Source organism: Triticum aestivum, chromosome 7D (genome assembly GCF_018294505.1).
Source record: "Triticum aestivum cultivar Chinese Spring chromosome 7D, IWGSC CS RefSeq v2.1, whole genome shotgun sequence".
NCBI lineage: Eukaryota > Viridiplantae > Streptophyta > Magnoliopsida > Poales > Poaceae > Triticum > Triticum aestivum.
This window is the reverse complement of record NC_057814.1, coordinates 89,647,998-89,720,069: the sequence shown is the minus strand read 5'-3', so window position 1 is coordinate 89,720,069 and position 72,072 is coordinate 89,647,998. Positions and strand designations below refer to the sequence as shown.

General features: G+C 43.3%; 1 protein-coding gene across 1 annotated transcript; it reads right to left on the bottom strand.

The window, feature by feature from the left end:
- Positions 1–15,883: 15,883 nt before the first annotated feature.
- Positions 15,884–17,965, bottom strand: LOC123169164 (uncharacterized). The gene is made up of 2 exons (XM_044587016.1): positions 16,462–17,965; positions 15,884–16,385 (listed from the first exon to the last, which is right to left on the bottom strand). The coding sequence occupies exons 1-2, from the start codon at positions 17,479–17,481 to the stop codon at positions 16,146–16,148; spliced, it is 1,260 nt and encodes a 419-aa protein (XP_044442951.1). The 5' UTR covers positions 17,482–17,965; the 3' UTR covers positions 15,884–16,145.
- Positions 17,966–72,072: the final 54,107 nt, after the last annotated feature.

Here is a 72,072-nt window from a genome sequence, read left to right as displayed (position 1 = left end):
TGCATGCACACTTAAGCACACAAATCGCGCGGAAACTTCGGTATTACGGTCTAATATGCTGTGGTGGCGTGCACGAAAATTATATCCATGTGTGGAAGGAGTTGGCGTAACCGAAGCTACACCAAGCACTAGCTGAACAGTGGCGGGATCTGGATGGATACACAGGTGAGAACGGACTTGACGATCAAGTAGCGAGACACAAAAGTCACGACCACCTCATCATCAAGTGTACGAAGGGAATCGTACCCGTCCAAAGAATGATATGACATGGTAAGATAACAGTGGAAGACTGGGTTTATTGGCATTGCCCTTTTCTGATAACAAAGATCAGCAAGGGTTGCCAAGGGGACGAGATGGAGGGCATGGATGATGATGTGGTCGCATCACACCGAGGAGCAGGCATGCCAAGAAAGATGGTGCAGGCGGTGGACCGAAAATGATGCCACCTACACTCACAAGATTAACCGTTAGTGAGAAAATAACAATCTATATGCATGCTATGCGACAAACAAATGCAACAATCAAGTGCAACAAACCAACTGGGGTCTATACTACCGCTTTCTAACGGTCGCGCGGGCTAGGGAATCCTACAGCCAGACCTACTCTGATACCAAGCCTGTGGCACCCCGGCTCAGAGAAAACCGGAACGCCCCGTATTCCAGCCCAGAGATCGAGGAGAAGTCTTCTGGAATACAGAACTGCTTAGCATAGAACAAACCAGCTTTCTATTATTACACGAATATGATTACAAGGTCTCCGATATTACAATGAATAACATCGGCACGACGACATTACGCCATCCTCAGTTGCTCTATGCAAGCAGTAGAACAACTCGAAGCAGCGGAATAACTCTAGCAGCGGAATAACGACGATATTGGTGAACTCCACTTCGCAGGGACTCTGGCTGGAACGCTTATCCTAGCTCGCAAACAAAGAATCCACGGCAAACAAGCATGCAATCCAGGCACGACCTGCAAGCTGGCATGACACGCCAGGTCAGTACATTGAATGTACTTGCAAGCTCACAATTAACCAGAAGCATTCAAGACAAACAACAGCATGGCAATTACAGGTTAAGCAGGAATTATCATGAGATCATCAGGATAACGTGGCATGAACAACATGAACATAATACTGCTAGAACAATATGGGATCATGGCATGAACATATAAATCTGATGATACTAGCATGCAACATGATGACACTACATGCACCATTTGTTCTGCTCGGGTTACCTCGTAACCATCACATGCATCACTGACCAACCTCGGACATCACACGATCATCTCAGGATCAAATCAAGCTTGGTATAAACAATACCGTAGTAATCATTAAATGACCACAAGGAGCTTGATCTTTACCCACGATTCTCGCACAATATCATGAATATCCAACAACTCGGTATCCTCGATACCACGGTGATCATTCCGGCGATCACAACCATGACCAACACTTGGTCTCAAACGGTGATCTTTCCGGCGATCACAACCAACTTATCTCATCGTCAAACCGGGGTTGTCATTAATCAAGTTATTATTAATACTGTTGACTCACGGTGGGACCGACACGAACTGGGCCCTTATCCATGGGCGTGGTTATCGATAGATTTAATATACACTCTGCAGAGGTTAGTACACTGTACCCACACCACGAAACCCATGGCCTCGCACTCCCATTCGGGTGGACCAACGGCGTCTCGACAAAACCGATCTACTGCCATGACACTCTCCCGGCCACTCCGACCAACTCCCCTTTGGGCTAAGTCCTGGGTGGCCCCGTGTCTACCAAAGACACAACGACCACCGTCGTGGTCCGTCCCAAACAGGGACAAAAGCGCTTATCATCCAATCTACGGGGACACAAGGTTATGTCCGCCTACCTGATCAGGGTAAGCATGCCCATAACCTTCCCTAGTTGGAGGCACCGGCGAGAGGCATAACAATAGACCCAGTTAGGACCTCCCCATAAGGTAAGCATGGTTGCACTGGTCAGTTTCGATATGGTGGCACCATGACTCAGCCAACAGTTGTTCAAGTTCAATTTAATTCGGTTAAACTTGAATGCAAATATGCTGAGCCATGATAAAATAACATGATGTAATTACAATGCATGAGCATGATATCAACATAAGCACGGGATGCAACATAACTATCCACCACATCAACTATGAATAATCTCCAACTGAACATGGCATAATGACGAGCATAAATATTACAAGTGCAACACTACTCATAGTATAACATGACCACTAGCATCAACCATAAATACCATGCAAGAACTCATGTACTACTATCAACCCAACATGTACTACTATCAAGCATGGCAATATGAAAGCAATACTAGCAACTAGCAGGGCATGATAACCAGGTGCATAACAACATAGCAAGCAAGTAAGCACTAACCCATAAGCATTACCGAAACAACGATAACCATATTTTAAACAAGCAAGCATTTTATAAATATTCAAGCTGAAAACCATGGCTACTGCATGAATATCATGCAAGTGGGTATTGTGGCTTGCGTGGGGGTGAAGAAGGCACCGGGGAGAAGTGCGGTGAAGCCGCGGAAAGATTTGCCAGAAACAGTTCTCTCTCGGAGGGGCTGTTTACGTGCAAGGGCAAAAAGGTCATTTTCACATTGTCAAACCATAGTGAGAATGAAACCAACAGAACGGGCTCGACGAAACGAAGACGTGGGCTTTGGAATCATCTCATTTGGAGTTAGGAGCAAAAAGATATGAAGGTTTTTCTGCCAGGGACCCATCTGTAATAAAATCATCACACACATGCCCTTGACAGAAAAACTGAAAGCGCCTTTTATTGGAATACGCCTTCTACAAGCAGAAAACGTATTCTTAGCCGAAACAGAGGCAAAGTGCGCTTTCGAATCAGGAAAACGTATTATGTTCAAAGGAAGCACGAGAATACGCTTTCTAACCTGGAAAACGTATTCTGGCGGGTACGTGACCACTTATCCACGTCAGCGTCGTGTGGGTCAACGCCCAGAGCGGCTGACGGGTGGGTCCCGCGGGAAGGTGGGGTTGTCGGGCGCGGTCGTCATCTTCAACTCCTCGCTCGCCCGACGGAGCATTGCAGAGGCTCGACGCCGGCGCTCGTCCCGGCGAGTCGGGCTGACTCAGGCGACAACCTGGCCACCGGAGTGACTAGCGCGGGGAGGCGCATCCGCGTGGGCTCCTCACGCGTGCCGGCGAGTGCGGGACAAAGTAGGGCCTCGACCGCGGCGGACTAGCGCTTCGGTCAGAGATGGGACGCACGGCGAGAGGCCACCGGAGAGCAAGGAGGAGAGCGGGGAAGGTTCTGGGTGGTGTTGGATGGCTCTCGTGGTGAAAGGAGAGGGGGAGCGGCTCGCCATTGCCGAAATCATGGAGGACAGAGACGGCGGCCATGGCGGCCATTGGGGGGCTCGGGAGCTCTTGGAGCTCAAGGGAGGGGTCGGGGAGGACTGAGAGAGTGAGGCGAGGCTGCTGGTGAAGAGAAACGCGCTCGGGGTGGCCTTATATAGGCAGGGGAGGGGTGTGCCACGCTGTCGTCGCCGCGGACGCGTGTGCACACGCATGAGCTCGGGGAAGGCGACGGAGAGGGAACAGACGAGGGGCAGGGCTCATGGAGACGAGGCCGAGCTCGTGGACAAGAGGAGAAGAGGCCGAACGCCATAAATGCCCGGTCGGCTACAGCTCGCTCGTGGGCGCTCGGCGACGAGCACCGACAGAGAAGCGGACGGAGGGGGAAACGGCTCCAGGAGGATGGCGACGACGCGGGGAACACGGTAGACAGGCCCGTGCTCGCTGAGACGCCGAGCAGAGAAGGGGCCCGAGCAAGAAGACGTTCTGGGCGTGGCCGATGCACTCCAATGCGGTGGTCACTGCGCAGACTGGCATGTAGCGGGGGAGATGGGCCGGAACTTGTTGTCTAGTGGCAAGTTCATCCACGGGAGGTTCCTACTGCGGTGGTAGTTTGGTTAAAATTGCTCTGGTTAAATGGTAATCAAGCTCTGAAGTTTACTGCAGTAAACTTGGACGAGCACTGCTGATCCACAGAGACTTGATTGGGGTCAAAGGAGTTGTCTGGGAGGTTTAACTAAGGAAGAACTACAATACTGGAGATTTAGAGAAGAAATGGACCAATAAATAATAGGGTTTCTTTGCAACTGCATTTTTGGTCCAGAAACTTGATTTGGATGACGCAATCACATGGAGTTATGGAATGGGATGCAACTTGGCAAATCCTCATGATATGGCCATATAAAGATGGTGTAAAAAGCTCATACCAAATGGACAATCCAAAATGGTACTTGCTTTACAAACATCATTTCTGTCCAGAAACTAGGAAAATTTTTAGGGGAATAATGGCTTGATGAAACATGCCCAAAATTGGTGGAGGTAGGTTATATGGATAATAGAAGGCCTAGAAAAATTGGCAGCCATAATGGAGCAAGATAAAATATACTTGCTTCACAAACTGAAATTTTGGACAGAATCAAAGAATTGAAGATGAGCTCACATGGAGGCATGACATGAGCTCTACTTTGGTGGAGGGCTATGATATGATGATATGAGGGACCATGCAAAATGGCCAACTCATTTGGATATGCCTAGCTTGCACCTCCTTCACAAAGCTTCTTTCTGGATAGAAACTTTGGAAAATCATAACTAAATAATTACTAGGCAACTGAGGTTGCATTTTGGCATGTGGCAATGATATGGCCAGGAAAAGGTGTCCAAGGAGTTTTAGGTCAATTGGGAAAGGGAAAATATCACTTGCTTCACAATGTGCCATTTAGGGCAGAATAGGAAATGAATTATTTGAGCATGATGATAAACATGACAAATATTTTTCCATATTTGAGAAAGATATGACATGAACAATTTATGAGAATTATTTGGGAATTTTAGGAGTGATGGAAATAAAGGTTGCTTCACAACCTAGGGCAATTTGAGTTATTCCTTTAATAGAAAAGGAATATTCCCAATAAAAAGAATATTGGGATTTGGGCTAGGATGAAAATGACAGGGTCTAGGGAAGGATTTGGGTATGACAAGCCACTCTGGAAGCAAAGAAGAGTTCATCTTCTTCACTTTCCAGACCACAAAGCCACGGAAAAAGAAAACTCAAGCAAAAACCTCAGAAAAACAAAAGAAAAAGAAAGGGCCAAAAATCAGGTTGTCACAAAAGGAATTATATATGTGAATTATGCAATGCCATGCTGTTGAGCCAATCATCATGTATGTGAATTATATCATGCTCTCATTTTTTTGTATTACGTGTTATATTTGTCGACAACGTTTGTATATTCAACTACTCTTCCTGTGCATCAGCCATTTGAAGCGGTGATGGAAGTATCTGGAGTGAAAACAAGGTATTTAGAGCAGACAATGCTACCGGCTGAAGCAGACATCTTGCTGGATACAGAGAGCTCCTCATAGGAGGATTCAGAGACTGATGACCAGCCCTATTTCCCCCCTGAGGTCTATGCTCAAACTTGGCAGGGTTATATTACCCATGTCATGCATGTTGTCTTGCATTGCTTAGTTTTTACATCATATATGGATTGCCATCTGCTTACTTGCTTACTATATAAATCATATATTTGAATTATATCATGCCATCATGTTTACATACACAACATCTATCTGAATTATGGCATGGCAACCCCTTTAATAAAGACATCATATAGTTATATCATCTCATCCTGTTTAGTGTTTACAGTCATCATATTTTGAATTATGTCATTCTATCCGGGAATTATATCATGCTATCATGTTTCCATAGGCGGCATGTATGTGAAGTATGGCATGCCAACCTATTTAATAAACGCATTATATAGTTATATCATGTCATCCTGTTTACATAGTCATCATATTTTGAACTATGTCTTTCCATCTTTTTTAGTTAGTCATCAAAATGTGAAATTGCATCATGCTATCCTGTTTAATTAGCCATCATATATGTGAAATTGTGTCATGCTATCCTGTTTGGTTAGACAACATAAATGTGAATTATTTCATGCCCTCTTTTATTCCCCACTATCCATTGCACCTGTCTATCATACAATGTCTGTACATTCAATTACTTTTCTTGTTTATCAGCCATTTGAATTGGAGAGGGTGATGGCAGTATCTAAGGGAGTAACAACACGGTCTTTAGAAAAGATAGTGCTACCAGTTGATGCAGATAGAACCACGGTTGTACTTGCCCAAGAACCAGCCCCACCACACATAAACCAGACTCTCGCAGATTGTACCCCTACCCAGTTGGACAGAGAACTAGCTACACCCCTTCTAACCCCAACCCTAGCAGATAGTAACCCAGTTCCAGTTGACACAGCACCGTCTCCACCACAGAGCACCCAAACATGAGCAGTTAGTAAGGGAACCGCAGTGCCCAAAGCACGAGGACCACCACTCTGAATCCCAACTCAACGCTTAAAGGAGAAGAAGAATTGTTCTCAGGTCAGGTTCTGTAGCTATGGTTCATACTCCTTTGCTCTTGCATCACTGTATTTACTCAGACCAACTATTTTCAAATTTGAAGGATGGAATTGAAACTCCAATGGCGCAACAGGTATGTTTTAAACTTGTTTCTTTAATTGGTTTGTTGTTGTAACTTGCTCTATATTGATTTCAGTGTCAATTGAATAAACAGTTATGTTCTCATGTCATGCACATTACAAGTGTCTCTATAGTTTCCCACACTTATATTCTTTCTATTCTTCTTTGTCTTGAACAAATATTATTTGAACCGTGTCTCTATCTTGATTTGGCAACAAAAACTAGAATGATATAGACCATAAAGTGACCATGGTACATAGATATATGTTTGTTTCATGTTGTTATCCTGTGCACTTTACTACTGAACTGATTTACCAAAATGAGTTTCATATACAACATGGTAAACCTGTGATGTGTCTGCTTGTTTCTCTTTTAGAATGCGGACAAAATATTGGAGAAAAGTACCCCGTTATGCAATGGTGAAGGAAGTAATGCAGACAAGGTTCAAGATAGTGATACATCCCTGTTGGTCTCCAAGAAATCTGATAAAAACTACCTTGACGACAGTGAGAGAACCCAGAAGTCCTGTCTTGATGTAGTGTTCGAGTTACTGGCCACTACCGCTGGCACAAGCTCTTCGAACTCGCTGCCTGAATCAGTTCGTCTTCTTGAGTATCAGCTTCAAGTTGAAAGACATCGATCAAATGTGTTGCGACAGGAAGCTGAAGGACTGAGGAAGTCCCTGCAGAATTCAGATGCATACTTTCTGGTGCAACAGCAAGCGCTGGAGGATTTAAGCGCCAAACAAGAGAAAGTTAATAAGCTTGCTAAGCATCTTGCCAGCATTATGGGTACCCAGGATGTTATTTATTGAGATCTTCTGAAGTGGTTTCAGTTCTGGACATGTTTTGCTGCGGCGTTTATTTGCACTGGTCGCCAACTTTGACAACTAGTGTATATGATATGCTGCTTTGTTCCCTATATTTGCACTGGTGGCGAACTTTGATGCCCGGCGGATGTAATATGTGTAATAGCCGTGATAGCCTAGCGTAAGTTGCTTGCTTATTTATTTCCTTGTTGTCTTGTTTATTTGTTTGCTTGTAGTCAGTGCTGTTCTTTTTCCGCGGTTTGCTAGTGGCCGCAATAACCTTTTTTTAAACTAGGCCACAATAACCATGGGCTACATATTTACTGTAGTGACACTGGGCCTTCTACAGGCCGTAGAGGGCCTTATACGGGCCGTAGACACAATGGGCCTTCTATGGGCCGTGTCATCAATGGGCCTTCTACGGGCTTATGATCGGTTGGCCAAACATGGGCCAATAACAGACCACATTATGGCCGTAAATGGGCTAGAGTTGAAATCGTCCGTTCATGGTCCGACCATAATGGGCCGTCATTAATCGTCCGTATTTTGATGACGCTATCAAAACGGCCCAACGTATTAACGGGCCACAAACGAGCCGACTGTAACCACGGGCTGAATTTGGCCACAAGCAGAAAATGACAGTAACGGGCCGTAAGTAAACGAATGTGGAAATGAGCCCAAGAATAAATGGGCCCCAAGAAGGCTGAAAGATAAGATGGGCTGGAAACGGCCCAACTGAATAATGGGCCGTTAATGGGTATAAAGTGATACACTGTTCATTACGGGCCAGTTTCACCACGGGCCGTTAATGGGTATAAAGTGATACACTGTTCATTACGGGCCAGTTTTACCACGGGCCGTTAATGGGCCGAGAGTAATAAGGGCCTCATATGGGTCGAAAGACATCATGGGCCATACATGGGCCGGAAGTTAAAATGGGCTGGAATTATATTGGACGGCCCAGATGATGCTACTGGGCCTAATTCGGTTTGGCCGTAAACGGGCCCTAGGTTAGCGGGCTGTAAATGGGCTATATGCGAACAGGCCGTTAACAGGCTTGCCATGGGCCGGCCCGCCACCTTTTGACCAAGTCAAACGGGTCGGCCTTTTCACAGGAGTGGGCCTCTGTTGGGCCGTGCCACGTGTCGACATATCATAGGCGCTTTGTGTCCAATGAGTGGATGACATCTGTCCCAACGGTGAGCCGACACGTGTTTCCTCCAGCCAATGATGATTTTACACGTGGAAAATCCCCATTGGTCGGGGCTGTTAACGGGTTATTGGATCCAAAACCGGACCTGATAGCTTAACGACGTTCCGTTATGGTGGATGCCACATGTCGGTCACCCTTGACGAAAGCACTTCTGTGACGCGCGATTTATCGTCATGGAAGTGGACACTTCCGTGATGATAATTTTGGTAATGTCATGGAACACTTCTACGACAACACATGTATGACTATCTTGATTCTGTCATAAATTTGTCATGGATGTACATGCATGACAAAAAACGCGACCTACTGTGACAAACACGTATCATCACGGAAGTGTCTCTTTTTTGTAGTGATGTCGTTAAACTTATTTCACGAGAATTTTCTGATTACATTCAGTACCCTATGTACATGCCCGACATGGTTTAACTAAATTTCTTATCAAAGATAGTCAAATGAATTACATGACCACTTTTAAAGAATTGTAAATTTACCAGCCTCTTGCTGGACACATACGGCCCTACACACCGTAAGTATGATCTAAATCATACCAACTGCATATCATACTACTTTCCCCTTGTACTAACTACGTGGAAATCAAGAAAGTATTTCCCATCTGCGATAATTCGGTTACATACCGATATCACCACTCCAGCATACATCAATGGGCACTCACACAAAATTAGGGATCTATGTGAGACATAACAATTTATCTGTCAATCAAAATTATTCATAGCTCGTATGCTGATTGCATCAGCAATAAGGATATTTTCCAGCATTAGGGGGAGATAAGTACCACAAAGAATGCCGAGAGATAAAATAAAAAATGTTATTGACATTCAATCCTTATATCCACATACTCAAATAATCTGAACTAGAAGTTTGGAGAATCATAAATTTGCAACACATTGCAAATCTGCCACATACATTTACTGATGACAAGGTGTCACTAAATTTTATATTCCTGCAGTAATGTGTCAGAAAGAGTGGAGGTACCTAACAAACCACTCTTCTCCCCAATAAGAGCAAGAGGGGGAGAAAATCTGATAACCGAGATATAACTTCTCATATGCTTCCGCGGAAACAGAGGAAATCAAATCCTCAACCAGTAAATGTAATTCAACATCAAGTTGAAAGACACCTCACTGGATGCTCATCATCCAAAGCCCAGCATAAATGTGCACAAATGTTTTGGTGCTGGGACATCGAAACACCTTGACTCCATTTGTTGTAGGAAATCACAAGGAGTTAAAAAGGAATAAATATATTATCCACAAACTTCAGTGATTCCATCAGAATCATATAAACTAAAGACTACATTTGTCGACATATATTTCTTCTCAATATTGCTAAAACCTGTTGGGCCCTGAACCAAAATCCATGGTAGAGTGCCTCTTGCATTCATATTGGTTCACATAAAAGGAAGCAAGTAATGAAGAATAGCACTCGCTATGCAAATGAGTGGTATTTACTGCAGTAATAACTACTCCTCATAAGTATCTTCCGTATGGAATATTAAAAACTTCTCATTCATAAACAAAGTCAATGAGGTGGTGAGAAAGCGAGGCTTGTAGCAAAAGGGTTCACGCAGAGACCCGACATCAATTATGATGTAACATACCCTCTTTTGTATGAGTGGAATTATGTTTCGATACTAAATATCATTGGCAATAAAAATATAATATTATCCATGCAGTTAATGGATGTAGTGGCTACATACTCATATGAATCACTCATTTCGGAAATCTCTATTGAAGTCCTTGAAGGGCTTATACTTCCGAATCCAAATAAAATCGCAACAATTTTTGTGTAAAACTTCATAAGTCACTCTATGACTTGAAATAGTCGGAAATCATATGGTACTACCAACTAAATGAGTTCCTTCTTCAAAAGGATTACTCGAATAATGATGATTATTGACATGTTTAATAAAGGAATCCCAAATTTGATTTCCTTTCATCACCTCAGTGTATATTGACGACCTCATCATCAATGACTATACACGATTAAACGTACACAAAATCATCTTAAGACGGAAAATTTGGATCCTACCAAATTTAGCTAAAGCTTACAACTTGAGCATTCTCTCAAGAATGCATATCAGTCTACATATATCCAATACATATATGAGAAGTTCAATGTGGATATATCATACCAATAAAAGACATGTAATATGGTCATACTACCCCCGATAGGGTACAGATCCATTCATACCTAGGGGTGATAATGAAGTGATATCAGGACCTGTTCTATCTCACTAATGTCAATGCACTCATATCATTGCAAACTATGTCAGGCCTGACACTATATTTGCTATCTTTGTTCAGAGTGCAACCCCCAACAAAGGTATATGGTCGATATAAGAAATGTCAACTTATATCTCAAGCTCACAATAAATCTTGGACAATTCCGTCAAGAAAATCAAGTTATGACCATGGTATAATGTAATGATATTGGCTCTTTATTTGATCCCAATAATGTCATATCAATGACTGAATTCACTGGAATAGTCTTCTTATGGAATTCATCTAAATAGACTCTAATGACTATTTCCACTTATCATTCTGACATAATTGCTTTATCTAAAAACATTGCAAAATATGCCTGGCTTAGTAGAATGATTAATCACACACAAAATCATATGGTTGAGATTCATCAAAATCGCATAACTTGATTTTATCAAGATTCTACCACTTGTGTTACTCAATACCTACAGGTTATATGAAGAGCAACATCATAAAGCACATTGCTCGAAAATCACTTATCCTCATGAATTATAGAAAGCGAGGAAACAATTTGCAAACAAAATACTGGAAAATCCAATGGATTATTCCTAATGTTATGATCATGTCAATAGAAATGGTCGGACACATCCTCCAGATTTGCAAAGTTCAGGGGGAGTAATCTCCCAAAGTATAAACCATTAACAATCATTATATTGCATCTATTGTATTTTTTTCCTTCGTGAGTTTTTCCCTAATGGTTTCTCAAAAAAGGTTTTTAATAAGGCAATATAAACACAAGTGTCAGTATATGCCATATCATTTTCTCCTTATATTTTCCCACTGGGTTTTAAAGGAGTTTTCAGTGGCATATATAATCGCACTCTTTTCCCTTATGAGTTTTCTCTCAAAGTTTCTCATAATGGTTTGTAATGAGGCAATATCTTCTCAAAGATCATATGTCATACTTTCTATTTTCCCTATCAGGGTTTTTAAAGGAAGTACTCAAGACATATTTATTGTTCTCTAAACTCAAATATGAGTTTTCTTCTTCTACAAAGGTTTTTCTCAATTGAGTTCTCATGAGACAATAATCATTATATGTTGTATCATTTTCTCCTTATTTTCCCATGGGGTTTAAAGGAGTTTTAACAACATATCAAATACTATTCTCCTCATATTTTGCCCATAGGGTTTTTGGAGGAGTCTTTCTCAAGATGAAGATGATGATCATTCTCAAAGGCAAGCACATACAAGGAGGAGTCTTCTAGATGATGTATATTCACAAAGACAAGCATCGATTAGGGGGAGTGTTAGGAAATAATTTATTAGATTAATTATTAGTTAATAATCACTGCTATGTCGGTTCCACAGTTTGGTAACTGCTCCTTGTAAACCGCCTTGTACTGGGGTATATATACCCAATCTTCAATCAATGAGAATATCCTTTCCATCATTTGCTCTCCCTCTCTCGTTTCTCTCTAAACAACTGCTATTAGGCTTGGCCCAAAATAGACAAAATTCTAGCAATGTTTCCTTATGCACAAGATATGCGCTAAGACAAGAAAATGTTTCCCTTTTCTTTCTTTCTTTACCATACTAAAAATACGCCTGGAGCACTTATGTTAAAGAAATGTTTAGAGTAGCACTCTCATATGTGTGAACTATATTCATATAGTAGTAAAATATGTGTGCACTTACAACTTTCAACATGCGAGTAATCTAATTAATATTCATGTATGTACTTTCCAGTTTATGTGAAGAGGTGAAACAAATTCAATATATTTTTTGTTCACGACACAAACATGTGCCATGTCATGTAATATTCATATGTATTCACGCGACATTGTAATATTCACTCGATGAGTAACATATTGATTAATGTAATTATCTTAGACTGGCTCAATAGCAAAAATAAATTTAATTTACTTAGCGTATGACAAACTCTCATAAAATTGTGGCACACCGATGGACCGTGAAAGTGTTGAATGAAGATGCCACCATATCTTGTGCATAAGGAAACAAGCATCGTGTGAGTGTATTTAGGAAAGAGAGAATATCTTTTCATGTTGTTACTTAAAAACACTTCTCTTATATCTACATGGTCAAAACTATGCTCAATCCATCAACCGTCAAGACTGAATAATTGCAAATAAGTAAAAAAATGTTTTTGTTCACGACACAAACATGTGGCATGTCATGTAATATTCATATGTATTCACACTTTAAATGACATTGTAATATTCACTCGATTAGTAACATATTGATTAATGTAATTATCTTAGACTAGCTCAATAGCAAACATAAATTGAGTTTACTTAGTGTACGACAAACTCTCATCCAATTGTGGCACAGTTAACCGATGGACTGTGAAAATGTTGAATGAAGATGCCACCATATCTTGTACATAAGGAAGCATGCATGGGGTGATTGTATTTAGGAAAGAGAGAATATATTTTCCCGTCGTTCCTTTAAAAAACACTTTTTCTATATTTACATGGTCAAAACTATGTTGAATCCATCAACTGTCAAGATTGAATAGATACAGATAAGTAAAAAAAAGTAAAAAGAAACAAACAAAAAGGAAATTTGCCTATAGCAGGATTCGAACCCAAATCCAACTAATGCTACATTGCTCGCGCTAGCCTGTAGGCCTTCTATTTATTGCATTCAGCTCACCCCATCATCGCGTTGGCCAAAGGTCTACCGTCGTTGACCATGAGGGTAGCCCGTTATATTCTACCGCCAACGTCTAAGGCGATAGGAAAGGACCCCGATAAGGAGCGAACGTCAGATTTCTATCGACCTGATTCCGAACGAATCGTTCGGCATGGCAAGGGGGAACGACTGAACGATCTCGTTTGGCGTGGGACACCTCCTAGCGCGAACACTTCCAAAAACGCCAACATGGGCCTGTTGCATGAGCATCAAAAGGAAAACAGGCCCAATACTAAAACAGAAAAAGGCAGAAAAACAGCTAAAAAACAGAGAGAACTTTAAAAGAAAAATGCCACAGATATCTAGAAATTCATAGAAAAAATAGCTGATGGAAAATATATTAAAATTGCCATGTCCCAACAAAAAAAATTGCCATGCTAGAAAATAAATTTTCCATGCTTTTAAATAAATTGCCGTTGGTCACAACAATTTGCCGCTGTTGTAAATTGCCATGGCAATAAAAGTTGAAATTTGTCTCGGCGATTTAGGTAAAACTGCCATGGCAAAACAAAATTGAAAGAGCAAACTTGTCGTCCTCTCAAACTAATTTTTAATGACCATGCCAAACATTCTTCAGATGGACATGGCAAGAAGACACAACAAACCATGGCAAAAAATGCATTTAGTTGCCATGGAAAAAAACATAACTATAAACAAAATACTGATTTTAGTTGCCATGGTAAGTTTGCCATGATTTTGAGCATATTAGGTTGCCATGTTTTTAAACATCTTTAGTTGCCATGTTTTCGAACATATTAATTAAATTTTTGTGCCATGCTTGCCATGTTATTGTACAAACTTAATTTAAAAAAGTTTGCCATGTTTTTGCACATCTTTAGTTTGTCGTGGCAAGTTTGTAAAAGGTTTTGAGCAATTTAAAATAACGTGGCAAGTTTGCCATGTTTTTGAACGTCATAAGTTGCCATGGCAAATATGCCATATTTTTTAACATCTAAAACTTTGCCATGGCAAGTTTGCATGTTTTTGAACATGTTAATTATAGAAGTCTGCCATGTTCTTGAAAAAACTTAATTAAAAGAAGTTTTCCACGTTTTTGCACATCATAAAGTTTGCCATGTTTTTTAACATCTTAAATTGCCATGTCAAGTTTGCCATGTTTTTGAACATCTAACTTTGCCATGTTTTTAACATCTTAAGTTGCCATGGCAACTTTGCCATGTTTTTTAACATCTATAACTTTACCATGTTTTTTAACATCTTATGTTGCCATCACAACTTTTCTAATAACTAGCTTAGAATTTTCTCTAAATATGCCATATGTGAGGTCGGGATCCCTTGCTGGTGTGCATGAGCATCTCCCACTGGCACCAGATGGGGCGCCGGCACCCCCGAGCATCAACACGTCGGCGTAGGCTCCGTCACAGATCTCCACCTCCGCGCCCCGCCTCATCGAGCTGCAACGCTTCGGCGACGACTCCGCTCCTCGCCCTTCCGCGCAACGCAACCTTGAGCAGCGCTACGACAGTGATGGCTCCGCTCCTCCCCTTCCGTTCCTCACCTCCTCAAAGCAGCGCCACCGCCTCCCTTCCCTCTCTCGCCGTCGAGGTGGTGGTCGCCGTGGAGGAGACTGCCGATGGCGCGCGGCGCGCGGAAGGGGGCAGGTGATGGAGGTTCCTCGGGCGCGAGCTCGGGGAGACGAGCTGCACGGGGCTTGGGCGCGTGACGCGCTGCTCGCCGGGGATCTGGTTGCCGTCGGGCCTGGGCTCGGCCGCCCATGGGTGGCTGTCGAGCTCGATCCGGTCGGAGATGCGTGGCGCCGGGATGAAGCAAGGGGGAGGCGCTGCGGGCTCAGCTCACCGGATTCTCGCCGGAGGTGCGCGGGCGTGGCAACTCTACTCCGATCGAGAGAAGGAGGATATCTGAGGGGAACGGATAAGGGATGTCACGAGGCTACAGTGCAATCCCAGTGTAAAAACGAAGAAGGGATGTCACAGGCACTGTAGTAAAGACACTATGTGCAATTACTGTTCACAGAAAATAAAATTTGAAATTAATTTTTTTGCATCATAACTTTGTTTGTATATAATTTTTATAAATGTATACAGTAGATTTATAATTTGCAAATTAATTCAAGTTATTTTAGGTTTGATCATATGAATGTGAAGAAGGGATGTCAGGATACTGTAGCTTTCCTGACATCCCTTCGTGATGTTAGAGGATCCCGTTCCATATGTGAGATGGAAGAGATTAGCGAGTGGGGAGAGAAGAACGGATAAGTGAGTATGTGTCGTTCGGGTCGAGCCCCTGTTAAACCGAACGAGTCTCTCCAGATGACGTGGCTCTCTCCACCGCTTTAAGATCCATGCTCGAAATCAACGGCTAGAAGGGCGTTCGGATGAGACATAAAAAATCTGGCACGTTCGGCAGTTATTGATTCCGTAAAAACGGTCAGATCCAAACTTTTTTTACAAATAGGGTCAAATCGTGCTAAGCTTTTGCATAAAGTTCAGAACAGTGAATTTGGCTCCAAAATGTTGGTCTGAAACCCAGAAAAGTCGTGTGCAAAAGATCATCAACGAGGCTTCAGGAGTAGTATTCCAAAAGATCAATCTTCAAGGTAATTATCAGCCCCGCGTAGAGAGAAAAAGCCACCGCGTTTCAGGTCGTCCGCCCCGCGTTCGTGCCCCGCCACCTCTCGTAGCCATCCAGCGCGTCCTGTGCGCGCCGCCGCACGGCGAGCTCGGCCTTCATCATCTCCCCCTCCGCCTCCGCCCCGGCGAGCTGGGCCTCCGACTTCTCCAGCTGCGTCCGCAGTGCGGCGACCTCCGCGTCCCGCGCGTCCAGCCGCTGCTCCAGCTCCAGCGCGTAGGCCAAGGAGAAGGACGCGGAGTTTGCAGCCTGCACGCATGCGTCGTTGAGATTGATCCGACCGCGGACAAGCAACCTACGATGAATGGAGTACGTACTAGCATACCTGAAGAACAGCGACGTAGGTGGACGCGACGATGTCGGAGGGCTCGGTCGCCGCAAGCACGCGCTCCTGCTGCGGCGGGACGGCGCCCCGCAGCCTCTCCCGCGCGGCCACCCAGTCGGTGCTGTCGCCGTCGTGTCCGCTGGGAATATGCTGCGTCTTCCGGCTGCTCCGGGAGAAGGCCTCGGGCGGGGAACAAATTCCGGTGGGCGCCGAGCTGTCATCGGCGGTAGGCGGAGTGTTTGGCGGCACAGATGGTGGGTCGTCGCTGCCGTATGCTTCGGCCAGATTCCTCTTCTTCCCATGCACCGGCGATGATCTCGTCGCATCACTGCCCGGCTCAATTTTCACCTTGTTCGCCGACGCCGATGTTCGTGCCACCGCCGCCTTCGATGCTAGCATGGATTTCATCATGCCGTACACTGCGGGATCCATCCCTTTAGACTCGATGGCAGTACAAGTACAAGAAGGCGGCGGCTGCGGTGACGACGGCTCCGGTACCGGGAGCTGCGGTGATGACGGCGCCCGTACCGGTGAGGGAGTTATCCCGGCGTCAGCAAGATTTCTGCGGCAAAGATACTCCCTAAGATCAATGGAGCAGGCTCCCAGAGCAGATAACAACTTCGCCGCCGATTCCTCATCTTCGGTGGAGAGCACGGGGTCCACGAGAGAGCTCTTGGACGGCCTGCCCCACTCCACAGGACAAGGCCAGCCGGTGGGCGAACAGAGGAAGAAGAACCCGCGCTTCCAGCCCTTGATGGACTCCGGCAACCCCGTGAACCGCAAGCCCGATCTGCCCTTCGACCTGGGTTGGAAGTAGTACCAGCCCTTTTTGTGCTTGTGCGGGAGGGCGGACAGCACGAAGAACCGCCGGAACACCGCGAGGGACGGCGGCACGGCGGCGGAGTGGCAGAGCACAATGAATCCCGCCACGATGCGCCACCCGTTGGGCGCGAGCTGCGTGGGCGCGAGGCCGAAGTGGTTGAGCGCGTCGACGAAGAAGTGGTGCAGGGGGACGCGCATCCCGGCCTCCAGCGCGTGCGCGTACACGCAGACGGCGCCACGCGGCGGGGACGAGCTCGCGCGCAGGTCGCCGGCGGGGAGGGCGGTGTACTGGTCCTCGGAGATGACGTACTTCCTGCACACCGCGTCCACGTGGCCCTGCGTGCGCAAGACGGAGAGGGGTTCCTCGTCCGACGACGGGAGCTCGACGCCGGCGGCATCATCCTCGGGGTCGGAGGTGGTGACCTTGTAGTCTGGGTCGGAGGACGAGGATGAAGAGGACGAGGAGGAGAAAGAAGAAGGCGAAGCTCCTCGTCTCTCTCGTGTTTTCCATCTCCTGTTTGTTGTACAGCAAAGTTGGTAGACCACGGACTGAGCTTCAGTGACCGCGTGTGCGTACAGTTAAAGCTGCTGAAGCTACCTCCATAGACCACTCCAATGGCTTTAGTTTTGCTTTCCATTCCAAGGAGCTTTTCCCCGCGGATGGGTTTGTGTAAAGACGATGGATACTTCACTATGTCGTTATAGGCAGAAATTTACTGCAGGGAAAGATGCACTCGTGAACGTTTGCTCTCGAGTATCGCGAGCAGCCTGCAGCGCTGCAGTGTCTAGTTCTATCTAGATGACAGAAGACGTCCGTCTGAACGCACTGAAAGTCCAGCCGCGTGGACCGAAGAGTCAAGTCACGAGCCAGCTACCTCCGGACCGAAGGATTCTGGTAGCACTATTTTTCGTTTATTCTCTACTCCTGCGGCTGGGTTAAAAATTTCAACGAAATTTGAAATTTCCGAAATTTCGCATATTTTAGTGGAGTCCAAAATATTATCAACACCAAATTTCGATGCAGATTCAAACAGATTTTTAAATGAATTTAAATTATTTTAGAATTCAATACAATTAAGCTATTTGAAATCGGAAATCCATGATAATTTCTGAAATATGCAAAATTTCCAAAATTTCACATATTTCGATGGGCTCCGAATTTTTTTTTCGAAATTAAAAACCCTCGCCGATTCGTTCGCATTTAACAATCAAGAGTTAATTACGGATTTTCAACTTTGCATGCATCGGAGAATTGAAACCGTAAGTGCATGCGAGGCGACAAGCAATTGAAGCCAGCGGCAAGGCATGCATTCTACTCCCTCCGTTTCTAAATATAAATCTTTGTAGAGATTCCACTATAAAACACATACGGATGTATATAGATGTATTTAGAGTGTAGATTCACTCATTTTGCTCCGTACGTGGTCCATAGTGAAAACTCTCCAAAGACTTACATTTAGGAACGGAGGGAGTATTAACGGGGAGTGGCTCACATGGATGGGGAAATGGCTATATGTGGACGGGCATGTAGTCTGAGCGGGTCCTGCCGCGTGCGGCTAGGAGTAGTACCGAGGCCGAGATTGTTCGTCGTCGTCTGTGCGAACGAGAAAAAATCTCAAAACTAGATTCGTGCCAGAGATACGGTCCAGGCATGGCATTGCCGATCGCCCGGTCGCCCCCCCGACTCTTCGGTGACGATGACTCCACGGGGTGATTTGAAATCTTATTGGATTCGAAAAAATTAACGCCCACACGTGTGCATCTTGCACATCCCCCACACGCCTCTATAACCACTTATTTTGCCACGTATGAACAGATGGCATCAGCAAGAATCTTTTTGGTATTCGGCTTAAAAATGTTTTATCTTCTAATTAAAAAATTAAATTAAAAATTCGTTTTCACCACTAAATCCGTCTCGACGAGATCTTTAAAACTAGACCCCATGTTGATATGTTTCGATGAAATTTTTTTGCCCAAAAGTTGCCATGATGTTTACGCTGTAATTGCCATAGTACTTAAACTAAAGTTGCCATGTGGCAATTTTAGTTTGTAGAGCATGGCAATTTTTGTTTTTTTATGATGGCAATTCCAGTTTGACAATAAAAAAAATTGTATGAACCATGACCATTTTAAGTGCATGTATCATGGCAATTTTAGTTTATGGTTTATGACAAGTCCAGTTTCTTAATTCTGTTTTATAATATGTCAAAACTTATTTTTAAATGTAGAAGAAAATAGCTGAAACATATCATAGCAACTTCATGTGCAATAGACATGGCAACTTTTAAACCAAAAAAAATTCGTCGAAATATATTGATATGAGATTTAGTTTCGAAGATCTCGTCGCGAGGGATTTAATGATGAAAACAGATCTTCAATCGGATATTTCATTTAAGAGATAAAACATTTTAAAAACTGAAAATCCAAAAAAAAATCCACATGCATACATGCGGTGACGTGGCGTTGTCTGTGTGCTATAGAGCGTGTGGGCGGGTTTGGCTCCCACCACACGTGTGGGCGTTAGCGTTATCCATTGGATTTTACGGTTCGTGACATCTCAATTCTTTTTTTTCGATGACATCTCAATTCTCTTTTCCCTCTAGTCCTATGTTTTTGTTCTTCATATTTTGCAATTGAACAAGCTTTAGCGTTCTCCGCTCCAAGACTTGCCTTCACCTCCAACTCTCGCTCCATCTCTCTCATGCCATGGTCTCCGGCTCGCATCGCCACCGCCAGTCACATTCCGAGTCTAAGTCCCCGCCAACTCTCCAATATTGTCGCATCAGGTTGTCTCTGCACCAAGTATGGCACATGCCTAGTTCATCCTTGTCGGGTCGAGCTCCTCCACCAATTCGACGTCCTTCGAGCCCCCAAGTTATCACCTCCGCCAAGCTCCCTATTAAGTCCTGAGTTGGTTGTCGCCCCGGTACCGGCATCCATTGTCCACTAACCACAATGTGCGTCCACTCATCATCACCCGAATCCATCCTCCACATGGCACCCCGACTACTCCAGTGGCTATAGTTTGGCTTCCGGAGGATCTTTTCGTCACGGAGAAGTTTGTGTAAAGACAAACTGATGGCTTGATTACTCATCAACATCCCACTACTTCACGAGCTTGCACGTAGGTTGTCGGCGGGCCGGGCTATGTACTTTATCATTCGGGATGCCATATTTTTTGTGCATCGTATCAACCTCGTCCTATGTGCGCAGGACCTACGTGTATTCCTCGGCGGGTGACGGGAGGATGATGTCGGTGGCGTTATCGTCCAGGTCGGAGGACAAGAACAAAGAGTAGGACGAGATTGAGCAAGAAGAGGAGGAGGATGAGGAACAACTAGAGGGCATCGCGCACGAAAGCACTGGTCTCTCGTCTTTGTCTCTTGTTGTACAAGAAAGATGATAGACTGCGAACAGAACTTCAATGACTTAACTGTGCCTGCGTGCAATGGGTGATGACTCAGACGATGCAGGTGGTGTCATCGTCAAGGTTGGAGTTGTTGACCTTGTAGTCCGGGTTGGAGGACCAGGACCAAGAGGAGGACAGAGGAGTAGGACAAGCACGAGCAAGAAGAGAAGGAAGAAGAAGGCATTGCACACGAAGATGCTGGTCTCTCGTCTTCCGTCTCTTGTTGTATAACAAAGATAGACTGCAGTGAGCTTCAGTGACTTAAATGTGTCTGCGTGCATTTAGGTCATTGAAGTTGTGTTGTCGTCGAAGTTGTGTCAGTAGACTACTCCAATGGGGGAAGACTCTGGTTTTGCGGATGGGTTTGTGTAAAGGCAGTTTGATGGCTTGGCTACCGGTCGTCACAGTGAAGATGATTTATGGCAGCAAGTGCGGGGGCACACGAGTCCCTAGTGCCACCTTTTTATTTTGGCTCCCGATTTTTAAAGTTCTATATATTTTACATGAAATATCCAAATTAAGTTCTTTTTCATATTCATGTTTCTCGTGATCACCGTTTTCAAATATCCAAATTAAGTTCTTTTGTAGGAATGTATTTTGATGAGTTTCAAAAAACATGTTAAGTTTCAATGTTGATACTTAGTATGAACGACCAATAAAAATCAATTATTTTTTGTCTACAATGATAGAAAAAATGCTTAAAATTATATCTCTGGAACTTGTTGAAACTTTACCGTTTTAGATGCAAAAAATCTAAGTTTCACCCTTGTAACTTAAAACTTTTGAAGGAATTTCCTTTTTGACAGTCTCCTCATACGGGATTCAACTACTCTGTGAATTGTGAGGCAAATCGAATGGACTTAAAGACTTGCTGGTGCGTGCCCCGGGCTCACACGACACTGCGAATTTCCGGTAGACACAGGCGGAAAAGATACACTCCTGAGCTTTACTCTCTCTAGTACTAGTACTCCAGTTCCAGCGGCGTGGTCTGAAGAGTCGAGTCACAGTCCAGCTCTCTCCACCCACGATTGATTCCTCTACTACTGCAAAAGATATTCTGCGGGTAGAGCTCCTGCCACTACTCCCTACACCCAACGTAAGGCCTTATTTGATTCATAGGATAGGAATTTTAAAAAAATAGAAAAATCATAAAAAATGAGATGACATGCATGTCAATTCCTATAAAAAAAGGAGATGTCATTTGATGAATAGGATATGATTTTTTCCATTAAGTCTATCTTCAAAATGTGAAGGATTGATTCCTATCCTACATAAGAATAGGAATACATTCCTACAAACCAAAGGGTTTCAAAGGAATTTTTCCTTTGCAAATCCTATCTTATAGAATTCCTACAAAAATCCTACAAACCAAAAGAGGCCTAAACTTTTTCCTGGTTTTCTTAAGCTACCCTTCACCCATTATCTATTTTATTTATTTACACTTCGCATTGACAATCTACACTCTATACTCTATAGCAAATTACGGCTTTGCGATTTTGCATGCCAGAGGAGAGAAAGCTGGTTTGCATCCAGACTCCAGAGGAGAACTGTGCATGCGAGGCGGCAAGTATATCTGGCCATGGGCCGGGCCGGGCCGGGCTTGGGTCGGGCCTAACAAAGCCCACGGCAGAATACTGAGGCCCAGGCCCTCCCATGCCCTACCATCGGGCCTACTTATCAAGCCCAAGCCCGGCCCATCTGGTAAAAAGCCCTGAAAAGCCCTTAGGGTTTAGGGCCGTGGGCCGGGCCTCTTCCTTAAAATGCCAATATGCCAAGCCCAAGCCCATCCAGGCCCTGCTGGTGGGCTCAAAACTCAGGCCCAAGCCCAGCCCACGGGCAAGCCCATTAGGCCTAGGCCCTGGATTCTAGGGCCGGGCCTGGGTGGGCCGAGCAGTGCAACCAAGGCATGCATGTTTCTTCTTCCTTTTTTGGAGGGAACGCCATTATGAACCAAGGCAAACAGGGCATGCATGCTAATTACGGGGAGTGGCTCACATCGGTGGCAAAGCTGATCGGAGATGCATGGCAAAAGGCAAAATATGGAAGGGCATGTAGGACAACCGGGTCCTCCACTCCTGCCAGGAGTAGCATCCTGAGTTATATTGTGCACAGGTCATAAATTTGAAGACGACGCTGCTCTTTGGTACAACTTCAAAGTGGTACTACCCCGGCAGATCTTAGACATGGGTTGGTCTTGGCTAGATGGAAAAAAGGACACGATGTTTACCCATTTTTGAGCCTTTTCGAAGAGGAATACCCTACTTCTGCTTTTTTTATATTTTGTGAATGAAGTACACAGTAGAGTTGATCTACCTCGAGATTGTATGAATCAGTCTAAAAGTCCCGCCTTTACGGATGAAACCCTTCGACTTATATAGGGGCCGGGTTACCTAGGATTACACATGATCAGTTGCGTCTAAAGATAAACATGTCAAATATTTAAATATGCCTTGAAATATGTGCCAAGTCTTCGAAGGATCCTGTCTTTAATACGCCAAGGGCCATGTCAAACATTGTCCATTCTTCGGTTATCAGTGGGTCCTTGGCCTGGCCCATGAGTGGTAGGCCGACGAGGTGAGTACCCCCTAATTCAGGACACCGTCACTGGGTTCATAAAACTTGAGACCCATGTGAAAAAAAAAATCATTGGCCAATCAAAATGTGTGTTGAAAAGTCTCCGGTCAACCTTGTATATTTTCTAAGAAGCCCCTCGATATTCTTCTTTTGTCTTAACTTGCTGACTGTGAAGGCCGAGATATACACAAACCTTGCCAGATGGGCTGACCATGCACACTAAGTACTGACACGAGCAAGGCCTTGCTCTATTTTTCTTCGTAAACGAGCTACGACTAGCTCGCTCGCTATTCGCTACTCGTTGTGCTCTTGTTAGGCGTGCCCTGCCAACGCGTGGCCCAGGCATGGCCCTAGCCGGGCCATGTGCCAGGCACGACCCGATAAGCCACGTGTCGGGCCGGCCCATGACATGTCGGCACGCCTAAACAACCCAGTTGGCTAGGTTTGGATGTACACCTTGATGTTGGACACACGACTCCTGCTAAGTGTGTTGTGCCCGCACGTGCCGAACTAGGCAACCCAAGCGCGACCCTAGCCGGCCCACGTGCCAGGCATGGCCCGATAAGCCACGTGACAGGCCAGGCACGTGGGCTGACATGACGGCACTCCTAAAAACGCCCAGTTGAGCAAGGTTAGACGTACACCTTGATGTTGGACACACAGCGAGCAACTGTAGCAGATGTGTTTGTCGCCTTGTCCTAGGATACACGCTCCCCTGCTCCTGCCTGACACGAGCAAGGACTTGTTCTTTTTTTCGTAAACGCGCAACGACTAGCTCGCTCGCTAATTCGCTACTCGTTGCGTTCTTGTTAGGCGTTCCTTGCTAACGCGTGGCCCAGGCACGGCCCTAGCCGGGGCACGTGCCAGGCACGACCCGATAAGCCACGTGCCAGGCCGACCCATGACAGGCCAGGCATGCGGGCTGACATGTCGACACGCCTAAACAGGCCAGTTGGCTAGGTTTGGTTGTACACCACGATGTTGGACACACAACTCATGTTAGGTGTGGCATGCAAGCACGTGGCGACCCAGTTGACCAAGTTTAGACATACACCTCGATGTTGGACGACACACAGCGAGCAACTGTAGCAGCCAGCAAACCCTGTTTGACACTGAAGGCGCCCGTTAAGACTAGCCACAGTGGGAGTAACTTCAGCAGTAACATCGAGTCCAACTCGGCAAATTTGCTTACGTGACAATGAGTTAATGAGGAGAGAGGTAGTTGTAGTAACTTAGCTAGTTACTGTAACATCACATGTCCCAATGCGATATGAGTCTATAACCTAATAAATGAAGCTTTGCATGTTACTACCTCTATGTTATTACCCATTGTGGAGGTAGTAACATAGAGTAGTAACATATGCATGTTACTACTCTATGTTACTATCCATTCTATGTTACTATCCATTGTGGCTAGTCTAAAGATGTTTTTGCCATTTCGGGCACGCCCCCGCTCCAAACTGGGCCAGTTCATTGACCTTTTTTCTTTTTCCTCTCAAACAGGGCTGCAAACGAGTCGAGTTTGAGCGAGTTGGTCTAGGCTCAGCTCAACTCATAGTAAAATTCGAGCGGGCTCAAAATATGTGAAGCTGAAGGCCGAGCTACATAAAGTGGCTCGTGCTCAGCTTGTAACGATCTCGAGCTAGTTTTGAGCTAAATAAGGTGATTTTAAAATTATGTTAAGGCAAATAACAAAATATTGAACACATAGTTGGCCACGTCTCATATTGAGGCTAAATTTTCTCCACGCTTAATTTTCATGTTTGCTAGTCGGTAAAATGGAGAAAAATCAGACATAACATATACTAGTTCTTCGTAATAGACATGAAGATTATTAAGTATATTTATATGATATCGAGCTATCGAACTAAAATCAAGCGAGCCAATGCTGGCTCAAGACCAACTCATTTCTTTATTGAGCAACATAAAGTGCTCATACTCAGCTCATTTCTTTTCGAATCAATCTCGAGTCGAGCTAAAATACGAGTCGATCTCAAGCAACTCACGAGCCTCGAGCTTTTCTTCCAGCCCAACTCTCAAAGTCCAAAGAATGGTGCGACAGAAGAATTCAAACTTGAGACCTCTCGATTAACAGAGAACCGCATAGCCACTAGGACATCTACACACGCATGTGCTTTCTAACTTCCTTTTTTCTTTTTATTCTTCTTCAGTTTGCAGAGACCTTTTTTTCTTTCATTCTTTTTTCCTTGTTACCTTTTCTTTTTCTTTATTTTTTTGTTTCTTTAATTGTGCAAACTTTATTCTATTTCATGATTTTTTTCTCAAAATCAATGAACTTTTTTCAAATTCGCTAACGTTTTCTTCAAAATCGATGAACATTTTTCATGTTCACGAACTCTTTTCTTACAAAATGATGAACTTTTTTTCAAAATCAATAAACTCATTCTCAAAATGGATGAACTTTTTTTCAAAGTCGATGAACTATTTTCAAAATTGATGAACTTTTTCCAAATTTGATGATTTTTTTCCAAATATCGATGAACTATTTTTTAAAATTGATAAGTTTTTTCAAATATCGATGAACTATTTTTTAAAATTGATGTTTTTTTTCAAAACTGATGAACTTGTTTGAGTTCAATAAAATTTTCAGATTTGATGAACCTTTTTTAAAAATCAATGAACTTTTTTCAAATTCATGAACTTTACCAAATTTGATGATTTTTTTTCAAAATTGATGAACATTTTCCAAATTAGTGAACATTTCTCAAATTCATGAATTTTTTTCAATTTGTAAGAACCTTTTCAAATTTATAAACTTTCTTCAAGTTCACGGTTTTTTGTTGTGAATTCTTTTTTCATTTTTTTATTTATAACATAAAATAATACACATAACAAACAGGGTATATATTACTCCTACATGTTATTGTTGTGATCCAAGAAAATGCTAATGATGTACCAAAAGAACTGTCAAATAGAGTATTTTCCTCATAGTTGACAAAAAAGAGGCTTCGGCCTAGTATTTATTGCCTAAGTTTTCAAGTAAGCCGATAGGGAACGAATCCTGTTTCTACAAGAATTATTTGTGTTTTTTGCGGTATGAGCAGAACAACCTTTTATACTAGGCCAGCCCGCTATGCCTGCACTGGGGGTGAGGGGGAGCATGATTTGGGGCCAGGCGCCACGTAGGTCGGGGAATTCGAGGTCCCGTGCCCTAGGTACACAAAGAGTAATCCCATTCCTTGGTAACCAAACAAGTCCAATTGTTGTACATTTAAAAAACACAAGTCCAGTTGTTTGCCAGCCCTAAGAAGGGAGAGAATTGTTTCTACGCGCGCGCGCGCGCGCACACACACACAGAGAGAGAGAGTTGATATGCCTAATTGGGTTTCCGAGACAATGGAGGAGTGTTTGCTGATGGAAAACTACACTAGACTCCACAATCTACACCTCTCGATACAATAGGGGACATGCCACGTGTGGGCCGGATGATAATACCAGAATATCGACTGCTCGAGATACCATATGATGGAGCCACAGACAACCATCTGATCCTTCCACGTGAGCCGACGAGTCTTTGCAACAAGCTGATGACCCACAAGTATAGGGGATCAATTGTAACTCTTTTCGATAAGTAAGAGTGTCGAACTCAACGAGGAGCAGAAGAAAATGACAAGTAGTTTTCAGTAAGGTAATGTCTGCAAGTGCTGAAATTGTAAGTAGTGGAGTAGTTTGATAGCAAGATAATTTGTAACGAGAAAGTAACGATAGTAGTGACAAAAGTGTAGCAAGGTAGCCCAATCCTTTTGAGGCAAAGGACAGACCAAAACGGTCTCTTATGATAAGCAAGGCTCTCTTGAAGGTACATGGAAATTTCATCTAGTCACTTTCATCATGTTGGTTTAATTCATGTTCGCTACTTTGATAATTTGATATGTGGGTGGACCGGTGCTTACGTGTTGTTCTTACTTGAACAAACCTCCTACTTATGATTAACCCTCCCGCAATCATCCGCAACTACGAGAAAAGTATTAATAATAAATTCTAACCATAACATTAAACTTTTGGATCCAATCGGTCTCTTACGAAATAGCGCATAAACTGGGGTTTAAGTTTCTGTCACTCTCGCAACCCATCATCTAATTGCTACTCCACAATGCATTACCTTAGGCCCAAATATGGTGAAGTGTCATGCCGTCGACGTTCACATGACACCACTAAGGGAATCACAACATACATATTATCAAAATATCGAACACATATCAAATTCACATGATTACTTGCAAGATTTCTCCCGTGACCTCAAGAACAAAAGTAACTACTCACAAATAATAATAATAATGCTCATGATCAGAGGAGTATTAAATAGCATAATGGATCTGAACATATAATCTTCCATCAAATAAACTATACAGTAATCAACTACAAGATGTAATCAACACTACTAGTCACCTACAAGCACCAATCTATAGTTCCGGTAACAAGATTGAACACAAGAGATGAACTAGGGTTTGAAATGAGATGGTGCTGTTGAAGATGTTGATGGAGATTGCCCTCCCCAAGATGGAAGAGTTGTTGGTGATGATGATGACTTCCCCCTCCGGGAGAGAAGTTCCCCTGGCGGAATTGCTCCGCTGGAGGGCAAAAGTGCTCCTGCCCAAGTTCCGCCTCGAGACGGCGGCGCTCCGTCCCGAAAGTCCTTCCCTTATTTTTTTAGGTCAAAATGACCTATATACCAGAAGATGGGCACCGGAGGTGGGCCTGGGTGAGCACAACCCACCAGGGCGCGCCTGGGCTCCCTGGCGCGCCCAGGTGGCTTGTACCCACCTGGTGGGCCCCACTGGTAGTTATTTGCTCCAATATTCCTCAAATATTCGATAAAAAATCTCCGTGAAGTTTCAGGTTGTTTGGAGTTGTGCAGAATAGGTAGCCTGGCGTAGCTTTTCCAGGTCCAGATTTCCAGCTGCCGGAATTCTCCCTCTTGGTGTTTACCTTGCATATTATGAGAGAAAAGACATTAGAATTACTCCAAAAAGCATTATTATGGGTAAAAACATTATAAATAATAGTAAGAAAACATGATGCAAAATGGACGTATCAACTCCCCCAAGCTTAGACCTCGCTTGTCCTCAAGCGAAAACCGAAATCGAAAACATGTCCACATGCTTTGAGAGAGAGGTGTCGATAAAAACAAAATACGGACATAGAAGCATCATGTAGATTATTATAACAACAACAAATTTAAACATAAGAATTTTTTCATAGAACTTTTATCTTATACTTCTCATGAATAAGTAACAGTTCATCACACAGTTGAAGTATAAAGCAAAGACTCTAATAAAAATCAACAAACTATGTTCTTAGTCAACTTTGCAACTACAATTCATCATCTTTTCAGGAAGGGTCATGTATCGGAGCCTTTAGGAAAGTCCACATACTCAACCATCATATAGTCTTCTATGATTGCTAACACTCACCGTGTACACATGAGCAAAATGTTTCAACCGGACACACGGAAAGATAGGGGCTTATAGTTTCGCCTCCCAACATATTCACTGTTGGAAATATGCCCTAGAGGCAATAATAAAAGGTTATTATTATATTTCTTTGTTCATGATAATAGTCTATTATTCATGCTATAATTGTATTGTCCGGAAATCGTAATACATGTGTGAATACATAGATCACAACCTGTCCCTAGTAAGCCTCTAGTTGACTAGCTCGTTGATCAACAGATAGTCATGGTTTCCTGACTATGGACATAGGATGTCATTGATAACGGGATCACATCATTAGGAGAATGATGTGATGGACAAGACCCAACTTAAGCATAGCATAAAAGATCGTGTAGTTTCGTTTGCTAGAGCTTTTCCAATGTCAAGTATCTTTTCCTTAGACCATGAGATCGTGCAACTCCCGGATACCGTAGGAGTGCTTTGGGTGTGCCAAACGTCACAACGTAACTGGGTGACTATAAAGGTGCATTACGGGTATCTCCGAAAGTGTCTGTTGGGTTGGCACGGATCGAGACTGGGATTTGTCACTCCGTGTAAACGGAGAGGTATCTCTGGGCCCACTCGGTAATGCATCATCATAATGAGCTCAATGTGACTAAGGCGTTAGTCACGGGATCATGCATTGCGGTACGAGTAAAGAGACTTGCCGGTAACGAGATTGAACAAGGTATTGGGATACCGACGATCGAATCTCGGGCAAGTAACATACCGATTGACAAAGGGAATTGCATACGGATTGATTGAATCCTCGACACCGTGGTTCACCCGATGATATCATCGTGGAACATGTGGGAGCCAACATGGGTATCCAGATCCCGCTGTTGGTTATTGACCGGAGAGGCGTCTCGGTCATGTCTGCATGTCTCCCGAACCCGTAGGGTCTACACACTTAAGGTCCGGTGACGCTAGGGTTGTAGAGATATATGTATGCGGAAACCCGAAAGTTGTTCGGAGTCCCGGATGAGATCCCGGACGTCACGAGAGGTTCCGGAATGGTCCGGAGGTGAAGAATTATATATAGGAAGTCCAGTTTTGGCCACCGGGAAAGTTTCGGGGGTTATCGGTATTGTACCGGGACCACCGGAAGGGTCCCGGGGGTCCACCGGGTGGGGCCACCTGTCCCGGAGGGCCCCGTGGGCTGAAAGTGGAGGGGAACCAGCCCCTAGTGGGCTGGGGCGCCTCCTTGGGCCTCCCCCCATGCGCCTAGGGTTGGGAACCCTAGGGGGGGAGTTCCCCCTTGCCTTGGGGGGCAAGGCAACCCCTTCCCCCCTTGGCCGCCGCCCCCCCTTGGAGATCCCATCTCCTAGGGCTGCGCACCCCCCTTGGGGGCCTATATAAAGGGGGGGAGGGAGGGCAGAAACTACAGCCTTTGGCGCCTCCCTCCTCCCCTGCAACACCTCTCTCTCTCGCGCAGAAGCTCGGCGAAGCCCTGCCGGAGAGCCGCTACATCCACCACCACGCCGTCGTGCTGTTGGATCTCCATCAACCTCTCCTCCCCCCTTGCTGGATCAAGAAAGGAGGAGACGTCGCTGCACCGTACGTGTGTTGAACGCGGAGGTGCCGTACGTTCGGCACTCGGTCATCGGTGATTTGGATCACGGCGAGTACGACTCCGTCATCCACGTTCATTGGAACGCTTCCGCTCGCGATCTACAACGGTATGTAGATGCACCCCCTTCCCCTCGTTGCTAGTAGACTCCATAGATGCATCTTGGTGAGCGTAGGAAAATTTTAAAATTATGCTACGATTCCCAACAGTGGCATCATGAGCCAGGCCTATGCGTAGTTACTATGCACGAGTAGAACACAAAGAAGTTGTGGGCGTTGATGTTGCCAATTCTTCTTGCCGCTACTAGTCGTTTCTTGTTTCGGCGGCATTGTAGGATGAAGCGGCCCGGACCGACCTTACACGTACGCTTACGTGAGACAGGTTCCACCGATTGACATGCACTAGTTGCATAAGGTGGCTAGCGGGTGTCTGTCTCTCCTACTTTAGTCGGAACGGATTCGATGAAAAGGGTCCTTATGAAGGGTAAATAGAAATTGGCAAATCACGTTGTGGTCATACGTAGGTAAGAAAACGTTCTTGGTAGAAACCTACAAACCACGTAAAAAACTTGCAACAACAATTAGAGGACGTCTAACTTGTTTTTGCAGCAAGTGATATATGTGATATGATATGGCCAGAAGATGTGATGAATGATATATGTGATGTATGAGATTGATCATATTCTTGTAATAGGAATCACGACTTGCATGTCGATGAGTATGACAACCGGCAGGAGCCATAGGAGTTGTCTTTATTATTTTGCATGACCTGCGTGTCATTGAATAACGCCATGTAATTTACTTTACTTTGTTGCTAAACGCGTTAGCCATACAAGTAGAAGTAATCGTTGGCGTGACGACTTCATGAAGACACAATGATGGAGATCATGATGATGGAGATCATGGTGTCATGCCGGTGACGAAGATGATCATGGTGCCCCGAAGATGGAGATCAAAGGAGCATGATGATATTGGCCATATCATGTCACTGTTTGATTGCATGTGATGTTTATCATGTTTTTGCATCTTATTTGCTTAGAACGACGGTAGCAAGTAGGATGATCCCTCATAATAATTTCAAGAAAGTGTTCACCCTAACTGTGCACCGTTGTGAAGGTTCGTTGTTTCGAAGCACCACGTGATGATCGGGTGTGATAGATTCTAACGTTCGAATACAACGGGTGTTGACGAGCCTAGCATGTACAGACATGGCCTCGGAACACACGCAATACACTTAGGTTGACTTGACGAGCCTAGCATGTACAGACATGGCCTCGGAACACGGAGGACCGAAAGGTCGAGCATGAGTCGTATAGAAGATACGATCAACATGGAGATGTTCACCGATCTTGACTAGTCCGTCTCACGTGATGATCGGACACGGCCTAGTTGAATTCGGATCATGTTTCACTTAGATGACTAGAGGGATGTCTATCTGAGTGGGAGTTCATTAAATAATTTGATTATATGAACTTAATTATCATGAACTTAGTCTAAAATCTTTACACTATGTATTGTAGATCAAATGGCCCACGTTGTCCTCAATTTCAACGCGTTCCTAGAGAAAACCAAGCTGAAAGATGATGGCAGCAACTATACGGACTGGGTCCGGAACCTGAGGATCATCCTCATAGCAGCCAAGAAAGATTATGTCTTAGAAGCACCGCTAGGTGAAGCACCAATCCCTGAGAACCAAGACGTTATGAACGCTTGGCAGCAGCGTGCTGATGATTACTCCCTCGTTCAGTGCGGCATGCTTTACAGCTTAGAACCGGGTCTCCAAAAGCGTTTTGAGAAACATGGAGCATATGAGATGTTCGAGGAGCTGAAACTGGTTTTTCAAGCTCATGCCCGGGTCGAGAGATATGATGTCTCCGACAAGTTCTTCAGCTGTAAAATGGAGGAGAACAGTTCTGTTAGTGAGCACATACTCAGAATGTCTGGGTTGCACAACCGCTTGTCTCAGCTGGGAGTTAATCTCCCGGATGACGCGGTCATTGACAGAATCCTCCAGTCGCTTCCACCAAGCTACAAGAGCTTTGTGATGAACTACAATATGCAGGGGATGGAAAAGACCATTCCCGAGGTATATTCAATGCTGAAATCAGCTGAGGTAGAGATCAGAAAAGAACATCAAGTGTTGATGGTGAATAAAACCACTAAGTTCAAGAAGGGCAAGGGTAAGAAGAACTTCAAGAAGGACGGCAAGGGAGTTGCCGCGCCCGGTAAGCCAGTTACCGGGAAGAAGTCAAAGAATGGACCCAAGCCCGAGACTGAGTGCTTTTATTGCAAGGGAAGTGGTCACTGGAAGCGGAACTGCCCCAAATATTTAGCGGACAAGAAGAAGGCCGGCAACACCCAAGGTATATGTGATATACAAGTAATTGATGTGTACCTTACCAGTACTCGTAGTAGCTCCTGGGTATTTGATACCGGTGCGGTTGCTCATATTTGTAACTCAAAGCAGGAACTACGGAATAAACGGAGACTGGCAAAGGACGAGGTGACGATGCGCGTCGGGAATGGTTCCAAGGTCGATGTGATCGCCGTCGGCACGCTACCTCTGCATCTACCTACGGGATTAGTTTTAAACCTCAATAATTGTTATTTAGTGCCAGCTTTGAGCATGAACATTGTATCTGGATCTCGTTTAATTCGAGATGGCTACTCATTTAAATCTGAGAATAATGGTTGTTCTATTTATTTGAGAGATATGTTTTATGGTCATGCCCCGCTGGTCAATGGTTTATTTTTGATGAATCTCGAACGTGATGTTACACATGTTCATAGTGTGAATACCAAAAGATGTAAAGTTGATAACGATAGTCCCACATACTTGTGGCACTGCCGCCTTGGTCACATTGGTGTCAAGCGCATGAAGAAGCTCCATGCAGATGGACTTTTGGAGTCTCTTGATTACGAATCATTTGACACGTGCGAACCATGCCTCATGGGTAAGATGACCAAGACTCCGTTCTCCGGAACAATGGAGCGAGCAACCAACTTATTGGAAATCATACATACCGATGTGTGCGGTCCGATGAGTGTTGAGGCTCGCGGAGGATATCGTTATGTTCTCACTCTCACTGATGACTTAAGTAGATATGGGTATGTCTACCTAATGAAACACAAGTCTGAAACCTTTGAAAAGTTCAAGGAATTTCAGAGTGAGGTTGAGAATCAACGTGACAGGAAAAATAAAATTCTTACGATCAGATCGTGGAGGAGAATATTTAAGTCACGAATTTGGTACACACTTAAGGAAATGTGGAATAGTTTCACAACTCACGCCGCCTGGAACACCTCAGAGAAATGGTGTGTCCGAACGTCGTAATCGCACTCTATTGGATATGGTGCGATCTATGATGTCTCTTACCGATTTACCGCTCTCATTTTGGGGTTATGCTTTAGAGACTGCCGCATTCACTTTAAATAGGGCACCGTCTAAATCCGTTGAGACGACACCGTATGAATTATGGTTTGGGAAGAAACCTAAGCTGTCGTTTCTAAAAGTTTGGGGATGCGATGCTTATGTCAAGAAACTTCAACCTGAAAAGCTCGAACCCAAATCGGAAAAATGCGTCTTCATAGGATACCCTAAGGAAACTATTGGGTATACCTTCTACCTCAGATCCGAAGGCAAGATCTTCGTTGCCAAGAACGGGTCCTTTCTAGAGAAGGAGTTTCTCTCGAAAGAATTGAGTGGGAGGAAAGTGGAACTTGATGAGGTGATAGTCACCCCTTCCGAACCGGAAAGTAGCGCAGCGCGGGAAAATGTTCCTGTGGTGCCTACACCGACTGGGGAGGAAGTTAATGATGATGATCATGAAGCTTCAGATCAAGTTACTGAACTTCGTAGGTCCACAAGGACACGTTCCGCACCAGAGTGGTACGGCAACCCTGTCCTGGAAATCATGTTGTTAGACAACGGTGAACCTTCGAACTATGAAGAAGCGATGGCGGGCCCGGATTCCGACAAATGGCTAGAAGCCATGAAATCCGAGATAGAATCCATGTATGAAAACAAAGTATGGACTTTGACTGACTTGCCCGATGAGCGGCGAGCCATAGAAAACAAATGGATCTTTAAGAAGAAGACGGACGCAGATGGTAATGTGACCATCTACAAAGCTCGACTTGTCGCTAAGGGTTATCGACAAGTTCAAGGGGTTGACTACGATGAGACTTTCTCACCCGTAGCGAAGCTGAAGTCCGTCCGAATCATGTTAGCAATTGCCGCATACTATGATTATGAGATATGGCAGATGGACGTCAAAACGGCATTCCTTAACGGCTTCCTTAAGGAAGAGTTGTATATGATGCAGCCGGAAGGTTTTGTCGATCCTAAGAATGCTAACAAAGTATGCAAGCTCCAACGCTCAATCTATGGGCTGGTGCAAGCATCTCGGAGTTGGAACATTCGCTTTGATGAGATGATCAAAGCGTTTGGGTTTACACAGACTTATGGAGAAGCCTGTGTTTACAAGAAAGTGAGTGGGAGCTCTGTAGCATTTCTCATATTATATGTGGATGACATATTATTGATGGGAAATGATATAGAATTCTTGGAAAGTATAAAGGCCTATTTGAATAAGTGTTTTTCAATGAAGGACCTTGGAGAAGCTGCTTATATATTAGGCATCAAGATCTATAGAGATAGATCAAGACGCCTCATTGGTCTTTCACAGAGTACATACCTTGACAAGATATTGAAGAAGTTCAATATGGATCAGTCCAAGAAGGGGTTCTTGCCTGTATTGCAAGGTGTGCAATTGAGCACGGCTCAATGCCCGACCACGGCAGAAGATATAGAAGAGATGAGTGTCATCCCCTATGCCTCGGCCATAGGGTCTATTATGTATGCCATGCTGTGTACCAGACCTGATGTAAACCTTGCCGTAAGTTTGGTAGGAAGGTACCAAAGTAATCCCGGCAAGGAACACTGGACAGCGGTCAAGAATATCCTGAAGTACCTGAAGAGGACTAAGGATATGTTTCTCGTTTATGGAGGTGACGAAGAGCTCGTCGTAAAGGGTTACGTCGACGCTAGCTTCGACACAGATCCGGATGACTCGAAGTCACAGACCGGATACGTGTATATTTTGAATAGAGGAGCAGTAAGCTGGTGCAGTTGCAAGCAAAGCGTCGTGGCGGGATCTACATGTGAAGCGGAATACATGGCAGCCTCGGAGGCAGCACAGGAAGCAGTCTGGATGAAGGAGTTCATTACCGACCTAGGGGTGATTCCCAATGCGTCGGGCCCGATGACTCTCTTCTGTGACAACACTGGAGCTATTGCCCTTGCGAAGGAGCCCAGGTTTCACAGGAAGACCAGGCATATCAAGCGTCGCTTCAACTCCATTCGTGAAAGTGTTCAAAATGGAGACATAGATATTTGTAAAGTACACACGGACCTGAATGTAGCAGATCCGTTGACTAAACCTCTCCCTAGGGCAAAACATGATCAACACCAGGACGCAATGGGTGTTCGATTCATCACAATGTAACTAGATTATTGACTCTAGTGCAAGTGGGAGACTGTTGGAAATATGCCCTAGAGGCAATAATAAATGGTTATTATTATATTTCTTTGTTCATGATAATAGTCTATTATTCATGCTATAATTGTATTGTCCGGAAATCGTAATACATGTGTGAATACATAGACCACAACCTGTCCCTAGTAAGCCTCTAGTTGACTAGCTCGTTGATCAACAGATAGTCATGGTTTCCTGACTATGGACATAGGATGTCATTGATAACGGGATCACATCATTAGGAGAATGATGTGATGGACAAGACCCAACTTAAGCATAGCATAAAAGATCGTGTAGTTTCGTTTGCTAGAGCTTTTCCAATGTCAAGTATCTTTTCCTTAGACCATGAGATCGTGCAACTCCCGGATACCGTAGGAGTGCTTTGGGTGTGCCAAACGTCACAACGTAACTGGGTGACTATAAAGGTGCATTACGGGTATCTCCGAAAGTGTCTGTTGGGTTGGCACGGATCGAGACTGGGATTTGTCACTCCGTGTAACGGAGAGGTATCTCTGGGCCCACTCGGTAATGCATCATCATAATGAGCTCAATGTGACTAAGGCGTTAGTCACGGGATCATGCATTGCGGTACGAGTAAAGAGACTTGCCGGTAACGAGATTGAACAAGGTATTGGGATACCGACGATCGAATCTCGGGCAAGTAACATACCGATTGACAAAGGGAATTGCATACGGATTGATTGAATCCTCGACACCGTGGTTCACCCGATGATATCATCGTGGAACATGTGGGAGCCAACATGGGTATCCAGATCCCGCTGTTGGTTATTGACCGGAGAGGCGTCTCGGTCATGTCTGCATGTCTCCCGAACCCGTAGGGTCTACACACTTAAGGTCCGGTGACGCTAGGGTTGTAGAGATATATGTATGCGGAAACCCGAAAGTTGTTCGGAGTCCCGGATGAGATCCCGGACGTCACGAGAGGTTCCGGAATGGTCCGGAGGTGAAGAATTATATATAGGAAGTCCAGTTTTGGCCACCGGGAAAGTTTCGGGGGTTATCGGTATTGTACCGGGACCACCGGAAGGGTCCCGAGGGTCCACCGGGTGGGGCCACCTGTCTCGGAGGGCCCCGTGGGCTGAAAGTGGAGGGGAACCAGCCCCTAGTGGGCTGGGGCGCCTCCTTGGGCCTCCCCCCCATGCGCCTAGGGTTGGGAACCCTAGGGGGGGAGTTCCCCCTTGCCTTGGGGGGCAAGGCAACCCCTTCCCTCCTTGGCCGCCGCCCCCCCCCCCCTTGGAGATCCCATCTCCTAGGGCTGCGCACCCCCCTTGGGGGCCTATATAAAGTGGGGGGAGGGAGGGCAGAAAACTACAGCCTTTGGCGCCTCCCTCCTCCCCTGCAACACCTCTCTCTCTCGCGCAGAAGCTCGGCAAAGCCCTGCCGGAGAGCCGCTACATCCACCACCACGCCGTCGTGCTGTTGGATCTCCATCAACCTCTCCTTCCCCCTTGCTGGATCAAGAAAGGAGGAGACGTCGCTGCACCGTACGTGTGTTGAACGCGGAGGTGCCGTACGTTCGGCACTCGGTCATCGGTGATTTGGATCACGGCGAGTACGACTCCGTCATCCACGTTCATTGGAACGCTTCCGCTCGCGATCTACAACGGTATGTAGATGCACTCCCTTCCCCTCGTTGCTAGTAGACTCCATAGATGCATCTTGGTGAGCGTAGGAAAATTTTAAAATTATGCTACGATTCCCAACATTCACCTCAAGGGTGGTGTCAAAAATAATAACTCATGCTACCTATATTCAACTGGACATATGTGCCTAGATCTTTCCTCACCACATGATGCTTGCCAAAGGAGAAAAATAAAAAGGAATAGAAGGAAAACTTTGACTCTTTGCTTAAAAGTAAATACATAAAAGTAAAAGATAGGCTCTTCGCAGAGGGAAGCAGAGGTTGCCATGCGCTTATTTGTTTGTATGCTCAACCCGGCCTTAGTGCAAAAGAACGTCATGTTGCATTGCCCCTTGTGATAGCGACTTTTATTATGCAGTCTGTCACTTTTATTCTTCACCATCACAAGTTTGTGCAACGATCAATTTTCTCTTACACTAAATGATCTCACACATTTAGAAGCAATTTTTATTGCCTTTTTGCACCGATGACAACTTACTTGAGGGATTTTTGCTCAATCCCTAGGTAGGTATGGTGGACACTTGAAAGTAAAATTTGGGTTTAAGGGTTTTTGGATGCACAAGTAGTATCTCTACTTGGTGCAGAATTTTTGGCTAGCAAAGATAGGGGGCAAGCATCACATGTTAAAGGATCTATGACAATATGACTTCTATGTGAATATAAACAAACATAAACCATTAAGTTGTCTTCCTTGTCCAACGTAAACAATTTTGGCATCTACTCCCTCCGTTCCTAAATATAAGTCTTTGTAGAGATTTCCCTATGAACCACATACGGATGTATATAGATGCATTTTAAGTGTATATTCATTCATTTTGCTCCGTATGTAGTCCACCTAGTGAAATCTCTACAAAGACTTATATTTAGGAACGGAGGGAGTAATATTTTGATGAGGGCTCACAATCACAAAAGATTTCTAGGATAGTATATTTATATGTGAATCTTCTCTTCCCTTATTAATTCTTTCATGAGTTGCATCATTGACTAATGCTATGTTTGTCAATCTCTAATAAATTTTTCTACTTATACTTTTCCTTTTGTGGTGCTATCACCTACCATAGGATTAGTATATGATCTTATTGATTTATTTCCTTTCTTTTATTTATTTTCTTTCTCTTTTTTCTTTCTTTTTTCCTTTCTTTATTTGCAGCATGAAAGTAAAGAAACAAAAACTCAAACTAAAATTTATTATATAACTTGCACACGATTACAAGGATATATCACTAAGCAAACTCTCAAAGAAGAAAGGATCAAACTAAACTTTTATTCATCTAAAGAAAAAGATCGAACTAAAATAAGTAAAAGCAAAAAGATAGTGGGACGATACGATACCGGGGCACCTCCACCAAGCTTGGTGGAAGCGAAGGGGAGTGCCCATACCCGATACTCAATTCTCCTTTGGTCGTGAAGAAGATGATGTTGGTGATGAAGCGATCCCGTCCTTAAGGATCAAGAGATTCTCCAACCGACGGATGACACTCCGGAGATGGATGATGTGCTCTTGATGCAGAATATTTTCGCGATGAGATACTTATTTTGTATGCGAACTATTTCAATGACGCGGAAAGCTTCAATCTCAGCAGGAGTAAGGTGAGTAAGGTAGGTCTTAAGGATATCTTCTTCCTCCTCCTCGGGCAGCGATGCTTGTGCTGCCACCGGGGATGGATCTACGGTAGCTTCCTCGCTCTTGTCTCCCTTGACGGCGTCCGCAGGCTCCTCCCTCTTCATCTCGATCTTCATCAACCAAGCATCTTCTTCCATGTTGTTGGAGGAGCAGGACATGATGTCTGGCTTGATAAATCTGACCGGAAATAGCAAGAAAAGAGAACAGAGGATTTCTCCGTGATACGGTGATTAACAGGTTCGGGAATTATATATAGATTTTTTATCTTAGGGGAGAAGCATACGGAAGAAAAACGGAGTCCAGAAGGTGTCCCAGGTGGGCACAACCCACCTGGGCGCGCCCTGGTGTCTTGTGCCCACTAGGGTACGCTTCCTGGAAGTTTCTTTATTTCCTAAATTTTTAAATATCCCAAAACTGATAAAAAAATATTTTTGCAGATTTTTCGGAGTCCGTTTACTTACCGTATCACGTACCTCCTTATTTTCGTGATTCTGGGGTGTTCCGGAAGGACTCTTTTATGTGGTCTTCCGGTGTCAAAGTTTGGATAATATTACTTTCAACATTAATGGGCGTACCTGAGATATAATGTTTTATTCGTTGCCCATTGACAACCTTCGGGTTAGTACCTTCAGAATTATTTATTTTGATGGCTCCAGGCCGATAAACCTCCTCGGTAACATAGGGGCCTTCCCATTTTGGGAGGAGTTTTCCTGCAAACAATCTAAAATGATAGTTGTACAAAAGAACATATTCTCCGACTTTAAACTCACGCTTTTGGATTCTTTTGTCATGCCATCTTTTAACTTTCTCTTTGAATAATTTTGCATTTTCATAAGCATGGGTTCTCCATTCATCTAATGAGCTAATATCAAATAACCTCTTTTCACCAGCAAGCTTGAAATCATAGTTGAGCTCTTTGATGGCCCAAAACGCTTTATGTTCTAACTCAAGAGGCAAATGACAAGCTTTTGCATAAACCATTTTATAAGGAGACATACCCATTGGATTTTTATATGCTGTTCTATAAGCCCAAAGTGCATCATCTAATTTCTTAGACCAATTCTTCCTGGACCTATTGACAGTCTTTTGCAAAATTAATTTTATTTCTCTATTGCTAAGTTCAATTTGACCACTAGACTCAGGATGATAAGGTGATGCAATTCTATGGTTAACATCATACATGGCAAGCATTTTACGGAAAGCACCATGAATAAAGTGTGAGCCACCATCAATCATTAAATATCTAGGGACTCCAAACCTTGGGAAAATAACTTCCTTAAGCATTTTAATAGAGGTGTTGTGATCAGCACTACTGGTTGGAATAGCTTCTACCCATTTAATAACATAATCAACAACAACCAAAATATGTGTATACCCATTAGAAGAAGGAAAAGGTCCCATGTAATCAAAGCCCCAAACATCAAATGGTTCAACAACATGTGAATAATTCATAGGCATTTCTTGACGCTTACCGATATTACCTATTCTTTGACATTCATCACAAGATGAGACGTACTTACGGGCATCCTTGAAGAGAGTAGGCCAATAAAATCCAGACTGCAATACCTTGTGAGCAGTTCTATCTCCAGCATGATGCCCACCATAAGCTTCGGAGTGACGTTTCCGTAGGATTTGTCCCTGTTCATGCTCAGGTACACAACGTCTAATAATACCATCTACTCCTTCTTTACAAAGATGCGGGTCATCCCAAAAGTAGTGTCTTAAATCATAGAAGAATTTTTTCTTTTGTTGGTAAGTAAAGCTAGGTGGTCAATATTTAGCAACAATGTAATTAGCATAGTCAGCATACCAAGGAGTACTATGAGAAACATTTATTGCAGCTAACTGCTCATCAGGAAAACTATCATCAATAGGTAGTGGGTCATGAGGCACATTTTCAAGCCTAGATAAATTATCAGCTACGGGGTTCTTAGCTCCTTTTCTATCAACGATATGCAAATCAAAATTTTGTAACAAGAGAACCCATCGAATAAGTCTAGGTTTAGAATCTTTCTTTTGCATAAGATATTTAATAGCAGCATGGTCTGTGTGAACAGTTACTTTGGAATCAACAATATAAGGTCTAAATTTATGACAAACAAACACCAATGTTAAGAATTCTTTTTCAGTAGTAGCATAATTTCTTTGAGCACTGTCTAGAGTTTTACTAGCATAATGAATAACTTTCAATTTCTTATCAACTCTTTGTCCTAGAACAGCACCAACAGCATAATCACTAGCATCACACATAATTTCAAAAGGCAAGTTCCAATCAGGTGGTTGAACAATAGGTGCAGAAATTAAGGCTTTCTTAAGTGTTTCAAAGGCTTCGAAACAATCATCATCAAAAACAAAAGTCTTTGATAAATCTCCTATAGAAACAAGCATGACCTAGGAAACTACGAATACCTTTTATATCTTTAGGACATGGCATTTTCTCAATTGCATCAACCTTAGCTTTGTCCACTTCACTACCTCTTTCAGAAATTTTATGACCCAAGACAATGCCTTCATTAACCATAAAGTGTCACTTCTCCAAATTCAAGACAAGAGTTGTTTGTTCACATCTCTGCAAACTCGAGCAAGATTGCTTAAACAATCATCAAAAGACTTCCCATAAACAGAGAAATCGTCCATGAAAACCTCAACAATCTTTTCACAAAAGTCAAAGAATATAGCAGTCATACATGTTTGAAAGGTAGCAGGTGCATTACATAAAACAAAAGACATACGTCTATATGCATAGGTTCCAAAGGACAAGTAAAAGTGGTCTTTTCTTGATCAGGTTGAGAAACAAGTATTTGTGAAAAGCCAGAATACCCATCAAGGAAGCAAAAGTGTGTGTGCTTAGATAGTCTTTCAAGCATTTGATCAATAAAAGGCAAAGGGTAATGATCTTTTCTAGTTGCTTTGTTTAATTTTCTAAAATCAATTACCATCCTATAGCCTGTAACAATTCTTTGTGGAATAACTTCATTCTTATCATTAGGAACAGCAGTTATACCTCCTTTCCTAGGGACAAAATGAACAGGACTTACCCATCTACTATCAGCTATATATAGGATAGATTATACCTACTTCCAGAAGTTTTAGTATTTCCGTTCTTACCACTTCGTTCATCTTCGGATTTAACCGACGTTGGTGATCAACAACGGGTTTAGCATCAGGTTCCATATTAATTTTGTGCTGACATAGAGTGGGACTAATGCCCTTTAAATCATCAAGAGTATATCCAATAGCAGCTCGGTGCTCCCTTAGAACTTTCAATAATCTTTCTTCTTCATGTTCTGAAAGGTTAGCACTAATAATATCATGATATATCTTCTTTTCATCAAGATAAGCATATTTCGAAGTGTCTGGCAATTGTTTTAATTCAAACACAAGATCACCTTTAGGTGGAGGAGGACCTCCTAGAGTTTCAATAGGCAAATTGTGTTTAAGCAGATGACGTTGTTCAAAGAAAATCTTATCTATTTCATTCCTTTCATGCATATGTAAATCATTTTTATGGTCTAGCAAATATTTTTCTAAAGGATCAATAGGTGGTACAGCAATAGAAGCCAGACCAATTAATTCATCCTTACTAGGCAATTATTTTTCATGAAGATTTTTACTAAACTTGGAAAAATTAAACTCAGGAGACTTGTTACCAAAACTAACACCGATAGTTTGTTTCTCACAGTCTATTCTAGCATTAACGGTGTTCAAGAAAGGTCTACCAAAAATAATGGGACATAAGTCATCTTGTGGGGAACCAAGAACAAGGAAATCAGTAGGGTATTTTATTTTCCTACACAAGACTTCAACATCTCTAACAATCTCAATTGGTGATATAGTGTCTCTATTAGCAAGTTTAATAGTAACATCTATGTCTTCTATCTCTGCGGGTGCTATGTCATTCATAATTTCTTGATATAAGGAATAAGGAATAACACTCACACTAGCACCTATGTCACATAAACAATAATAACAATGATCTCCTATTTTAACTGAGATAACAGGCATGCCAACAACAGGTCTATGTTTATCCTTCTTACCAGTTTTGGCAATTCTTGCAGCTTCTTCACAGAAGTAAATAACATGCCCATCTATATCTTCTTCTAAGAGATCGTTAACCATATCAATGCTAGGTTTTACTTTGATTTGTTCATCAGGTTTAGGTGTTCTAATATAGCTTTTGTTAACCACAGTTGAAACTTTAGCATGTTCCTTTATCCTAACAGGGAAAGGTGGTTTCTCAATATAAGCAGAAGGGACAACTGGATCAACATTATAAAGTATAGTTTCTTCTTTAACTGGTACCGGTTCTTTAATTTCTACTATAATAGGTGGTTGATATTTAAACCACTTCTCTTTAGGGAGTTCAACATGAGTAGCAAATGATTCACAAAAGGAGGCTACTATCTCAGAGTCAGGTCCATATTTAGTGCTAAACTTTTGAAAAGCATCAGTATCGATAAAAGATTTAACACAATCATACTTGGCTCTTTACCTTCTTCGAGTTCCCAATCTTCAGAGTTGCGTTTAATTCTTTCCAAAAGATCCCACCGGAATTCAATAGTCTTCTTCATAAAAGAACCAGCCCAAGAAGTATCAAGCATGGTTTGATCATTACGAGAAAGCCGAGCATAAAAATTCTGGATAATAATTTCTCATGCGAGCTCATGATTGGGGCATGAATATAACATTGACTTAAGCCTCCCCCAAGCTAGAGCGATACTTTCTTCTTCACGAGGCCAAAAATTATATATATAATTCTGATCACGATGAACTAGATGCATAGGATATTTTTTTGTGAAATTCCAATTTCAATCGATTCCAATTCCCCGATCCAATATCATCGCATAGCCTATACCATGCCAATGCTTTCCCCTTCAAAGATAAAGGGAAAACCTTTTTCATAACTTCATCTCCGGGTAAACCTGCAAGCTTAAACAATCCACAAATCTGTTCCACATATATCAAGTGCATATCAGGATGTTCGGTTCCATCTCCTGCATAAGGATTAGCTAGCAGTTGTTCTATCATACCTGAAGGAATTTCATATTCAATGTTTTCAGTAGGTGCAGTAGGTTGAGGGGTAGATAATTGTGGTTCCGGTCGAGGTGAAGATACCCCGAACAAACCCCTCAAAGGATTGTTTTCCATAGTAACAAGTGACAATAAATTTCAGCACACTATATAAATGTTTCCTTACCAAATTCCACTTACCAAAGGCGCTTCACTCCCCGGCAATGGTGCCAGAAAATAGCCTTGATGACCCAAAAGTATAGGGGATCAATTTTAGCTCTTTTTGATAAGTAAGAGTGTCGAACCCAACGAGGAGCAGAAGGAAATGACCAATAGTTTTTCCGTAAGGTAATGTCTGCAAGTGCTGAAATTGTAAGTAGCGGAGTAGTTTGATAGCAAGATAATTTGTAACGAGCAAGTAACGATAGTAGTAACAAAAGTGCAGCAAGGTAGCCCAATCCTTTTGAGTAAAGGACAGGCCAACACGGTCTCTTATGATAAGCAAAGCGATCTTGAGGGTACACGGAAATTTCATCTAGTCACTTTCATTATGTTGGTTTAATTCGTGTTTGCTACTTTGATAATTTGATATGTGGGTGGACCGGTGCTTAGGTGCTGTTCTTACTTGAACAAACCTCCTACTTATGATTAACCCTCCCGCAATCATCCGCAACTATGAGAAAAGTATTAAGAATAAATTCTAACCATAGCATTAAACTTTTGGATCCAATTGGTCCCTTACGGAATAGCGCATAAACTGGGGTTTAACCTTCTGTCACTCTCGCAACACATCATCTAATTGCTACTCCACAATGCATTCCCTTAGGCCCAAATATGGTGAAGTGTCATATAGTCGACGCTCACATGGCACCACTAAGGGAATCACAACATACGTATTATCCAAATATCAAACACATATCAAATTCACATGATCACTAGCAACATGATTTCTCCCGTGACCTCAAGAACAAAAGTAACTACTCACAAATAATAATCATGCTCATGATCAGAGGAGTATTAAATAGCATAATGGATCTGAACATATAATCTTCCTCCAAATAAACCATACAGTAATCAACTACAAGATGTAATCAACACTACTAGTCACCCACAAGCACCAATCTATAGTTCCGGTAACAAGATTGAACACAAGAGATGAACTAGGGTTTGAGACGAGATGGTGCTGTTGAAGATGTTGATGGAGATTGCCCTCCCCAAGATGGAAGAGTTGTTGGTGATGATGATGATTCCCCCCTTCGGGAGGGAAGTTCCCCGGCGGAATTACTCCGCCGGAGGGCAAAAGTGCTCCTGCCCAAGTTCCGCCTCGAGACAGCGGCGCTCTGTCCCGAAAGTCCTCCCCTTATTTTTTTTCTAGGTCAAAATGACCTATATACCAAAAGATGGGCACCGGAGGTGGGCCTGGGTGAGCACAACCCAACAGGGCGCGCCTGGGCTCCCTGGTGTGCCCAGGTGGGTTGTTCCCACCTGGTGGCCCCCCCTCTGGTAGTTATTTGCTCCAATATTCTTCAAATATTCGATAAAAAATCTCCGTGAAGTTTCAGCTTGTTTGGAGTTGTGCAGAATAGGTAGCCTGACGTAGCTTTTCCCGGTCCAAATTTCCAGCTGCCAGAATACTCCCTGTTGGTGTGTACCTTGCATATTATGAGAGACAAGGCATTAGAATTACTCCAAAAAGCATTATTATGGGTAAAAACTTTATAAATAACAGTAAGAAAACATGATGCAAAATGGACGTATCACAAGCCTAGTGTTGCACTTGACGCTTTGCAACTTGAGCCTTGTTACCACCCCTAAATGTTTCTCTTTTGGCGCGACAGCCGTCGGATTTGCTCGAGCCTTTGCAAGCAACGTCATGTTGCGCTTAGTGCTTTCCAACATGAGCCTTGTTGCAATCCCTTGTTTTTTTATCTGTGCTCGCGATCTAGTCATCGAGGCTTTGTAATAAGCATCCTATTGTTCTCAAAATATGAGCCATGTTGCAAATCCTTCGAATAGTTTTTTTATTGTAATTTTTGTGATCGATCTACTCGTTGAGTCTTTGCAAACCTTGTGTTGTGTTCAAAGCTCTGCAACATGAGCTTATTGCAACCCTATGAACAGGGAGGCGAAATTTACAGGCATCGCTGTTGTCGTCGCCGGCGAGGAAGCAGGAAGTTTTCACTCCGTACCTCACCTGTGCCACCCTAGGACGAGGGTTGACGATCAACCAGAAGAGAGGACTATCCCACCCTCCCAAGGCTTGTCGATCAAGACCATGAAACCGCCATCTCAGATAGATCGGCGAGAGGCACACCCTGACAACGACGGCACATGGATGCACATGATGTTGATCTGGCCGGAGGCCATGCAACAGTGATGTTGTAGCTACTGTTGGGGAACATAATAATTTCAAAAAAATTCCTACGCACACACAGGATCATGGTGATGCATAGCAACGAGAGGGGAGAGTGTGTCCACGTACCCTCGTAGACCGAAAGCGGAAGCGTTAGCACAACGCGGTTGATGTAGTCATACGTATTCACGATCCGACCGATCCAAGTACCAAACGCACGACACCTCCGAGTTCAGCACACGTTCAACTCGATGACGTCCCGCGAGCTCCGATCCAGCAGAGCTTCACCGGAGAGTTTCGCCAGCACGACGGCGTGATGACGGTGATGATGATGCTACCGACGCAGGGCTTCGCCTAAGCACCGCTACGATATGATCAAGGTGGATTATGGTGGAGGGGGGCACCGCACACGGCTTGGAACAATCAATTTGTGTGTCTTTGGGTGCCCCCCGCCCCCGTATATAAAGGAGCAAGGGGGGAGGCCGGCCAGCCTTGGTGCGCCCCAAGGAGAGGAGGAATCCTCTTCCTACTAGGAAGAGGATTCATCCTTTCCTAGTCCAACTAGGAAGAGGGAAGGGGAAAGGAAAGAGAGGGAGAGGGAGAGGGAAAGAGGGGCCGCCCCCCCCCCTCCCCTAGTCCAATTCGGACTCCTCATGGGAGGGGGCACGCCATCTCCTGGGCTGCTGCCCTCTCTCTCCCCTCAGGCCCACTAAGGCCCAATACTTCCTCGGGGGGTTCCGGTAACCTCTCCGGCACTCCGGTTTTCTCCGAAATCACCCGGAACGCTTCCAGTGTCCGAATATAGTCGTCCAATATATTGATCTTTATGTCTCGACCATTTCGAGACTCCTCGTCATGTCCGTGATCATATCCGGGACTCCGAACTACCTTCGGTACATCAAAACACAAAAACTCATAATACCGATCGTCACCGAACTTTAAGCGTGCGGACCCTACGGGTTCGAGAACTATGTAGACATGACCGAGACACGTCTCCGTCCAATAACCAATAGTGGAACCTGGATGCTCATATTGGCTCCCACATATTCTATGAAGATCTTTATCGGTCAAACCGCATAACAACATACATTGTTCCCTTTGTCATCGGTATGTTACTTGCCCGAGGTTCGATCGTCGGTATCTCAATACCTAGTTCAATCACGTTACCGGTAAGTCTCTTTACTCGTTCTATAATACATCATCCCGCAACTAACTCATTAGTTACAATGCTTGCAAGGCTTATAGTGATGTGTATTACCGAGTGGGCTAGAGATACCTCTCCGACAATCGGAGTGACAAATCCTAATCTCGAAATACGCCAACTCAACAAGTACCTTTGGAGACACCTGTAGAGCACCTTTATAATCACCCAGTTACATTGTGATGTTTGGTAGCACACAAAGTGTTCCTCCGGTAAACGGGAGTTGCATAATCTCATAGTCATAGGAACATGTATAAGTCATAAAGAAAGCAATAGCAACATACTAAACGATCAAGTGCTAAGCTAACGGAATGGGTCAAGTCAATCACATCATTCTCCTAATGATATGACCCCATTAATCAAATGACAACTCATGTCTATGGCTAGGAAACATAACCATCTTTGATCAACGAGCTAGTCAAGTAGAGGCATACTAGTGCCACTCTGTTTGTCTATGTATTCACACATGTATCATGTTTCCTCTTAATACAATTCTAGCATGAATAATAAACATTTATCATGATATAAGGAAATAAATAATAACTTTATTATTGCCTCTAGGGCATATTTCCTTCAGTCTCCCACTTGCACTAGAGTCAATAATCTAGATTACACAGTAATGATTCTAACACCCATGGAGCCTTGGTGATGATCATGTTTTGCTCGTGGAAGAGGCTTAGTCAACGGGTCTGCCACATTCAGATCCGTATGTATCTTGCAAATCTCTATGTCTCCCACCTGGACTTGATCCCGGATGGAGTTGAAGCGTCTCTTGATGTGCTTGGTTCTCTTGTGAAATCTGGATTCCTTTGCCAAGGCAATTGCACCAGTATTGTCACAAAAGATTTTCATTGGACCCGATGCACTAGGTATGACACCTAGATCGGATATGAACTCCTTCACTCGCTGCTTCCGAAGGAGCAATGTACTCTGCTGCACACGTAGATCCCGCCACGACGCTTTGTTTAGAACTGCTCCAATTGACAGCTCCACCGTTCAATATAAACACGTATCCGTTTTGTGATTCAGAATCGTCCGGATCAGTGTCAAAGCTTGCATCAACGTAACCATTTACGATGAGCTCTTTGTCACCTCCATAAACGAGAAACATATCCTTAGTCCTTTTCAGGTATTTCAAGATGTTCTTGACCGCTGTCCAGTGATCCACTCCTGGATTACTTTGATACCTCCCTGCTAAACTAATAGCAAGGCACACATCAGGTCTGGTACACAGCATTGCATACATGATAGAGCCTATGGCTGAAGCATAGGGAACATCTTTCATTTTCTCTCTATCTTCTGTAGTGGTCGGGCATTGACTCTTACTCAACTTCACACCTTGTAACACAGGCAAGAACCCTTTCTTTGCCTGATCCATTTTGAACTTCTTCAAAACTTTGTCAAGGTATGTGCTTTGTGAAAGTCCAATTAAGCGTCTTGATCTATCTCTATAGATCTTGATGCCCAATATGTAAGCAGCTTCACCGAGGTCTTTCATTGAAAAACTCTTATTCAAGTATCCTTTTATGCTATCCAGAAATTATACATCATTTCCAATCAACAATATGTCATCCACATATAATATTAGAAATGCTACAGAGCTCCCACTCACTTTCTTGTAAATACAAACTTCTCCAAAAGTTTGTATAAAACCATATGCTTTGATCACACTATCAAAACGTTTATTCCAACTCCAAGAGGCTTGCACCAGTCCATAAATGGATCGCTGGAGCTTGCACACTTTTTTAGCACCCTTTGGATCGATAAAACCTCCAGGTTGCATCATATACAACTCTTCTTCCAGAAATCCATTCAGGAATGCAGTCTTTACATCCATTTGCCAAATTTCATAATCATAAAATGCGGCAATTGCTAACATGATTCGGACGGACTTAAGCATCGCTACGGGTGAGAAGGTCTCATCGTAGTCAACTCCTTGAACTTGTCAAAAACCTTTCGCAACAAGTCGAGCTTTGTAGACAGTAATATTACCATCAGCGTCTGTCTTCTTCTTGAAGATCCATTTATTTTTGATGGCTTGCCGATCATCCGGCAAGTCAACCAAAGTCCATACTTTGTTCTCATACATGGATCCCATCTCAGATTTCGTGGCCTCAAGCCATTTTGCGGAATCTGGGCTCATCATCGCTTCCTCATAGTTCGTAGGTTCGTCATGGTCTAGTAACATGACCTCCAGAACAGGATTACCGTACCATTCTGGTGTGGATCTTACTCTGGTTGACCTACGAGGTTCGGTAGTAACTTGATCTGAAGTTTCATGATCATCATCATTAATTTCCTCACTTATTGGTGTAGGTGTCACAGGAACCGGTTTCTGTGATGAACTACTTTCCAATAAGGGAGCAGGTACAGTTACCTCATCAAGTTCTACTTTCCTCCCACTCACTTCTTTCGAGTCAAACTCCTTCTCTAGAAAGAATCCAAATTTAGCAACAAAAGTCTTGCCTTCGGATCTGTGATAGAAGGTGTACCCAACAGTCTCCTTTGGGTATCCTATGAAGACACATTTCTCCGATTTGGGTTCGAGCTTATCAGATTGAAGCTTTTTCACATAAGCATCGCAGCCCCATACTTTAAGAAACGACAACTTTGGTTTCTTGCCAAACCATAGTTCATAAGGCGTCGTCTCAACGGATTTAGATGGTGCCCTATTTAATGTGAATGCAGCCGTCTCTAAAGCATAACCCCAAAATGATAGCGGTAAATCAGTAAGAGACATCATAGATCGCACCATATCTAGTAAAGTACGATTATGACGTTCGAACACACCATTACACTGTGGTGTTTCGAGTGGCGTGAGTTGCGAAACTATTCTGCATTGTTTCAAATGAAGACCAAACTCGTAACTCAAATATTCTCCTCCACGATCAGATCGTAAAAACTTTATTTTCTTGTTACGATGATTTTCTACTTCACTCTGAAATTCTTTGAACTTTTCAAATGTTTCAGACTTATGTTTCATTAAGTAGATATACCCATATCTGCTCAAATCATCTATGAAGGTGAGAAAATAACGATACCCGCCGCGAGCCTCAACATTAATTGGACCACATACATCAGTATGTATGACTTCCAACAAATCTATTGCTCGCTCCATAGTTCCAGAGAATGGCGTTTTAGTCATCTTGCCCATGAGGCATGGTTCGCAAGTACCAAGTGATTCATAATCAAGTGATTCCAAGAGTCCATCGGAATGGAGTTTTTTCATGCGCTTTACACCAATATGACCTAAACGGCAGTGTCACAAATAAGTTGCACTATCATTATCAACTCTGCATCTTTTGGCTTCAATATTATGAATATGTGTATCACTACTATCGAGATTTAATATAAATAGACCACTCCTCAAGGGTGCATGACCATAAAAGATATTACTCATATAAATAGAACAACCATTATTCTCTGATTTAAATGAATAACCGTCTCGCATCAAACAAGATCCAGATATAATGTTCATGCTCAACACTGGCACCAAATAACAATTATTTAGGTCTAAACTAATCCCGAAGGTAGATGTAGAGGTAGCGTGCCGACCGCGATCACATCGACTTTGGAACCATTTCCCACGCGCATCGTCACCTCGTCCTTAGCTAATCTTCACTTAATCCGTAGCCCCTATTTCGAGTTGCAAATATTAGCAACAGAACCAGTATCAAATACCCAGGTGCTACTGCAAGCATTAGTAAGGTACACATCAATAACATGTATATCACATATACCTTTGTGCACCTTGCCATCCTTCTTATCCGCCAAATACTTGGGCCAGTTCCACTTCCAGTGACTAGTTTGCTTGCAGTAGAAGCACTCAGTCTCAGGCTTAGGTCCAGACTTGGGTTTCGAAGTTCCCCTTCTTCTTCCCTTTACCCTTTTTCTTGAAACTGGTGGTCTTGTTCACCATCAACACTTGATGCTCCTTCTTGATTTCTACCTCCGCAGCCTTTAGCATCGCGAAGAGCTCGGGAATCGTCTTATCCATCCCTTGCATATTATAGTTCATCACAAAGCTCTTGTAGCTTGGTGGCAGTGATTGAAGAATTCTGTCAATAACACTATCATCCAGAAGATTAACCCCCAGTTGAATCAAGTGATTATTATACCCAGACATTTTGAGTATATGTTCACTGACAGAACTATTCTCCTCCATCTTGCAGTTGTAGAACTTATTGGAGACTTCATATCTCTCAATCCGGGCATTTGCTTGAAATATTAACTTCAACTCCTGGAACATCTCATATGCTCCATGACGTTCAAAACGTCGTTGAAGTCCCGGTTCTAAGCCGTAAAGCATGGCACACTGAACTATCGAGTAGTCATCAACTTTGCTTTGCCAGACGTTCATAACATCTGGTTCACCTCCTGCAGCAGGTTTGGCACCTAGCGGTGCTTCTAGGACATAATTCTTCTGTGCAGCAATGAGGATAATCCTCAAGTTACGGACCCAGTCCGTGTAATTGCTACCATCATCTTTCAACTTTGCTTTCTCAAGGAACACATTAAAATTCAACGGAACAACAGCACGAGCCATCTATCTACAACAACATAGATATGCAAAATACTATCAGGTACTAAGTTCATGATAAATTAAAGTTCAGTTAATCAAATTATTAAAGAACTCCCACTTAGATAGACATCCCTCTAATCATCTAAGTGATCGCGTGATCCATATCAACTAAACCATGTCCGATCATCACGTGAGATGGAGTAGTTTTCAATGGTGAACATCACTATGTTGATCATATCTTCTATATGATTCACGCTCGACCTTTCGGTCTCAGTGTTCCGAGGCCAAATCTGCATATGCTCGTCAAGTTTAACCTGAGTACGCGTGTGCAAAACTGTCTTGCACCCGTTGTATTTGAATGTAGAGCTTATCACACCCGATCATCACGTGGTGTCTCAGCACGAAGAACTTTCGCAATGGTGCATACTCAGGGAGAACACTTATACCTTGAAATTTAGTGAGAGATCATCTTATAATGCTACCGTCGATCTAAGAAAAATAAGATGCATAAAAGATAAACATCACATGCCATCAATATAAGTGATATGATATGGCCATCATCATCTTGTGCTTGTGATCTCCATCTCTGAAGCACCGTCATGATCACCATCGTCACCGGCGCGACACCTTGATCTCCATCGTAGCATCGTTGTCGTCTCGCCAACTATTGCTTCTACGACTATCGCTACCGCTTAGTGATAAAGTAAAGCAATTACAGGGCGATTGCATTGCATACAATAAAGCGACAACCATATGGCTCCTGCCAGTTGCCGATAACTCGGTTACAAAACATGATCATCTCATACAATAAAATATAGCAACATGTCTTGACCATATCATATCACAACATGCCCTGCAAAAACAAGTTAGACGTCCTCTACTTTGTTGTTGCAAGTTTTACGTGGCCGCTACGGGCTAAGCAAGAACCGTTCTTACCTACGCATCAAAACCACAACGATAGTTCGTCAAGTTAGTGCTATTTTAACCTTCTCAAGGACCGGGCGTAGCAACACTCGGTTCAACGAAAGTTGGAGAAACTGACACCCGCCAGCCACCTGTGTGCAAAGCACGTCGGTAGAACCAGTCTCGCGTAAGCGTACACGTAATGTCAGTCCGGGCCGCTTCATCCAACAATACCGCCGAACCAAAGTATGACATGCTGGTAAGCAGTATGACTTGTATCGCCCACAATTCACTTGTGTTCTACTCGTGCATATAACATCTACGCATAAAACCTGGCTCGGATGCCACTGTTGGGGAACGTAGTAATTTCAAAAAAATTCCTACGCACACACAGGATCATGGTGATGCATAGCAACGAGAGGGGAGAGTGTGTCCACGTACCCTCGTAGACCGAAAGCGGAAGCGTTAGCACAACGCGGTTGATGTAGTCGTACGTCTTCACTATCCGACCGATCCAAGTACCGAACGCACGGCACCTCCGAGTTCAGCACACGTTCAACTCGATGACGTCCCGCGAGCTCCGATCCAGCAGAGCTTCGCTGGAGAGTTTCGTCAGCACGACGGCGTGATGACGGTGATGATGATGCTACCGACGCAGGGCTTCGCCTAAGCACCGCTACGATATGATCGAGGTGGATTATGGTTGAGGGGGGCACCGCACACGGCTAGACCAATCAACTTGTGTGTCTTTGGGTGCCCCCCACCCCCGTATATAAAGGAGCAAGGGGGAGGCCGGCCAGCCTTGGTGCGCCCCAAGGAGAGGAGGAATCCTCTTCCTACTAGGAAGAGGATTCATCCTTTCCTAGTCCAACTAGGAAGAGGGAAGGGGAAAGGAAAGAGAGGGAGAGGGAGCGGGAAAGAGGGGCCGCGCCCCCCTCCCCTAGTCCAATTCGGACTCCTCATGGGAGGGGGCGCGCCACCTCCTGGGCTGCTGCCCTCTCTCTCCCCTCAGGCCCACTAAGGCCCAATACTTCCCCGGGGGGTTCCGGTAACCCCTCCGGCACTTCGGTTTTCTCCGAAATCACCCGGAACACTTCCGGTGTCCGAATATAGTCGTCCAATATATCGATCTTTACGTCTCGACCATTTCGAGACTCCTTGTCATGTCTGTGATCATATCCGGGACTCCCAACTACCTTCGGTACATAAAAACACAAAAACTCATAATACCGATCGTCACCGAACTTTAAGCATGCGGACCCTATGGGTTCGAGAACTATGTAGACATGACCGAGACACGTCTCCGGACAACAGCCAATAGCGGAACCTGGATGCTCATATTGGCTCCCACATATTCTACGAAGATCTTTATCGGTTAAACCGCATAACAACATACGTTGTTTCCTTTGTCATCGGTATGTTACTTGCCCGAGGTTCGATCGTCGGTATCTCAATACCTAGTTCAATCTCGTTACCGGCAAGTCTCTTTACTCATTCCGTAATACATCATCGCGCAACTAACTCATTAGTTACAATGCTTGCAAGGCTTATAGTGATGTGTATTACCGAGTGGGCCCAGAGATACCTCTCCGACAATCGGAGTGACATATCCTAATCTCGAAATGCGCCAACTCAACGAGTACCTTCGAAGACACCTGTAGAGCACCTTTATAATCACCCAGTTACGTTGTGCCGTTTGGTAGCACACAAAGTGTTCCTCCGGTAAACGGGAGTTGCATAACCTCATAGTCATAGGAACATGTATAAGTCATGAAGAAAGCAGTAGCAACATACTAAACGATCAAGTGCTAAGCTACCAGAATGGGTCAAGTCAATCACATGATTCTCCTAATGATATGATCCCGTTAATCAAATGACAACTCATGTCTATGGCTAGGAAACATAACCATCTTTGATCAACGAGCTAGTCAAGTAGAGGCATACTAGTGACACTCTGTTTGTCTATGTATTCACACATGTATCATGTTTCCGGTTAATACAATTCTAGCATGAATAATAAACATTTATCATGATATAAGGAAATAAATAATAAATTTATTATTGCCTCTAGGGCATATTTCCTTCAGCTACTTGTCGTGGCTCTCGAGCAGAGTCACCTAGCTGAAACTGGACGCCGCCACATCCCGAGTTGGGTAGCGCCATGGCACCACCCCGTGGGGGAGAGACCCCACAACCCGCCTGACCATGGATATACTGCCATGAGGCCAACACACGTCGTCAAAAGAAGGATCCCGTCAGTCATTTAATTTTCATAAATAAGGTAAGGCATACCGTACAACGCACTTAGTTTCAAATAAAAAGGGGCATTTTTTTTGAAGAAACATAGTACAGAGCAGACGCTAAACAAACACACACACTCGGCCTATGAACATAGACACATGCATCTTACCTCTATGTGCACCTTCGAAAGACGTAGCCAACAGATTTTGAGATTGACGAAGTTACCATAAACACTCATAGTAGAGGCACACATCATACCGCTGAAACATAAGCGATTGAACAAATCCCAAAAACTGTCACCATCCATGCCAAGTCTATGACTTAATTATGTGGTCAGTTCTCATTTGGATGAGAATTAACTAAGTCTCATCTAACTCCTATAGAGTACCACTTAATTTTACATGGAGATTATATGATTTTTTATTTTTTATTAATGAAATAATATAGGTGTTAGAGTGTTAGATGTTAATTCACTAATTAACATCTAGACGAGTATTAGCAAATTGAATGACTTAAACCCGAGCAGATCCAAGGAATGTAGGCATTTAAGCTAAGTTGAGTTATCACCTGCTGGAGGAGAACCCCGGTGTCTTCGCTTCGGTTAGTTGTTTAGGTTAGGATTTTTTTCAGTTCTCGCAGATGCGGCGCTATGTCAGATGGCATCGCTTCTGTTTTGAATTTGCCTTCCGGGCTCTAATCCTCCTCAACTTTGTCCGTTTGGACGTAGTCGACGGATCTGGTGTAGATTTCTGTCGTGTTGTTCAGCGGTGAAGTTAGTGTTTCTTGTCATGTGGTAATATTTAGTGTCAGGTGCCTCAAATTTGTGCAAGGATTCAACGGCGACGACTGCAACTCCAGGCGCTGATCTTTAGGGACAGATGTGTTGGGGAACGTAGCATGCAACTTCAAAAAATTTCCTACGCTCACGCAAGATCTATTTAGGAGATGCATAGCAACGAGATGGGAGAGTGTGTCCACGTACTCTCGTAGACCGAAAGCGGAAGCGTTAGTTTAACGCGGTTGATGTAGTCGGACGTCTTCGCAATTCAACCGATCAAGTAACCGAACGCACGGCATCTCCGAGTTCAGCACACGTTCAGCTCGATGACGTCCCTTGAACTCTTGACCCAGCAAAGTGTCGAGGGAGAGTTTTGTTAGCACAACGGCGTGGTGACGGCGATGGTGAAGTGATACGCGCAGGGCTTCGCCTAAGCACTACGACAATATGACCGGAGGAGTAAACGGTGGAGGGGGGTGCCGCACACGGCTAAGAACAATTGGCGGTGTCTTAGAGGCGCGCCTTGCCCCCGTATATAAAGGAGGGAGAGGGGAGGAGGCCGGCCTAGAGGAGTCCCAAGTGGGAGGAGTCCCACTTGGGCTCCTAGTCCAATTCGCCCCCCTTCCTTCTATCGGAGGGGGAAAGGGGGAAGGAGAGGGAGAGGGAGAAGGAAAGGGGGGCCCACCCCTTCCCCTAGTCCAATTTGGACTCCGCATGGGGGAGGTGTGCCCATCCCTTGTGGGCTGCCTTGCCTCCCTACTATGGCCCATATGGCCCATATCTTCCCAGGGGGGTTCCGGCAACCCCCCCCGGTACTCCGATACGTACCCGATACATCCCGAAACACTTCCGGTGTCTGAATACTATCATCCAATATATCAATCTTTACCTCTCGACCATTTCATAACTCCTCGTCATGTCCTTGATCTCATTCAGGACTCCAAACAATCTTCGGTCACCAAAACACATAACTCATAATACAAATCGTTATCGAACGTTAAGCGTGCGGACCCTACGGGTTCGAGAACTATGTAGACATGGCCGAGACACATCTCCGGTCAATAACCAATAGCGGAACCTGGATGCTCATATTGGTTCCTACATATTCTATGAAGATCTTTATCGGTCAAACCGTAATGACAACATACGTCATTTCCTTTGTCATTGGTATGTTACTTGCCCGAGATTTGATCGTCGGTATCTTCATACCTAGTTCAATCTCGTTACCGGAAAGTCTCTTTACTAGTTCCGTAATGCATCATCCTGTAACTAACTCATTAGTTACATTGCTTGAAAGGCTTATCATGATGTGCATTACTGAGAGGGCCCAGAGATACCTCTCCGATACTCGGAGTGACAAATCCTAATCTCGATCTATGCCAACCCAACAAACACCTTTGGAGATACCTGTAGAGCATCTTTATAACCACCCAGTTACATTGTGACGTTTGATAGCACACAAGGTATTCCTCCGGTATTCGGGAGTTGCATAATCTCATAGTCAATGGAATATGTAAATGCCATGAAGAAAGCAATAGCAATAAAACTTAACGATCATTATGCTAAGCTAACAGATGAGTCTTGTCCATCACATTATTCTCCTAATGATGTGACCCCGTTCATCAAATGACAACACATGTCTATGGTTAGGAAACTTAACCATCTTTGATTAACGAGCTAGTCTAGTAGAGGCTTACTAGGGACACTGTGTTTTGTCTATGTATCCACACATGTATCAAGTTTCCGGTTAATACAATTCTAGCATGAATAATAAACATTTATCATGATATAAGCAAATATAAATAACAACTTTATTATAGCCTCTAGGGCATATTTCCTTCGGTCTCCCACTTGCACTAGAGTCAATAATCTAATTCACATCGTCATGTGATTTAACACCAATAGTTCACATCTTTATGTGATTAGTTCACATCGCCATGTGACTAACACCCAAAGGGTTTACTAGAGTCAATAATCTAGTTCACATCGCTATGTGATTAACACCCAAAGAGTACTAAGGTGTGATCATGTTTTGTTTGTGAGAGAAGTTTAGTCAACGGGTCTGCCACACTCGGAGCCGTATGTATTTTGCAAATTTTCTATGTCTACAATGCTCTGCATGGAGCTACTCTAGCTAATTGCTCCGACTTTCAATATGTATCTAGATTGAGACTCAGAGTCATCCGGATCGGTGTAAAATCTTGCATCAATGTAACTCTTTACGATGAACTCTTTATCACCTCCATAACCGAGAAATATTTCCTTAGTCCTCTTAGATAACTAAGGATAATTTTGAACGTTGTCCAGTGATCCACTCCTGGATCACTAGCATACCTCCTTGCCAAACTCATGGCAAGGTACACAATAGGCCTGGTACACAACATAACATACTTTATAGAACGTATGGCTGAGGCATAGGGAATGCCTTTCATTCTCTTTCTATTTTCTACCATGGTCGGGTTTTGAGTCTTACTCAACTTTACACCTTGCAATACAGGCAATAACTCCTTCTTTGACTGTTCCATTTTGAACTATTTCAAAATCTTGTCAAGGTATGTACTCATTGAAAAAATCTTATCAAGCATCTTGATCTATCTCTATAGATCTTGATGCCCGATATGTAAGAAGCTTCACTGAGGTCTTTCTTTGAAAGAATCCTTTCAAACACTCCTTTATGCTTTCGAGAAAATTCTACATCATCTCCGATCAACACTATGTCATTCACATATACTTATCAGAAAGGCTGTAGTGCTCCCACTCACTTTCTTATAAATACAGGCTTCACTGCAAGTCTGTATAAAACTATATGCTTTGATCAACTCATCAAAGCGTATATTCCAACTCTGAGATGCTTGCACCAGTCCATAAATGGATCGCTGGAGCTTGTACATTTTGTTACCACTTTTAGGATTGTCAAAACCTTATGGTTGCATCATATACAACTCTTCTTTAATAAATCCATTAAGGAATGTAGTTTGATATCCATTTTCCAGATTTCATAAAATGCGGCAATTGCTAACATGATTCAGACAGACTTAAGCATCGATACGAGTGAGGAAAACACATCGTAGTCAACACCTTGAGCTTGTCGAAAAACTTTTTGCGACAATTCAAGCTTTGTAGATAGTAACACTACCATCATCGTTCGTCTTCCCCTTGAAGATCCATTTATTCTCAATGGCTTGCCGATCATCGGGCAAGTCCACCAAAGTCCAACTTTGATCTTATATATGGATCCTATCTCAGATTTCATGGCCTCAAGCCATTTATCGGAATCTGGGCTCATCATCGCTTCCCCATAGTTCGTAGGTTCGTCATGGTCTAGTAACATGACTTCCGGGATAGGATTACCATACCACTCTGGTGCGGAATGTGCTCTGGTTGACCTACGAGGTTCGGTAGTAACTTGATCTGAAGTTTAATGATCATTATCATTAGCTTCCTCTCTAGTTGGTGTAGGCATCACGGGAACGGTTTTCTGTGATGAGCTACTTTCCAATTCGAGAGAAGGTACAATTACCTCATCAAGTTCTACTTTCCTCCCACTCACTTCTTTCGAGAGAAACTCCTTCTCTAGAAAGGATCCATTCTTAGCAACAAAGATCTTGCCTTTGGATCTGTGATAGAAGGTGTACCCAACAGTTTCTTTTGGGTATCCTATGAAGACGCACTTCTCCGATTTGGGTTCGAGCTTATCAGGCTGAAGTTTTTTCACATAAGCATCGCAACCCCAAACTTTAAGAAACGGCAACCTAGGTTTCTTGCCACCATAGTTCATATGATGTCGTCTCAACAGATTTAGATGGCGCCCTATTTAACGTGAATGCAGTTGTCTCTAATGCATAACCCCAAAATGATAGTGGTAAATCGGTAAGAGACATCATAGATTGCACCATATCTAATAAAGTACGGTTACGATGTTCGGACACACCATTACGCTGTGGTGTTCCAGGTGGCGTGAGTTGTGAAACTATTCCACATTGTTTTAAATGAAGGCCAAACTCGTAACTCAAATATTCACCTCCGTGATCAGATCGTAGAAACTTTATTTTCTTGTTACGATGATTCTCCACTTCACTCTGAAATTCTTTGAACTTTTCAAATGTTTCAGACTTGTGTTTCATTAAGTAGATATACCCATATCTACTCAAATCATCTCTGAAGCTCAGAAAATAACGATACCCGCCGCGAGCCTCAACACTCATCGGACCGCATACATCGGTATGTATTATTTCCAATAAGTCATTAGCTCGTCCCATTGTTCCGGAGAACGGAGTTTTAGTCATCTTGCCCATGAGGCATGGTTCGCAAGTATCAAATGATTCATAATCAAGTGATTCCAAAAGCCCATCTGCAAGGAGTTTCTTCATGCGCTTTACACCAATATGACCTAAACGATAGTGCCACAAGTATGTTGCACTATCATTATCAATTTTGCATCTTTTGGCATCAATATTATGAATATGTGTATCACTACGATCGAGATTCAATAAACCATTTATATTGAGTGTATGACCATAGAAGGTTTTATTCATGTAAACAGAACAACAATTATTCTTTGACTTAAATGAATAACCGTATTGCAATAAACATCATCCAATCATATTCATGCTCAACTCAAACACCAAATAACATTTATTTTAGGTTCAACACTAATCCCGAAGGTAAAGGGAGTGTGCGATGGTGATCTTATCAACCTTGGAATCACTTCCAAGACACATCGTCACCTCGCCCTTAACTAGTCTTTGTTTATTTTGCAACTCCTGTTTCGAGTTACTACTCTTAGCAACTGAACTAGTATCAAATACCGAGGGGTTGCTATAAACACTAGTAAAGTACACATCAATAACATGTATATCAAATATACCTTTGTTCACTTTGCCATCCTTCTTATCCGCCAAGTATCTTGGGCAGTTCCACTTCAAGTGACCATTTCCTTTGCAGTAGAAGCACTCAGTTTCAGGTTTGGGTCTAGCTTTGGGCTTCTTCATGGGAGTGGCAACTTTCTTGCCATTCTTTTTGAAGTTTCCCTTTCTTTCCCTTGCCCTTTTTCTTGAAACTAGTGGTCTTGTTAACCATCAGCACTTGATGCTAGTTCTTGATTTTTTACCTTCGCTAATTTCAGCATCGCGAAGAGCTTGGGAATCGTTTTCGTCATTCCTTGCATATTATAGTTCATCACGAAGTTCTAGTAACTTGGTGATAGTGACTAGAGAACTCTGTCAATCACTATCTTATCTGGAAGATTAACTCCCACTTATTTCAAGCGATTGTAGTACCCAGACATTCTGAGCACATGCTCACTAGCTGAGTTATTCTCCTCCATCTTGTAGGCAAAGTACTTGTCAGAGGTCTCATACCTCTTATCACGGGCATTAGTCTGAAATATCATTTTCAGCTTCTTGGAACATCTCATATGCTCCATGGCGTTCAAACATTTTTGAAGTCCCAGTTCTAAGCCGTAAAGCATGGTGCACTAAACTATCAAGTAGTCATCATACCGACCTTGCAAAATGTTCATAACATTTGCATATGCTCCTGCAACAGGTTCGTCACCTAGTGGTGCATCAAGGACATAATTCTTCTATGCAGCAATGAGGATAATTCTCAGATCACGGACCCAGTCCGCATCATTGCTACTATCATCTTTCAACTTAGTTTTCTCTAGGAACATATCAAAAATAAAACAGGGGAGCTATACACAAGCTATTGATCTACAACATAGATATGCAAATACTATCAGGACTAAGTTCATGATAAATTAAGTTCAATTAATCATATTACTTAAGAACTCCCACTTAGAAATCCCTCGAGTCATCTAAATGATCACGTGATCCATATCAACTAAACCATGTCCGATCATCACGTGTGATGGAGTAGTCTTCAATGGTGAACATCTCTATGTTGACCATATCTACTATATGATTCACGTTCGACCTTTCGGTCTCCAGTGTTCCGAGGCCATGTTTGTACATGTTAGGCTCGTCAAGTTTAACCCCGAGTATTCCGCATGTGCAACACTGTCTTACACCCGTTGTATGTGAACGTAGAGCTTATCACACCCGATCATCACGTGGTGTCTCAGCACGACGAACTGTCGCAATGGTGCATACTCAGGGAGAACACTTATACCATGAAATTTTAGTAAGGGATCATCTTATAATGCTACCGCCGTACTAATCAAAATAAGATGCAAAAAAGATAAACATCACATGCAATCAAAATATGTGACATGATATGTGATACGTCTCCAATGTATCTATAATTTTTGATTGTTCCATGCTATTATATTATCAGTTTTGGATGTTCAATGGGCTTTATTATACACTTTTATATTATTTTTGGGACTAACCTATTAACCGGAGGCCCAACCCAAATTGCTGTTTTTTGCCCATTTCCGTGTTTCGAAGGAAAGGAATATCAAACGGAGTCCAAACGGAATGAAACCTTCGGGAACGTGATTTTTGGAACAAACGTGATCCAGAAGACTTGGAGTGGACGTCAAGCAATCAACGAGGAGGCCACGAGGCAGGGAGGCGCGCCTGCTCCCCCTGGGTGCGCTCCCCACCCTCGTGGGCCCCTCGTAGCTCTCCTGACCGACCTCTTTCGCCTATATATACTCATATACCGTGGAAACATCAGAACAGGAGCCAAAACCCTATTTCCATCGCCGCAACTCTCTGTACCCGTGAGATCCCATCTTGGGGCCTTTTCCGGCGCTCCGCCGGAGGGGGCGTTGATCACGGAGGGCTTCTACATCAACACCATAGCCTCTCCGATGATGTGTGAGTAGTTTACCTCAGACCTTCGGGTCCATAGTTATTAGCTAGATGACTTCTTCTCTCTCTTTGGATCTCAATAAAAATTTCTCCTTGATTCTCTTGGAGATCTATTCGATGTAATCTTCTTTTGCGGTGTGTTTGTCGAGATCCGATGAATTGTGGGTTTATGATCAAGATTATCTGTGAACAATATTTGAATCTCCTATGAATTCTTTTATGTATGATTGGTTATCTTTGCAAGTCTCTTTGAATTATCAGTTTGGTTTGGCCTACTAGATTGATCTTTCTTGCAATGGGAGAAGTGCTTAGCTTTGGGTTCAATCTTTTGGTGCTCGATCCCAGTGACAGTAAGGGAAACGACACGTATTGTATTGTTGCCATCAACGATAAAAAAGATCGGGTTTATATCATATTGCTTGAGTTTATCCCTCTACATCATGTCATCTTGCTTAAAGCGTTACTCCGTTCTTATGAACTTAATACTCTAGATGCATGCTAGATAGCGGTCGATGTGTGGAGTAATAGTAGTAGATGCATGCAGAAGTCGGTCTACTTGTCACAAACGTGATGCCTATATACATGATCATACCTAGATATTCTCATTACTATGCTCAATTCTATCAATTGCTCGACAGTAATTTGTTCACCCACCGTAATACTTATGCTACCTTGAGAGAAGCCACTAGTGAAACCTATGGCCCCCTGGTCTATTTTCCATCATATTAATTTCCCGTCAACAAGCTACTTCTGACGCCGTTTATTTTGCAATCTTTACTTTTAATCTTTATCATAAAAATACCAAAAATATTATCTTATCATCTCTATCAGATCTCACTTTTACATGTGGCTGTGAAGGGACCGACAACCCCTTTATTGCGTTAGTTGCAAGGTTCTTATTTGTTTGTGTAGGTACAAGGGACTTGAGCGTGGCCTCCTACTGGATTGATACCTTGGTTCTCAAAAATTGAGGGAAATACTTACGCTACTTTGCTGCATCACCCTTTCCTCTTCAAGGGAAAACCAACGCAGTGCTCAAGAGGTAGCAATATGACCATCATCATCTTGTGCCTTTGATCTCCATCTCCAAAGCACTGTCATGATCTCCATCGTCACCGGCTAGACACCTTGATCTCCATCGTAGCGTCGTGGTCGTCTCGCCAACTATTGCTTCTACAACTATCACTAACGTATAGTGATAAAGTAAAACAATTACATGGCGTTTGTATTTCATACATTAAAGCGACAACCATAAGGCTCCTGCCAGTTGCCGATAACTTTTACAAAACATGATCATCTCATACAATAACGTATATCACATCATGTCTTGACCATATCATATCACAACATGCCCTGCAAAAATAAGTTAGACGTCCTCTACTTTGTTGTTGCAAGTTTTACGTGGCTGGTACGTGCTTCTAGTAAGAACCGTTCTTACCTACGCATCAAAACCACAACGATGTTTTGTCAAGTTTGTTGTTTTAACCTTCAACAAGGACTGACCGTAGTCAAATTCGATTCAACTAAAGTTGGAGAAACAGACACCCGCCAGCCACCTTTATGCAAAACAAGTTGCATGTCTGTCGGTGAAACCGGTCTCATGAACGTGGTCATGTAAGGTTGGTCAGGGCCGCTTCATCCAACAATACTGCCGAATCAAAATAAGACGTTGGTGGTAAGTAGTATGACTATGATCGCCCACAATTCTTTGGGTTCTACTCGTGCATATCGTCTACGCATAGACCTGGCTCGGATGCCACTGTTGGGGAACGTAGCATGCAATTTCAAAAAAAAAATCCTACACTCACGCAAGATATATCTAGGAGATGCATAGCAACGAGAGGGGAGTGTGTGTCCATGTACCCTCGTAGACCAAAAGCGGAAGTGTTAGTTTAACGCGGTTGATGTAGTCGAACGTCTTCACGATTCAACCGATCAAGTACCGAACGTACGGCACCTCCGAGTTTAGCACACGTTCAGCTCGATGACGTTGCTTGAACTCTTGATCCAGCAAAGTATCGAGGGAGAGTTTCGTCAGCACGACGGCGTGGTGACAGTGATGGTGAAGTGATCCGCGCAGGGCTTCGCCTAAGCACTACGACAATATGACCGGAGGAGTAAACGGTGGAGGGGGGTGCCGCACACGGCTAAGAACAATTGGTGGTGTCTTAGAGGCGCCCCCTTCCCCCGTATATAAAGGAGGGAGAGGGGAGGAGGCCGGCCTAGGGGCGTCCCAAGTGGTAGGAGTCCCACTTGGGCTCCTAGTTCAATTCGGCCCCCCTTCCTTTTATCGGAGGGGGAAAGGGGGAAGGCGAGGTAGAGGGAGAAGGAAAGGGGGGCGCCGCCCCTTCCCCTAGTCCAATTCGGACTCACCATGGGGGGAGGCGCGCGCCACCCCTTGTGGGCTGCCTCCCTCCTATGGCCCATATGGCCCATATCTTTCCCTCGGGGGTTCCGGTAACCCCCCGGTACTCCGATACATACCCGATACATTTTGAAACACTTCCGGTGTCCGAATACTATCATCCAATATATCAATCTTTACCTCTCGACTATTTCCAGACTCCTCGTCATGTCCATGATCTCATCCGGGACTCCAAACAATCTTCGGTCACCAAAACACATAACTCATAATACAAATCGTTATCGAACGTTAAGCGTCCGGACCCTACAGGTTCGAGAACTATGTAGACATGACCGATACACATCTCCGGTCAATAACCAACAACGGAACCTGGATGTTCATATTGGTTCCAACATATTCTACGAAGATCTTTATCGGTCAAACCGTAGTGACAACATACATCATTTCCTTTGTCATCGGTATGTTACTTGCCCGAGATTCGATCGCTGGTATCTTCATACCTAGTTCAATCTCGTTACCGGCAAGTCTCTTACTTGTTCCGTAATGCATCATCCTGTAACTAGCTCATTAGTTACATTGCTTGAAAGGCTTATCATGATGTGCATTACCGAGAGGGCCCAGAGATACCTCTCCGATACTCGGAGTGACAAATCCTAATCTCGATCTATGCCAACCCAACAAACACCTTCGGAGATACCTGTAGAGCATCTTTATAATCACTCAGTTACGTTGTGACGTTTGATAGCGCACAAGGTATTCCTCCGGTATCCGGGAGTTACATAATCTCATAGTCAATGGAATATGTAAATGCCATGAAGAAAGCAATAGCAATAAAACTTAACGATCATTATGCTAAGCTAACGGATGGGTCTTGTCCATCACATTATTCTCCTAATGATGTGATCACGTTCATCAAATGACAACACATGTCTATGGTTAGGAAACTTAACCATCTTTGATTAACGAGCTAGTCTAGTAGAGGCTTACTAGGGACACTGTGTTTTGTCTATGTATCCACACATGTATCAAGTTTCCGGTTAATACAATTTTAGCATGAATAATAAACATTTATCATGATATAAGGAAATATAAATAACAACTTTATTATTGCTTCTAGGGCATATTTCCTTCAAGATGCATCAAGACTTTATGACTGTCATTGACAGGGTCAACAAGGTCAAGACGGTTCTGGTAGAAAAACGGCGACAGCTACGCGTTGTTCTAGCAGTAGCAGTGGTTGTTTGGTAACCTCAGAATCTTCATATAATTTTAATTATGTTTGAAATATTTTGTAATTCTGATAACTTTTATAATAGCAAATACTCCCTCTGTCCGATGAAAAGAGTACATATAGAAATTTTAGGATAAATTATGGAGTGTGGTAAATGCATTGAAAAAGTGCAAGCCACCATCTTTCTCCTCTTTAATTATCCAACCCATAATGAGTTAAGTGCAGGTAGAAATTAAGAAGACCATGTGTAGAATGTTATTGGTCTTGATTACTGTGTGATGAGAGAGAAATATTTTTTCTATTTTAAAATGCATTGGGAAGATAGAAGTATACTTTTTTCCCAAATACTCAATCGTGCAGCTGCGCTCAATGGACGTCGCGAGCGCACGCTCATGAACCGAATGATGCAACAAACTGTTTCCGGATTTGGTAAACTGTCCACCCACTCATTCTATATATGGAAATATTCTTCAATTACAGTGCATTGATTTTTCTTCACCTCGTCCGACCAACCGTGTCAACCCAGCGATGACGTAACGTGCATTAATTTTGGTACAAGAAAATTCAAAAAACTATAACTTTCACACCGCGTGTCCGAATGATGATCCGTTTTCACCGCTGAATTCCTTGTGACGAGCTCTTCAAAACTAGATTCCATATGAATATGTTTTGATGATTTTTTTAAAAAGCAACTTTGATGATAGATGAGGCAAGTTTAGTGCTAAAGATGAGCAACTTCGATGCTAGAAGAATTGCACCATGTGTATAAGTGAATTCGCGTAGTAGCCTCCTACTTAGTTCTGTGCAATATGTAATAGGTGGTTACATAGTTCGTTGCCTACCACATTGTGAAAGTTGTTCACCGTAAATTGGGAAGTTGTCTAACATGGTTTCTTAGTTGTGTGCCTCAGAAACCAAGTTGCCTAAATCGCTACGAAGCTTCCCACGGGTGATCCGCAATTGCCTAAAATACTATGGAAGTTGTCCATCAGGGGACCTAAGTTGCCAACACTACTGACCGCATGGTCGTTGGCTAGTCAGGTCCTAGTGTTAGATGAGAAGTTGCATAGGGGGTTATTAGAAGTTTCATAGCGGGGTGGATCAGACAATTGCCTGCAAACCTACGCAAATCCTTAATTTTTAGTTGAGTTGCCTACAAAAATCATTGATCTTCAGATCTAATGATGGAAAACACACATGAGTTGGCTAGTTAGATCGTGACGAGCTTTCCAAAACTAAACTCCACATGAATATGTTTCTTTAATATTTTTAAAAGCAACTTTGATGATAGATGAGGCAACTTTAGTATTAAACAGAAGCAACTTCACTTCATTAAAAATAACTAATTAGCAACAATAAGAATCTAACTAATGATACAAAACAACTTCGAAACAGAGGTACTAACATCACAACTTTCCTTCTACCAGAGGCAACTTTAGTGCTAAAAGCAGGCAACTTCACTACATTCTGTGTCCTAGTTAATTTTGTCTAATGTTCTCCTAACTTCCTCGCTAGTATCTCTAATTTGCCTATTGTTCACGCTAGTATGTCGTTGTTTCTAAATTGTCTATAATACTATGAAGTCATCTACCGGTGATGCTTTTGTGTCTACTATTGCTAGTTATGGTAGGCAATATGATGATGAATCTTGGCCACTTCAGAGTGTTTGTAGGCAACTTAGGAAACAATGATAAATAACTTCATAGTATTGTAGGCAACTATTTTGAAAAGTTAGGCAACTGTGCAATAATTGTAGGCAACTAATTACCAATAGCAGGCAACTATACATCAATTATAGGTAATTTATAGCATGTATAGGCAATTGAACATCAAGTGTAGGAACTGACCATCAACAATAGGCAATTGAGCAGTCATGATACACAAATTGGGATAATGTTAGCAAAATTCATAGATACACACAGTGCAGTGAATTTGCTTTGTATGTAGCACTAAAGTTGCCTTATGTTTTGTATGATTTTTTCATTTTTTACGCAACCAACCTAATAATCAGTCCTACTAGGCCAAAAAGAAAAGTTGTTTCCCTATAGCACTATAGTTGCCTCCATTGAACCCAAAGTTGCCTTGAAATTTTTTTTGACGAAACATACTCATATAGGATCTAGTTTTAAAGAACTCATCGTGAGAAACCTGACGGTGAAAACGGAATTGAATTTCGATGCCAGAATCAAAAGTTATGGCTTTTACAACTTTTTGAACCCCAAAATAAATGCACGTGGGATAGGATATAGGCTGATTGCATCGATAGCCATGTGCGTACAGGGTGTGGCCCAACAATTTCCTTTTCTAGTGTTGACAGTTGGACACAAGGACATGTAATTACTATATACGGTTGTGCGCTCCGGACAACAAACGAGCGCAGCGGCGCTCTCTAGCCACGTCCTACTTTTTTATAGACAAATTTTAAAGTCAAATGTACACTCTTCACCGGACTGAGGAAGTATATTTAAAAAAATCAACTCAGTCCTTGCAACATAAATTTCTACTTGCATGTGAAATAGTTCAGGAGAATAAAAAGAACCAAACTATGTGAACACGTATATAAGTATTTGCCGAAGGGTTTGTCTAGGTCTCAGTCGACTGAGACTTGACGAAGTCTCAGTCGACTGACGTCAGCACGTATAAAATTTGATTTTAGCGACTTATCCTCACGTACGTAGTACTACTGCATCGTTTAGTTTTCCGTTTTAGGTGCGTAACTGGTTTGCTACTTTGGGCTGCATCTGTTCTCGTTGGGTTTTGTTCTTAGCTTGTCTTCTCTTTTTGTTGGGCTGGCTCCCTTACTTGGGCTTTGTTTTTTTTTTCTACAACAGCAAAATATACTAGTAAAGATATATAAAATAGTTCCATGCCACAAAAGGTACTATGTTGCGCATGCGTTTCTTACAGTCAGCAAGACAGATGCCTTACATAGGCTGTTCTGCCACTCATGTCCTTTTTCAACTTCTTTTTTTCATAGATCCAAAAGAAAAGTATGAAAAAATAATTTTAAAAAAGAAAAAAATCTAGATTGTGTAAAATTAAAATTCTTCGTGTTTTTGTTTGTGTAAATGGTCGTCCTATATTTGTATCATCTCGTATTTATAAAAAATATTTGATGGTGTATTAACAAAAAAAATTGTTGTATATTCTGAAATGTGCATTGCACATTTGTCTAATTTTCACCGCATAATATAAAGTTCATTGCGTATTTGAATAAAAAATTATCATGTATTTAACATAAAGGTTCACCATGTATTTATGAAAATAATAATTAATGTATTAAAAGTAAATCATGAAAAAATGAAGAAACATAAATAAAATAATGATACAATGGTTGACCCCCTCCTACTGGTAGATAAGCAACTGGCGCACCCCCATAAAACACCACAGAGTTGCAGTATGGACGCCACTTGCAGTTGTGGCCAGACATGTAGTTGCAGTCGAGGGCTATGATTGTAGTTGCATGCCTAGTGTCACACATGCAATTGTCCCCTCTCTCACCGCCCTCTGATAAAACAAAGGTCACTTGCAGTCGGATGGGTAGACATGCAATTGCAATCGCGGGTCACACTCGCAGTTGCATGCCTAGTATTACACATGCAATTGCCCCCCCCCCCCTCCACGACCCCCCCCCCTCCACGACAAAACAAAGGTTAGTTGCAGTCGGATGGGAAGACATGCAGTTCTAGCTCGACGTGACAATTGCAGTCGCATGTCTAACATACAATTGCAACTGCCCCATCTCCCGCCTCCATTTGACAAAACAAACTCCAGTTATATCTGTGTTAGGGGACATATAGTTGCAATTGATGGGCTACACTTGCAGTTGTATGCCTAGTGTCAAACATGTAATTGCCACCCTCTCCTGCCCCTATCAGAGAGAAAAAGTCCAATTGTGTTTGTGTTAGGGGGACATGCAGTCGTAGTCAAGGGCTAAACTTGCAGTTGCATGCCTAGTGTCAGACATGCCACTGCCCCCTTTCCTATCTCCATCTGACAAAACAAAGGTTAGTTGCAGGCATGATGGAAGACATGCAATTGCTGTCAGGGGCGACACTTGCAGTTGCATGCCAAGTGTATGCATGCAACTGCCGCCGCCGCTCTCCCACTGTCCTCCGACAAAACAATGTTCAGTTGCGGTCATGATGGAAGATATGCAACTGCAGTTGGGGCGCGACACTTGCAGTTGCATCCATAATGTACACATGCAATTGCCCCGCTTCTCGCACTGCCCTCCAACAAAACAAAGTTTAGTTGTGGTCGTGATGGAAAATATGCAATTGCAGTCGGGGCGCGACACTTGCAATTGCATGCGTAATGTACACATGCAATTGCCCCTCCCTCTCCCACCGCCCTCCAATAAAACAAAGTTCAGTTGCAGTCGTGCTGGAAGACATGCAGTTACAACCGGGGCTGACACTTGCAGTTGCATGCCTAGTGTACACATGCAACTTCAGTTGCGGTCAGGGTGCTACACTTGCAGTTGCATATCTAGTGTACACATGCAACTGCTCCCCCTTTCCCGCCGCCCAAAGACAAAACAAAGCCCAGTTCCAGTCGAAGGTGACACATGCAGTTGCATGGCTATTGGAAGACATGCAACTACCCCTCCACGCAAAAACCACTAAGTTGAAGTCGCCTTGAAGACATGCAGTTGCATTCGAGGGCGACATTTGCAATTTGTGCCTAGTGGCAGACATGCAAGCCCCCCTCCACACACACAAAATACTAAGACATGCAGTTGCAGTTGGTGACGACACTTGCAGTTGCACACCTAGTGGCAGACGTGCAAATCCCCACTCCCAATCACCGAACAAAACAACAGAAATTATAGTCGAAGCGGATATTCGCAGTTTCGCACCTAGTGATAGACATGCAACTTCCCCCTTGACAAAAACACCACTAGGCACTAGGTTGCAGTCACGCGGGGTAGATATCACATTCTCCCCCCCCCACCCCGCCTTGATCCTTTGGCTCTGAGACAAACCACGTCCGGAGGAAGAGAGGAAAAAGGTGGAGGAGTACCATGATCCACTACTTCCACACTTCTTCCACACTTAAAACTTGGTTAGCAATGCTTTAGTCAACAAGAACAATTACAATTATAACTTTAAAAGAAATAAAAATAGGAAGAATAAAATGATGCAGCAGACAGACAGACAAAAATGGAAATGCATTATTATTGAAACAAAAGGGTAATGCATAATAAATAAAAGTAAAAATATATTATTGATTTCCTAAAAAGAGAGGGAAAACAAAACAAACGGCAGAAACTAAAAACCAGGAAAAAGCATTAAAATAGAAATAGAAATGTAAGACAAGAAAAATAAAAAAGAATACAAAAAAACAATACCAATTTCAAATGCTTCAGTAAAAACTGACCGCTCATATAAGAGCAAAAGGCCTGTGTGCATCCCTCGCAACTACAGGGCCGCAATAGAAAAGAAGGACAAAAGAGCATAGGCCAGGCCTGGCGTATTGATCACTCGCCCACAGAAAAAAAAGGCTATCATCCATTGTGTACGGCACGTCCACCCGTCATCGTCAACAAACAGGAAAAATGATACACTGCACGAA

Coding starts and splice junctions, on each gene's coding strand:
- LOC123169164 (XM_044587016.1), bottom strand. CDS start 17,481: ATGCGCGTCCCCCTGCACCACTTCTTCGTCGACGCGCTCAACCACTTC. Junction 16,386..16,461: donor CCTACGTCGCTGTTCTTCAG/GTATGCTAGTAC, acceptor GCATGCGTGCAG/GCTGCAAACTCCGCGTCCTT.